The sequence below is a fragment of the Pipistrellus hanaki genome, assembly GCF_964339955.1.
Source record: "Pipistrellus hanaki genome assembly, chromosome: 12".
NCBI classification, from domain to species: domain Eukaryota; kingdom Metazoa; phylum Chordata; class Mammalia; order Chiroptera; family Vespertilionidae; genus Pipistrellus; species Pipistrellus hanaki.
The window spans coordinates 36,282,838-36,343,785 of NC_140514.1; the positions used below are offsets into that span (position 1 = coordinate 36,282,838).

At 42.2% G+C, this 60,948-nt stretch overlaps 2 protein-coding genes and 1 long non-coding RNA gene across 4 annotated transcripts in view; 1 reads left to right on the forward strand and 2 right to left on the reverse strand.

Annotated features, from left to right (window-relative positions):
* The window catches only part of PPP3R1 (protein phosphatase 3 regulatory subunit B, alpha), a 59,134-nt gene extending 55,726 nt beyond the window's left edge, over positions 1–3,408 (reverse strand). Inside the window, exon 1 of the mRNA XM_084901247.1 lies at positions 2,863–3,408. Coding sequence (XP_084757373.1) covers positions 2,863–2,865 — 3 coding nt within the window. The 5' untranslated portion in view covers positions 2,866–3,408. The remainder of the gene's footprint in view (positions 1–2,862) is intronic.
* Positions 3,409–36,849: 33,441 nt separating this feature from the next.
* CNRIP1 (cannabinoid receptor interacting protein 1) lies at positions 36,850–47,524 on the reverse strand. Of its 2 annotated transcripts, none has more exons than XM_084901249.1 (3): positions 46,604–47,524; positions 44,284–44,434; positions 36,850–37,832 (listed from the first exon to the last, which is right to left on the reverse strand). In XM_084901249.1, exons 1-3 carry the CDS (start codon positions 47,011–47,013, stop codon positions 37,668–37,670), a joined length of 726 nt encoding a protein of 241 aa, XP_084757375.1. In that variant the 5' UTR covers positions 47,014–47,524; the 3' UTR covers positions 36,850–37,667. The 2 variants fall into 2 exon arrangements, with proteins under 2 accessions (XP_084757375.1, XP_084757374.1); XM_084901248.1 differs by having other exon boundaries at positions 46,572–47,220.
* Positions 37,843–60,092, forward strand: LOC311631297. The gene is made up of 3 exons (XR_014796544.1): positions 37,843–39,096; positions 51,051–51,142; positions 58,507–60,092. It is a non-coding gene; the product is annotated as an uncharacterized lncRNA (long non-coding RNA).
* Positions 60,093–60,948: the final 856 nt, after the last annotated feature.

Consider the following 60,948-nt stretch of genomic DNA (forward strand, 5'->3'; position numbering starts at 1 on the left):
AAAATTATTGTCATGATGCATAAATAGAATTCAAAACACATTTATTGCTGTTTACATGAACTGTAATTGTACACCACATATTCTGTCTAGTTCAGGTTCTCTCACAAAGAAAGATTAATAAAAAAAAAAAACACCAAGCATGACTTATGGCCAGCAGAATTAAAATTCACATCAATCATGAAAAAATTTCTCCACTCATTATATTTAATTTCTCATCATAGTAGATGAGAAAATTAAAAGGCGCAGAGTTCAAGGTAAAGAAGCTGACTTAAGGGTAGGCCAGTAACCAGGGGGACAGACCACTGGGGGAAGACCTGTCATAGATAGTAAGGCAAGCAAAAGTATAAAGCAATATAAGGAAGTCAGCTTAGGGCAGAAGGATTAAGCATATTCTGGGCTCATAGTCAAACAGAATATGGGCAAGCATCAGGGATTCAGTCATCTTATATAATAAAGGGCTAATATGTAAATAGACCGAATGGCAGAACAACTGGTTGCTATGATGCACACTGGCCACCAGGGGACAGACCGCTCAGCCAGAAGTCTGGCTCATGGCTGGCAGGAGCCTTTCCCACCTCTGTGGCGCTAAGCACCCCTCAGGGAATGTAATCAGGAAATAAATTTTTAAAAAATATTTTATTGATTTTTTACAAAGAGGAAGGGAGAGAGATAAGAGAGCTAGAAACGTTGATGAGAGAGAAACATCAGACCAGCTGCCTCTTGCACACCCCCTACTGGGGATGTGCCCGCAACCCAGGTACATGCCCTTGACCGGAATCGAACCTGGGACCTTTCAGTCCGCAAACAGACGCTCTACCACTGAGCCAAACCGGTTTCGGCTAGAAAATAAATATTGAAAAGAATACCTGAAAGAGGGAAATGATGATCTGGAAGAAAACAATTGTATGGTAAATCTCAAAATCTTTTTAAAGTATAAAGAAACACTGAGTACCAGGAAGATAGCTTTAAGAGCTAAAAGATTTCCCAAATTCAGCCTGTGGTTTAAAAAAAAAAAAAAAAAAAAAGGTGTGTATGTGGAGGGAGGGGAGGATTGAAGAAGGGAGGTTGTTAGGAGAATACACTACAAGAAAGAAAAATATTTGCAAACTAGATCATTCTGCTATATAATGTACAAACAACAAAAGGCTAGATGATTGTTCCTGAAAATTTACTGTTTATAAATACAGGTAAAAAATATTCACTGTAATTCACAAAGATCTTCAAGATCCTGACCTTTGAGTAAAAATACATATATAAGGAAATTGTATATGAATGACTTGAAATAAGATGTTTTCTGTAACACTCTGGGAAAGCCTACTTTTTTTTTTTTTTTTTTTTTGTAATTCTCAAAGTTGTCTGAGAAGCCTCCCAAGTTGTCTGGGAAAAGCTTATGCGTATCAAAATCACCAACCATTTATTAAGTCTGCTCCTATTAAGTCTAGCAAGTGAACTTAAATCACTTGACCTGCATTTTAAATAAAAGCTGACTTAACTCGAATACCCTAATGTCCTTTTCTTCTCACACAATTACACCAAATAAAGCTTACATTGCAACCAACAGAATTTCTTCACTAACTCATCACTCTATTTTGAAATACTACCTACATTCCACGTACAGGGTGAAATGCAATTACAACGAAAAGGTGCAAGAAGTCACCCCACATCCTTCTAAAAAATAACAAACAAAAAAAAAACCTGCTGCCAGACTTTCAGGGGTGAAAAAAAAAAAAAAGCATTAGCAAACCAAATCCCATGTTCGAATCTCTCTGACACTGCGGGCCTTGGCCAGCCTGTGCACCATCTCTGATTTACAAAAGGCAACGACACGGGCCGGAGCGGGGCGAAGCGGGAGAACCGGTAACGGGCTCCCAGGGCGTCGTTGATTTCTTGGCTCCGGTGACAGCGGCGGGGAGACACACCCCTAGCGTCGGTTTGAAACACTACAGCAGGGAATTCTACCTAGGGGATTACTGCGAGGCTAAGGAAAGACAAATTTAAATCGCCATGATTCAAAAACAACCACCACCAGGAGAGACAGAGAGACTTGACGAGGCAACAAAGAAAACGGGGGGAAAAACAAAACAAAACAAAAAAACAAAATAAAACAAAATAAAAACAAAACCCAAAACAGCCAAGCCCTGGGCAGGCAGACAGCATACGAAAGACTGGCATCCCCATGGATAGCCAAGCCGGGGCCCGGGTTTGTTTCCGTGGATCCACACCCCGGCCCTGCGCGGCGGCCCGCGCGGACAGAGCCCGGCGGCGGCGGCGGGAGGAAGCCGGGGCTGCCCACCGCAGCGCGATCCACCCCGGCCCGGAGGGGGAAGTGAGCGAGCGGCGCGGCTGCTGCCAAGACGCCCTGCTTGCAAATGGAGTGTGAGTGGGAGCAGGCGCAGCCCTGGAGAGAGAGAAAGTGGGTCTTACATAAAAGAGCCAGCGGGCACATTTTATTTCCGCAGGAACAGCCCCGGACCCGAGGGAGTCTGGGGGCGGGAGGGGGGCTCCTCCACAGGGAGGAGGGTCCGACCCAAGTCCTGCGGGGCGGCCCGGGGGCTGCACCAGGCCGACGGCCCGAGGGGGTGGGGGTGGGGGTAGGGGGGTCGAGAACAGAGGCGGAACCCAGCGGCCGCGAGGGACGGGGCGCCGCGGAGCACCAGCCCGACGCCCCCGCCCCCACCCCCACCCTCGGGGCCGCCCGGGCCGCCGCGGGCTCTCGGACCCGCCGCCGCACCAGCCCGGCCCGGGTCTCTCGAATTTTCCGGCGGAGGGGAAGCCCGCGGGGGCGTCGGGGCTCGCCGCCGCCCCCGCCCCTGGCCGCGGCGCGCGGGGGCGGCTGCTGCACCGGGGAAGCAGAGGGCTCACCATTTTGCTGGCGGTCGGTCGGCGGCTGTGGCTCGGACGGAGAAGAGAGTCGGCGCTCAGACGGGCTCCCGCAGGAAGAAGAAGCGGCGGCGGCGGCGGCGGCCCAGCTGCGTTCAGCTGGGGCGGCTGCGGCCCTCGGGACACCCGCGGGGGAGGGGGTGAGGGCTGGGGGAGGGGAGGCGGCGCCGCGGGGCCCGCGCCGACGGGGTGACTGGGCACACGGGAGCGGGCGGGCGGGCGGGCGGGGAGAAGAAAAATTAAGGTCGAGATTCAGGAACCGAAAGAGCGGGAGGAGAGGCGGCGAGCAGGGGTCGAGGCGGAGAGAAAGCGGGAGATGGAGGCGAGAGGGCCAGGCGGCTTCCCGGGCTGCAGCTTCGCGCTCTCAAGCTCACGCCGGAGCCGTGACGGACTCACTGCAGTGGCTCGCGCTGACCCGCAACCTCCAGGCACGAAAAAAAGGGGGAGGGCGGGAGAGGGAGGGGAAAGCAGCGCGCAGAGGGGCGGAGGGCGGGGGCGCGCGGAGCCGGCGGCGGCGGGGGGCGGGGCTTCCGCGAGCGCCGCACATCCGGGCACCCGCAAGGCGCGGCGCGGCGGCGGCGGCGGCGGCGGCGGCGGCGGCGGCAGCGGCCGCGGCGCTCCGAGAGCTCTGGTTGGGGAGCTCGGAGCGCGCCGACGCGTTCGCCCCTCCGCCGCCACCGCCCCGCCCCCTCCCCCCTGCGTGCGGGGCGGGGCTGGGGCAGGGGCGGGGTCGCCGACGTCGGTGACGTTGCGCGGCGAAGCCCTTCCTGTCACGTGGCTGGAGGCGGGTGTCCGGGGCGGGGGCGGGGGAGGCAGGGCGGGGAGGAGAAGGAGGAAATGCGAGGGTTTCCTTGGAGGGAGGAAACGCTTGGGGTGCGCGATCCCGGGGCGGAGCGGGGCTTGGCCTCGGGAGGGGGAGGCTCGTGGGGGAGGAGGAGGAGCTGGTGGTGGAGGGCCTTATCGTGTCTGAACCACCCGGACGCCGCACCAAAAAGGGAGAAAAAGCCAAAGCCTCGGGCTGGAGGGAATCCGTTTGCTCCTGGGGACGGGTGTCTTCCATCCGGGTGCAGACAGGGATCCACGGCTCGGCGCAGCTCCGCCGTGGTCCCCGCTGCGGCGCCCGCAGGCCTTGGCTCCTGCAGGAGCGGGTGGCTCACCGGGCGCGGCTTGCGGCGTGGGAGCCCCGGGACGGCCGAGCCCAGGGCTGCTGCCCAGTCCCTCCCGGGATCCCTCACCCCGCGCGGCGCTGCCCTCCGCCTGCCCAGGCGGCCCTGGAAGGGTGCAGCAGTGTTTGTTTTTGAAAAACGCCCACTTGTTCCTTTCCTAAGGCTGGATCCGCTTTGGTGCCAGTGGCCATGCCCAGAAATTTCTGACCACAATGGGAAATGGAGTCCAGAAAAGCGGAAGGGGCAAAGAAAGTCCTGTCCAGGGAAAATAAAAGAGCTGACAGGAGGAGTGAGATAAGGATAGTGAAAAAAAATTTCGCAACCATTTTAACAAGTTATTCCTTTTCAAATCTTGATCGTCTCCGGTGTAAGTGGGAGGGAGGGAACGAAGGTTTGTATTTTTTTTTTGAGTGGTCAGAATCTCCTTACTGACAGGTCCTTCCTTTGAATCGTTTTTATAAAAAGCTATATAGTGTTTTTAAAGCAGTCTGTTCAAGCTCCTTACATGGGAGGAGTTTTATTCTTTTTCTGTTCCAATTATTTTTCCTATGATAGTCACTCATCTTTCCTAATAGAAGCTCAGTGATGTGCCCTAGTCGCCCCCCCCCACCACCACCACCCTTTCGTGGCCGCTCTCCCTTTAAGAACTATTTTGTTTTTGTATCAGGATGAATAAGATAAGTAACTCAGACTGATAACAAGATATATATCACATTGTGAGAATATCCAGGAAATGCCAAGAAATGACACTGTTGCTTCCACCAGTTAAGTTTCTTGACTTAAACACGGCGTTGTTTAGAAAGTGATGTGTTCCAAAACAGGGAAAGGTCCCTACGCTGTGTGACATGTCCAGGTAGATTATTTTTAATTCGTTTTCATCGTAAAGTTAGAACATGTTCATTTTTATAAAAGTGCTACTTAAATTCCTCTCCCTCAACTCCAGTTCTCAGAGATGTTCACTACTGAGTTCATGTGTGTCCAACATGTTCAGTGAAAAATCATTTGGGCTGAGGAGTAAATACTAGGAAGGAATTGGAGATGTACGGAATGCAGTGGATTTACACTAGCTCATACTTTTGTCATAATTTGAGCCATTTTAGACTATAATCATTCAAGAAGTCTATTTTGATTAAATCAAAAACTCAAGAGGCATTACAGCCTCTGTTACTGACCAAAAGCAAGAGACAGAAGACCAGCCCACTTGCTCCTTCTCATCCTATAAATCTCCCAGAGTTTGCCACTTACGTTCTCTCAGCTTTGTGTCATACTACATAAAATACAGGCAGGTAGCAGTTTGCATCTCTGCTGAGAGAGGTAAATCTACAATGCACAGCTAGCGGGGATGGTGTGGCTCAGTGGTTGAGCATCATCCCATGCACCAAGAGGTACCCAATCTATTCCTGGTCAGGACACCTGCCTGGGTTTCAGGTTGTGGGGCTCCATCTCCGCATGGGATGTGCAGGAGGCAGACAATTAATGTTGATGTTTTTCTCTCATTGATGTTTCTATCTCCCTTTCTTTCTCTCTCAAATCAAAACAATTTTTAAAAATAAATTTTAAAAGTACACGTAGTACCCTGATTTTCCCCCTAAGGCCAAAAAGAGGAGGTGTGATAAGTAGTTATTCTTTTTTGTTTTTTTCCATAACTTTTGGTATAAAACTTGGTATGAGAGGGATCAGGTGCCAAATGTCCTACCAAAAGCATACATGTTTTTAAGTAACTAGATAAGTAAAAAAGACAAAAGATTTACTCTAATAAGTGTATCATTTTAGCAACCAAAAGATGATTGTTGGGAAGTATTATGTCTGATAAGTTGGAGGGGGAGACAGTGAAGGCAGGGATACTTGTTTCTACAGTAACAGCTAGGCATGAGGTAATGAGAAGTACCGTAAGCAATGACAGAGAAAAGAAAGGCGTAAATAGACATGAAGCAAAAATGGACTGACTATGCAACTAAGTGGACATGGGGAACAGGAGAGGGAGACACCAAAGATAAAAAAGTTTTAGTTTAGATGACCGAAACTATGATACCCTTTAAGAAATAGAGAAGGCAGAGGAAGTTTGGTTGCTGAGTAAAAAGAGGTGAATATGGATTTTAAAATGCTATGTTTAAGTTACTGATGAGCTATCCCAGTGTAAGCACCGAAGTAGAAGCTGGAAGTGCAGGTTAGAAAGGTTTGTATTTCTAAGAAAAATATTTCAATTTAAAAGAAGGGAATCAAACGAAGATTGAGAGTGAAATGTTAAAATTTCCCTGTATTTAGTGTTAGGAAAAAGAAACAATTCAGAGATGGTAATAAAGCTGCTAAGTAGGAAGAAAAGGGCAAGAAATTTTTATGGAAGCGAAATGCTTGCAGTTATATAAGACTATAGGCAGCCTCGGGCTTTAATGTCTCCGCAATTATCTTTAAGTTAGAAATGTCACAGGAAATTTTACCAGGTGTAGATCTTTAAGAGTATTGTGATATTGAGAATTCTGCCTTATTCTTCAAGGATTAACCACTGTCATTTATTCACATATAATATTTAAGGATGGCAGAAGAAACAAATTATCATTCCTATAGGTTACGGCCGTGGTCAGCAAACTGTGGCTCACAAGCCACATGCTGCTCTTTGGCCCCTGGAGTGTGGCTCTTCCACAAAATACCACAGCTGTCTATTTTGAAGAAGTGGCATTAGAAGAAGTTTAAGTTTAAAAAATTTGGCTCTCAAAAGAAATTTCAATCATTGTACTGTTGATATTTGGCTGTATTGACTAATGAGTTTGCCGACCACTGGGTTAAGGTATTCCAGTTACCTCAAAATATCCATTCTTACTCATAATTACACTAGAGGCCCAGTGCACAAAATTCATGCACTCGGCGGGGAGGGGGCGCGGGAGGGGACCCTCAGCCCGGCTTGTGCCCTCTCGCAGTCTGGGAGCCCTCAGTTGATGTCCAACTGATGGCTTAGGCCCACTCCCCATGGGAGAGGCTCTTCCACCACTGCTGCTCTTGCCAGCAGCGGACCCAGCTCAGGGCTTCTGGCTGAATAGCGTTTCCCCTGTGGGAGCACACTGACCACCAGGGGGCAGCTCCTGCATTGAGCATCTGCCCCCTGGTGGTCAGTGTGTGTCATAGCCACTGGTCATTCCATTTTTTGGTCGATTTGCATATTAGCCTTTTATTATATAGGATTGACTAATGTCGACTGAAAACCGTATTTAATTTTATACTCTGATACCTACAAAAAAAGCCAATTAAAATGGAGAGTCAATTAAAACCAAAGTAATGTCTCTGTTTTTTGTTAATGTGGGTTTAGAGGATACCACTATCACTCCTCCTACATAAACATATACGTACCAGTTCAGGAATCCCAGATTGACAAGGGTTTCATGGGAAATAAATTACTTTTCTTCTCAGAATCCTTTTTTTTTTTTTTTTTTTTTTGTACCCAGGAGAAAGCAGGAATGCCAGCCAGCCCTCTGCTCCGGGGTGTGGTTGAGAAAAGGTTCCTTGACACCTGAGATAGAGTAGTGGCTGCTTCCTTTCTTGCTAAGCAGCATAAGTAGGAGCCACGCATTCTAAATTTCATCTTGGAAACTCATTTCTCCATTGAAACCATTTTACAAAGAGTTCTATAAACAATGGCACTCCTACAAAAGCCTACTTAAATTATAATGTAGCTGAAACTCTGTATATTTGCTACTGAAAAGACAATGGTAGAAAACAATGCTCTTAAAAATACAGAGGTTTATGAACTAATGAGTTTGGGGGAAATGTATACCACATACTGGATGGGTTTTTATTTTAAGCACAACTACTTTTAAAATTATGGATTGTATGCAACTTTTCTAGTTCTCATAAGGGAATTAATGTGGAATTTGTTCAAAATAAAATCTGTTTACTTTTCAAGTAAAGACAACTTATAACTACCTTTTAATTGGGAAAAATGTTTAAAGATTATATATAAATCAGTTATGTAAATTTGAACATTTTACTGCCTACGACCAAAAAAGAAAAAAGGGGTGGGGCGGGGGGGGGGGGAATGAGACTTTCTAAGTTTTATTCCTAAACCTCTTGAATCCACATTGAATTCCAAATGTTGGAGGAAAAATCCACAGTGTTTTTAAAGGCCATTAACATTTCACGTGATGAGCTTTATTCTCTTTCTGTGTTGATTACCTTTCCATACGCTAAGTACATTCAATTGGGTAATTATATCAACACTAGAGGCCTGGTGCACGAAATTTGTTCAAGGGGCTCGGCCCTAGCAGCCACAGTGGCTAGCCTTAGCCCTTGCAACTCCTGCTTCATCTGGAAGGACGTCTGGTCTAATTAGCACATTACCATTTTATTATTATAGATAATGGCAGTTGAAATAATGAGAAGTCAGAAATCTTAGAAGCAATAGGGCAAAAACAAAGGTAACATCTGCATTTAAGTAGTGGACAGATAAAAAAGTGACAGAAAAGATAATGGACTAGGCAGAAGGAAGGGTGGGAGACTGTGAGGATGACCAGAAAGCTGAAGAAGAGTTGTTGAAAAAGACATTGTGGTCAAAGAGGACCAACACAAATGGAAATGTGAAGGCAATTGGTTTATATCTGTATATATTCATTCATTGAAATACCATAGCCGGGACCGGTTTGGCTCAGTGGATAGAGCGTCGGCCTGCAGACTGAAAGGTCCCAGGTTCGATTCCAGTCAAGGGCATGTACCTTGGTTGCAGGCACATCCCCAGTAGGGGGTGTGCAAGAGGCAGCTGATTGATGATTCTTTCTCATCGTTGTTTCTAACTCTCTATCCCTGTCTCTTCCTCTCTGTGAAAAATCAATGAAATATATATATATATTTTAAAGAAATATGATAGATTGTAGATTATGTCTTGAAATAGTTTTTCTGACTTACAAGTCTCACTTATTTCTTTAATCTCTTGCACCAAAAAAGTGAGACCAAAAAAAATGCCATTTATTTGGACTTTGATAGTATTTCCCTTTTACGAGTTTGCTATGAGTATTTACCTTATAGCATTTACCTAAACAGTATTTACTTCAACATAACAAAATATGTATATGTAAAATAGACATGACATTAGAGAAGACCTGTTTGTCATACTTGTTAACTCACTAATATACTTAAATGTTCACAAGAGACAGTGTGTAAGATAGGAGTCAGACCCTAGTTCTAATTCATCTCTAGTCCTGGTCCATTTCTGTATTATTTAAATCTAAGTCTGTACAGTTTAATATGGTAGCCACTAGCCACCTGTGACTATTTACATTAAAATGAATGAAAATGGAAGAAAATTAAAATTTAGTTCTTCTGTCTCCTGAGCTACATTTCAAGTGCTTCATAGCTATATTCCTTAGTGGTGACTATGTTGTATCACTGAAAGTTCTATTGGACAGCACTCATTTAAGTTCTTTACCTGAAAATACTCATCACAAACCACTAATATAATGTTTGTTTATTACCGGGTATGCAACTTTCAAATATAATAAGTTAATTGAACCTATTTTAGGTGCTTTTAGCATTTAAACAAACATATAATAGACACTCAAAAAGCCCAGGAAAGTATATTTAAACAAATGTGCTAATGTAAAAAAAAAAAAAAAGTGTGTGTTTATATTAGGAAGAGACGGAAAAACAAAAATATTCCACCTTCTATATTAAAATGTTTCATGTAGCCTTTTCAAAATAAAATAATATATTACAACAAATAAGAGAAATATAAGTTCATAAAAATATTTTTAGCAACTTCATAGACAGAATTAACAGTGGATTTATTTTGTTTTCACTAATGATTTTTTAAGTTATAAATTAAGTTCTACATTTTACCTGCAGTATTAATACAGATTTCAAGTCGCAATTAGGATACATAGGGAACTTTTAAAATGCAAAGAGAATGTGTAAGTGATTAAGTATTAACCCTGTTCGCTTACAAAGATTCTTTTTCATTTTTTATTGATTTTTAGAGAGAGAAAGGGAGAGAGGGGGGGGGAAAAAACAACTATGGATTTGTTGTTCTGTTTATTTATGCATTCACTGGTTGTTTTTAGTATGTGTCCTGACTAGGGATGGAACCTATAGCCTTGGTGCACCCAGGATGATGCTCTAAGCAGCTGAGCCTGGGCCTACAGATATCTTAAAGAGATCTATAATAAATAGAATGCCAGGGTTTCAGGTTTGTATTCTATCTACAAATAACATTCCTTAGTGCTGAATCACGACTGAACATGCAGCATACTGAGTCCAGTTCTTTCGACTGTCAGGGTTTTTCTCGGGGAATTTTCAAGGTAGACCTTGGCTTCCAAAGGAACAGAGATAAGTAAACTTGCAAAAGAAGGCATATACCATCTATTAACCTAACTCATCTGATATTTTCAAATTTAATAAGTTAATTGAACCTATTTTAGGTGCTTTTTTGAAAAGAGACACACACCAGGATCAAGCTGACTCCTAGAAAAGGGAACAAAGCTTACTGATTGTAGCCCACAGGTACTAGAGATTAATTGGCTTTGGGTGGCAGACCTCAGAAATTCCCACGGACTTCTCTTGGGAGCAGGGAAGCAATGCAATGCCATTACCATGCTGTTAAGTTGTGGTTATAAACCATAACTGGGGCATAGCCTAAGATGGCGTTTTCTAGATGGCAGAAAACTGAGGCTAAATATTGGACATTAGTAAATTGTCCATTACTTTCATCATCCCCACTAGAGGGAGCTCTCAAAACTTTCCACTTTTGTGAGACTCTGGACACTGGATAATTGTTTGGTGACATAAATGGAATAGCTAACTTCTAAAGGACCCTTAGGGGAAACTATTGAATCAACATGGTTATTATAAAAATGTTCTACATACAGGAAATTACAAAGAAAGGAAAATCATCTGTTATCATACCAGCAAGAGATAATTATTGTTTATATTTGGATGTACTATATATCCAATCTTTTTTTCTATGCAGATATACAGAAAAAATTTAATTAGGTAATACTAATTTTATAACATACTTTTTTACTTAACATTTGAGAAATATTTCCCATATCTGTAAATATTCATCAAGAATATGATTTTTAATTCTTATATATTCAACTAGAGGCCTCATGCACTCGGAGGGGGAGGAGGAGAGTTAGGGGATCCCTGCACCCTCTCGCAGTCTGGGACCACTCGGGGGGTGTCCACCTGCTGGCTTAGGCCGATCCCCCTGGGCTTCTGAGCAGTTGGGAGGGCTTGTTGCTCCTTACCGCCCGTCTGCAGCAGAAGCGAGAGAGGCTCTCACCACTGCCGCTGCACTAACCAGCCATGAGCTTGGCTTCTGGCTGAGTGGTGCTCCTACTGTGGGAGCACACTGACCATCAGAGGGCAGCTCCTGTGTTGAGCGTCTACCCCTTGGTGGTCAGTGCATGTAATACAATAGCTACAGGCTATTCTGCCATTCGATGGATTTGCATATTAGGGTTTTATTATATAGGATAATATTAACGTATGCCATAATTTCTTTAACAGATCTCCTGTAACTTAATTCTGATTTTTGGTTGGTTTTAGTTTTCCTATTATCGACAACAGAATATTAAACATCTTTGTAAATCTTTGTGCACATCTCTGATTTTTTTAAATATATATTTTATTGATTTTTTACAGAGAGGAATGCAGAGTTAGAAACATCGATGAGAGAGAAACATCAATCAGCTGCCTCCTGCACACCTCCCACAAGGGATGTGCCCACAACAAAGGTATGTGCCCTTGACTGGAATCGAACCTGGGACCTTTCAGTCTGCAGGCCAATGCTCTATCCACTGAGCCAAACTGTTTTTGGCACATCTCTGATTTTTTTTTAAGGATACATTGTAGTAGCGGAATTACAGAACCAAAAGGTATAAAAATTTTAAAGGTTTTAAATATATATGTCATCAGATTATCTTAAGAAAATTATACCACTCTAACCTTTCACCAGCAATGCACATTTCCTAACCACTATACAAATTGTAGTGACATTTCTTCTGAAGCTAGGTTTTAAAAAACTGACACCTCATCATAATTTACATTTCTTTATTTACTGGAAATCTGAACATTTTTCTGAAGCTTGACCTTTTAACTCAACTATTAAGAATATATACCAGTGACTTTCCTATTCAATGCCCATGTTTCTTGGGAAAATTTATAATTTTTAGTGATTTATAACATCTTTTTGTATATGAAAGATATGATCCCCTTTTCATGTGTTAGGATGATTTGCCTCAAACTTGTAGTTTGACTTTTGGTTCTGTCTGCAGCATTTAAAAAGTTTATTTTCCCGTTCTGTAACAAAGGATATATACATCTGAAAGACAACTAAAAAATTCATATCTTTAGGATATAAATATCCTCCTAGTTAAGTAAAAACTAATGTTTCAAATTATCAATCTGTTTCTCTTATATTGAACACTATATATATATGTATATATATATATATATGTATATATATATATATATATATTCAACAGTTAGATTGGAAGATAAACTAGGAAATTCTCAAGCACTCTACTTACAGAGTATAGGTTAAGTAATGATGACTTGACAGTGGCTACTTACTCTGTTTACTATATATATATTTTTAAAGTTGTATATTTTTTCGCCTGGCTGGCAAGGCTCAGGAGATGAGCATCGACCTATGAACCAGGAGGTCACGGTTTAATTTCCAGTCACAGCACATGCCTGGGTTGCAGGCTTAATCCCCAGTGGGGAGCATGCAGGAGGCAGCTGATCAATGATTCTCATCATTGATGCTTCTATCGCTCTCTCTACCTCTCCCTTCCTCTCTGAAATCAATAAAAATATGGTGTTTTTTTTAAAATGTTATATATATTTTTAGTAAGAATAAAATGTTTGGTAAATAAGTTTTCTTTAGTGAATTCTATATGTTCTGTGATTTTAAAGAGCATTTTCAGGTCATCATAAAATCATAGCATTTCCTTCACCACTAAGTGACAAATCTGAAGGAAGAGAAGCATTTATATACAAGCAGATCACTTTTGCCCAAAAGCAATTGCGTTTCAGGGCCCATTCCAGTTGAGTCACACATTTTGTCAATAGTGATTCTATTTAGTCAAGTCTCCATTACCTTTTCAAAATTTTCCTAATTAGCCTCCCATTTTGGATCCAAGACAACACCATAATCATTAATTACTCCTTCTGAGCAGAGAAGACTGACTGACTCTCTTTCACTCAAAGCATTCACAATTGGCAGGACCTTTATGCTTTCCCAGTGTCAGCATCAGTAGCTCTCTAAGGCCAGTTTGCCAATGAACAAAAGGCGTTTGAAGAAAGCAATGGGGGAACAGTGAAGAGTGAAAGAGCAGAGCCTCTGGTCCAGCATTACAACTGGAGCACTTGGTGGGTTTCAAAGTTCTTCAGCTTTGAGTTTCTCGTGCCTAATTTTTTCAACCCCCCCACTGTCTACACTGCAGCCCCTGCCTGTCCTGTGCCTATTTACTCTGACACGGAGCATGTGATTTCAACCACTGGTTGGTTTGTCTTCTGAGACTACTCTCCTGATCTCAACCCCACGAATCCTTATTCTTAACCATATACCCTTTGAGCATCAGAAATGTTTGGTTTGGGGCCTGAAAAGACCCATCTATTTCTTCTCAAAGCATGCAGACATAAATGAGTTTCTGAAGTGAAGTAATTGCTGAGCCCAAGAATTAAGAGAAGCCTTTGTGCTCTCTCAGAGCTGCAGTTGGAGCTTGCTGGGGTTTGTTCTGGCAGGTTTCAGAAAGGCTGTTGGAAACAACAGAAGCACAGACCTTCAGAGCTGGGAGGGTGATGCTTAGCCTTCATCTCTTCTCAATTCCTCATGTTAGAGACAAGAACATGCATGATAGAAAGTGTGCCTCTCAAGATCACAATCCCTGTCTGGATTACACGGATCAAGGTCAGAGAACATCGGACATTCTTGTTGACAATATACACATGAGGCTTAATTCTTAATGTAAAGCTAGGAATACACTAATATAAAAAAAGTCCCCATGACGAAATAATTATTAAAGGGAGGAGGAGTAGGTTTCTTATATAGAGATCATCAAAAATCTCTTAATCACACATTTCTTACATTTATGGAAATAAGACCAAACCTCCAAAGACAGCATTCAAAGAGGCCTTTTGCAATTTAAAAATAAAATCCTTATTCCTCCTCTGAGGCAGCGAATAAAATACTCTCAGGCTTTTTGAAAGAATGAAGTCTACTGGTAGATTTGACTCTAATATTCTAAGACGATTTTCAACCGGTGTGCCCCAAGAATTTTTAAAGCAAGCAATACCTGACTATATTTCCCCTGACCTATTTTCCCTGAGATTGTCAAATAAGGAAATGACAACAGCTAACACCACGGTAACCTTCCAGTGTGAGTGAATCGAAATTACACTTATTTTGTTTTTCGTCAGATTGCCAAAAATTGGTGTGCTGCAGAATTTTAGTTTATGTGTGCCGTGAAATTAAAAAAAAAAAGTAGAAAAATCACAGTTCTAAGAGATTGCTTTCTGGATTTTAAAAATCCAAAATACTTCATTTGTTCTAGATTGATTTGACCTGCATTATATTATTATGTAATGAAAATGTTTCCTGAAGGTCCTATGAACAACACCAAGTGCCAATAGTGCCTGGCACAAAACCCCTATGGTATAAATCGCCCTTAACCTCCACCATCGGAAACAAACAGAATTCACAACCTAAGAATCCATCTGGCACCCAGGTCCTCTGTGGTGGGGTTAGGTGTGTTTTAATCCCAGACAATTGATTAGGTCTAATCACCAAAACAGAAAGTCTCTAATTCGCCAGCAGTCAGTGTTATAACTGGGGTATCCCAATGAAGGGTAGCACTGGCACGAAAGCACAGACTCTCATGTTAATTCTCCCACGTTCTGCCTACTGGCCCCATTCTCCTCCCGAATCACACCCCCGTGTATCTTTTGCATGCAGAGCTCTCTCTGAAGCTATGAGAGTTTCGTGCGTGGGAAACCAGGGGAATCAAAGCTGCTTTATACAAAACATATGGTTGAGTACAGGGGCTGCTGAAAAATGCATGTTGTGGTCTCCCTGTGAGGAGCTCATTGGAATCTGAGACCCTTTCATTTTGCATTTCTTGTGCCCAGGTGTTTAAATTAGCAGCCTCAATCCTATCACACCAGGATTTGTTTTCACATGTAGTTTCCTAGGATATTTTTTTTCTTTTTAACCTACTTTGCTAAAAAGAAAAAAAGAAAAAAAAAAGGAGCCAACTAGGAAAAAAAGGCAGGGGCGGGGAAAGAATAAATCATTATGCAGCTTTCAACCTCCACAGGGAAACGGCAGTACAAACCCACAGATCCGGAATTGCCAAGCAATAGGCTGTTTGTTTACAAGTCACAGAATCAGTTATATAACTAGAAAGATGAGGGAAATCAAATGAGTGTTTGAACGGGACAACTGATACTTTTTGAATTAGGCAAGAGTCTTTGTCTCTGAAATAGAGTCATGCAGATGTTCTGTTTGCTTATTTTCAGTTGCTTTATAAATTTAGTTTTTGAGTTTATTATCCCCAAAGTATAGTGTTTCTATGCAGACAATGACCTGTCAGTCTTTATCCTTGATTTTAGATACCTGACAACACTTGCTCACCATGGGAGTTGTTGAAGTATCAGCGTGCAAATTTATAAAGGAAATGGGAATAGCTTTTTATCTGCTGGCCTAGAATTCCTGTCAGACTTAGCAGGAAAACGTACTTACTGTATGTCCAATTATTCAGTTCTTTTTAAAATATATATATTTTTATTGATTTTAGAGAGGGAGGGAGAGGGAGAGATAGAAACATCAATGATGAGAGAGAATTATTGACTGGCTGCCTCCTGCATGCCCTACATTTGGGCCCAAACCTACAACCCAGGCATGTGCCCTGACCAGGAATTGAACCATGACCTCCTGGTTCATAGGTTGACGCTCAACCACTGAGCCACACCAATAGGGCTGATGGTTCAGTTCTAATTCCCCCACCCCTCATCCCATGATGTCTTTTTTTATTGGTTACTTGTTTTATTTTCTTTTTTATTTGTTTGTTTAAGTTCTAGGACCATATAATGTTTATAAAATGAAGAGCTTTAAAAATATGTCTATGTAAACAAATGCTTTTGGATCTAGAACAGTATATATATATTTCAACTCTAAAAAATAAAAGTTAGAAAACCAAATGATTTAAGTAGGTCATTATTTTGACTGATAATACATTTCATAAATAACTTAAGCTGCTCTCAATAAAACTCTTAAATTTGAAAGTCTTTATGATCTTTTAAATACCTGCCTTTATATTTTATACTTCCTAAAAATATTATTTTTTCATGAAATCTTACAGAGCTTAGTAAGAGTATAATTAATCAACTCCGTATAGCAAGTTAAACTCAAATTACTGAGGTTTCAGTCGATAAGTTTAAGGGACATTGTTTTCTTTCTCATGTACCTAACTTGTTCTTCAAACTGGGTCAGTTTAGTGTTATAAGTTACTCCTACTAGTAGAGAAAATCCTAGGGGAATTGTTGGAGAAGAAGAATGTTTTTCACCAGGCAGACAAAAGCTGAATTCTTGCCCTCAAGGGACCTTCTCAGGATGCCTTCTGCGAATGGTGCCCCAACCCCATTACCCCGAGGGAGCTGCACACTTGAGATGTGGTACCCAGAGCCGCTCAGCTCCCCTGTCTGCCACAACAGACACTGAGACCAGGGATTAACTCATGTCCCTCTTTCAAGGGCTATTGTGTTTTTGTTTGAAACTTAACATAGAGAAGGGCACTTGTTGGCCTCTGTCCTTTTACCTGAATTAAGGTAGGGCTGCAAACAGGGAGTAATGGGGGAATAAGGACAAATGTAATACCTTAATTAATAAAGAAATTAAAAAAAAGAGAGAAGAGCAACCAACTACAGTCAATGAAAGACTATGTTCGTTGGTAATGTTTCAATAAATGTATGTTCCCATCCAAGAGCATCATCCAGCCTCCTTAATTAGGAGTCTGATATTTACCAGTTTAGAGCAGTGATGTATGTTTGATAAGGACTCTCCATCCATCTAATTATCAGTGAATATTCAATAGAGTGAATGAGTCAAAATGAAAGGTTAAAGATGGATATCAACTTAAGACTGATTTCTCTCAATTGTTATTCAAATTCTTAGATGCTTCTGTATTTTAAGGCCACATTGTTCCAATAATAGACCATGATGATGATTTATGTAATTTGTGTGCAGGTAAATTGTGTGAATGAAATTTTGTACATATTCTTATATTGTATGGGATTGTTCACTATTTAAAGATTGTGATAGTGTGCAGAGGTTCCTGTAATATTTTATTGTCTTTATCTTATCTTGCCTGCTGTTCAAAGGAATATGAAAATATATTATCATTTAAGATTGTAATCACAATTATAATACTAGTTTAACAATAGTACCTTAATTAAAGTAATGAGCTTAACCTTTCAAAGTAGCCTTAGGTATATGAGCTAATTTAGGCATTATTAGAGTTCATTATTACTTTTACAAATTGCTCTGAGATGTGAAATGGCATCTTGTCTTAGACATTTCAAAAATTAAGTATATTTTATTTCTATACTTTAATAGAAAATTTAAAAGGCTCAGATAGCAACATGCACGTTAATTGGGTGTAAGAAATTTACTAAAATGGAGTGAACTAAGTCAATTCTCAAAAAAAGAATATAGTTAGCTTTTGTTTCTTCAATAACATTTTTATGAAAGTGTCTTTTTAAAATGATTTTAAACTACCTATCCTTCAAAGTAACTTCTAATTGATGGCTTTGGGGTGGTCTTCAGCTCTCTGGGGAGGAGACTGAAGTTTCATTAGAATATCTTAGTTTAATATTTAAGTTTAAAGAGAGGATAGGGACAGAGAGGAGAAGCAGTGCCCGTCTGCAGAGGGCAGAGCCAGGTCTCACTCTTGGAGGCCGTCGTTTGAGGTGTCGGAAAGCGAATGGACTGTGCCCAGTGATGTGGGTTTAAATCTCTGCTCTATCACAGAGACTCCCTGAGGCTCAACTTTCTCATCTATAATTTGAGAATGTTGCTTTGCAGAGTCGGTGCTCAATACTGTTAATGCTCACAGGGAACCGCAACCAAACGACCTAATGCCATCTGGATATCAACCAAATGACTTAAAGGCGTTTCTTTTAAGTGCTAGAATTAAATAATTATAAGACAGATGAAGTGATTCCCCTTCACTGGTGAGTAGTTAGTTGAAAACTATCACCAAAGATGGCAGAATACCCTGTTAAAAATGGTTTTTATAAATCCCTTTTCCTCTGGCTTTCATCAACTATAAATGAAAGTGACTCTATTCATAACCTAAAGCTGAGGAAATAAGCTTTTGTAACATGCTAATGTTTTCACCTCAGGAAAATAATTGTTCCTAGGAAAGCCAAAATGTCCCTACACTTAATCCTACTGTTTGAAGTATAAAGATTTGTTAATTGTTTGTTTTTGCCTGAGTTGAAAAACCAAGGACTGTTCTAAAAACTTGAAGCAATGATCCAGGTAGATTCTAAATTATGAATTACCTGTGGGCCTTAATGTAGCACGTTATTAATACTAATTAATTTTTACCGACACCCCTGTGGCGAAATCATTCTTATCCCTCCTCCCTTTGCCAGGCAGGGAGATGAAGATTCTGGGAGACCGAGCAACTCCCTGCAGGAGGACGTATGGGAGAAGCTGCCTGGCCAGACAACTGAGCCCAGGAGGTTGGCATTGGAGCCCAATTGTTTACAACTTAAGAAGAGACTCATTCCTCCTGGATAAAAGATTTCTGCTTCTCTTCAGATTGGTAGAGTGTGTGCAGGTGGTGGGAGAGGCTGGTGTGTCCTCCTGAGACTCCCCAGATGTTAGCAATTTTCTCCAGGACCTGCAATCACAAATTATTTTTGGTAATGCAAACACTTCAGTCTTTGAGACCTAAATTTACTCAGTGAGCTTCAAACTTCCTCTAAGAGGGCTAAGAATGAAATTTAAGAAGATCCATGAAGACCGAAAGCAACAAGGAAAAGAAAGGCCTTTCCCTTTTCAATAAGTGATTTACTTGTTTATTGTGGTTTTATTTTTTAGATTTTTGTCTCAATCACTGTAATTTGTAAGGTGATTCAGAGATTATTTCATAATCTCTTCCTCTATGCCAACCATTGAGCGTATAGTGGGCATTTATTGGTGAAAACACAATCCCCTGCACATTGACCAGGGACTAATATAGAATGTTGTCTAATGGGTAACACGATGGATAAACAGTTTTCCCCTTTCAAGCACTCAGCTAATAGAGCACTTTATTCATTTAACTAAGTAATTTGTGATGGAAGAATCCCAGGAATGAGCCAGAAATCGCTGTGATGACTTCAATTTAGTTAAATGTGGTAAACACCCAGTGCTATTTCTTCTTCAAATTTGATGACTAGTGTCTGACTTACGATTTTTAAAAATCCCGAAAGAGATTGACTCTGTCAAGAGCCAGCATATCATACATTTGTCCAAATTTTATTTTCCAGAAAATCACTTATCTTAGCTAAGAATAAATGCAAGAGGCTGCTTGACTATCAGTATTGGATAGTATGAAAAATGGGGTTCACCATCACTGGCTAGTTTTTTGCACCATAATAAACTGCAATATGGGTTTATATAGCACCCATATAACTCATCTCTGTCATACTTTTGGAGCTGCTATATTTAAAATAACACCTTGAAATTGTTGACTGTAATATAGAAAAATAGGATTGAATTTGGTCTTATGAGCTAGGTTTCATCTTCAAGGTACTGCAGTGTATTTCTGAAAATGAGCCTTGCAAATGTTTTCCACTAGAATATTTATGGATATAGTAATTTAGGCAGTCATTCCCTGAAGTAGATTATGACATGCCAGTAGCTGAAAGATGAGAATAAAACGTAAAGCGTCCAGTTGCAAGTAGAGAAAGACACTTAAAAACAACAAACACACACATTTAAAATAACCTTTTTAAAAGAAGGTTGGTACTATGTTCAAAAGGTCCCCGCATTTGGAAAACTGTCTTCATGACTTTTTCTGATAGATCACGTTCTTTCCTGTTGCTGGGTTAAATAAATAACTCCTTGAAATTTTAATTACGGTCTCTCAAACAAGACAGAACAAGTTGAGCTGCTTTGTATCATCTCTGAGCCAGGAATGGAGGCCAACAGTCATGAAAAGATAACCACAAGTTGACTTTTTGTGTTTTATAGGTTAATGCCTGCGACAAAGGGGTAAGTTGTTTAAATCCTTAAACATCCGTTCAGAAGGAATGAAAGGGTCTTGATATTACTCTTCATCATATTATTTCCACTCTTTTTTTTTTTTTTTTTTTCCTGGCAAAGAGTTTTTAAATGCCCTCCGTAAAGCCCTTCCTCTGCAGAAATTACTGAGTTCAAGTACGTGCTAGATGCCACTGTTGCTATTGATAACTACACAGGCAACAAAATTAAAGTCGTTCCTGTACATTTTAAGAGCCTTGGCAGACTGGTGTCCTTACGACCATCACATTCTAGAGACCTTTCTAAGTCCCGAGTCACATGAAATAGAGAGTAAAGAGCCTAAGGACAAAATGAGACGAGACTGTTTCACTGAGCCGTCCCTTTTCCCTCTGGGGCCTATTAAGTTCTATACAAACAAGGTTGCCTCTTATTTTGGCTCATTTGGAATTGGTACACTCCTCTTAGGTGAGTGGAGCCAGCCTTCTAGAACTGTCTGTCTCATCTTGAACAGTTTGTTTATTCATATCCCAGTCGCTCTTTTTTTTCATGCCTGTTTTTCACTTGATGATATCAGAGCATCTGATGCTGATCAAATAAATCAATCTCAGAATAGGACATTAAGGCGGTACTGGGTATGTCCCCATCACCGGCACACACCGCATGACATCTGGGCAGGAAAACAATTGCTCACAGAGCTACAAGGCTTCAAGGCCAAGAATGAAACAGAGAAGAAAGGAACCCATTTTAAAAGCCACATCCTTTCGATGACAGATGCAGAAGCTATGTTGGCATCCCATCACCTGCAGTCTTCTTACTCAGGTGTCAACATTGATCTCAACACGGAGGAGAACAGAGCCAAAGAGCCAAGAACGTGTTTACTCTGGCTGCATGCAATTCGTGCTTGGGAAACTCTTAGGGGTATAGCGTCTTCTGCATGTTCACACACAACACCCATTACTGTTAATAAGGGATAACCACGGACGCTGAAAGGAAAACATGCCCTTTAGAATTGAACTTAGACCCTGGGGAGAAGAGATCTCCCCAGCTAACAGCTGAGGGGAATTGTGCAGTCTCAAATTTGCTCCCTGGTGACCTGACATCATTGAATTTGGAAAAGCAGAGCCAGGTTCATCCAGGGGTAGCCGAGAAGAAAAAACTGTTTTGAAAAACAAAAAAAAAAGATGACTATAATTCAGGCTTTTAAATCAAGTCACAGAAGTCCCCTATCTAATGATTATATCATGAAAACAAGGCTCCTGCTCCAAGTTCCTAGGAAAGAGAAGGTGTGGTGGATTTATTCTTATTTGCTACTTTCAACCAACCATGCTTAGTTTGTTTTTTCTTAAAAATAATAGAATTAAACCCATGTAAAGTTACATTAAGTGTTTCAATAACGAAACCAATTTACATTCACATTGTGAGGATTCATGGTAAGGGGAAAAGGCGGTAAAAATAACTGTGACCCACAGAAACTCACGGACTTTGAGTTCTATCCCATCGTTAACCTTCTTGACCCCAAATGTGAGCAAGGCGCCAGCAGTCACAGAAGGAACACGGTGTTCAGAAACCACTGTGGGTGGAACCTGAAGGGAGGTGCTGAGAAAGAGGCAAAAAGTAACCGGAAAGCGTGTTCTTGCCTTTACAAAAGGCATATCTAAGCCTAGATGTCTGTACACAGCACATGGACACATTTCCATCCACTTTCTTGTCTTGACCTTTTTTCTCACCCTTGAAAAGGAGAATGAACAAAGGGGTTAAGGAGGAGGAAAAGCCCAGGGCCTCAGCAAGCAGGTCTCTGAGGAATCAGAGCCCTTCACTGTCTTCGGAACAGGACACAGGATTAACAAGACAAACTTTGAAAACAAGCCCATAAAGGGTATGGGAACAATACTGCCACTTTACAAGGAAGGTGAGAAAATCAAAGAAAATACAGTATATTAAGAGCTTAGCCCAGGTTTGGGCCAATAGCAAGAGCTCAGAGAAACAGTGGTCTTACTAATGATGGGTAGTCGCTGACACCCATTTAATGTCTAGGACCTCAGGCATGGAAAGTTTCTGACTCTCCTCTCTGGTATTTATGGGTGGCTCCACTGGCCGCACAGGGAGTGCCATGTACAACTCTTATCACATTCGCCACTTTCTTCTTGGCTTTGATCCGAAGGCTTGCTGAGCACACTGACCCTACTGGAGGGTGCGGTGGGGGTGGGAGGGAAGAAGGTGAAGAATCACTCGGGTCCCGTGAGGACCGAGACCAGGAGCAGGCCTCAGCCACGCCAGAGCGGGTGCAGACACTCCTGGCTTTGCACCCAGTGGAACTGAAGAGCTGCGTGCACCAGGCTGGCCTCGCTGGTATCCCCAAGAGAGCACAAGAGTGTTTTCGCTGAGTCTTGGGAGGTTTTGCTAAGTCTAGGGTTAGGAATCTCAGGCTCCGGGGTTTGGAACGAAATATGGTTTCAGAACAAAGGACAACGCATGAGCTAGTTCAGAACACTCCTTGATAGAAGAGGAGATAAGCGGCTCTATGGAAGGGAAAAGCCCCTGGCAGTGACATCACAAGTGCTGCATTATCATGGGAGGTAGAAAGAGGACACGCGGTAGCATTTCTGCCCCCCGCTTGCAGGATTAAGGATAAGTGGATGGAAGGAAAGGCCTGGTCTTGGAAACAGGGACCCTCGGAGAAAGGGAACCATCACAGGAGAAAGGTTAAATTATTTTTATGCATCTGATCAAGATTTGACTTGGGAATATAATTGTAAGGTGGAGCTCTTAAGATGAAGCTGAATGTAGGTGAACCAAACTGTGTACAACTTAGATTGATGCAGAAAGAATTTTTTTTTTTTTACTTGAAAATGGTTTGATACAAGTTAAATAAAAATTCGGTATCTTGCCGAAACCGGTTTGACTCAGTGGATAGAGCGTCGGTCTGCGGACTGAAAGGTCCCAGGTTCGATTCCGGTCAAGCGCATTTACATTGGTTGCAGGCACATCCCTGGTGTGGGGTGTGCAGGAGGCAGCTTGTTGATGTCTCTCTCTCATCGATGTTTCTAGCTCTCTATCTCTCTCCTCTCCCTTCCTCTCTGTAAAAAAAAAAAAAAAAAAAAAAAAAAAAAAAATTCGGTATCTCATATCTGAAGTGAAATAAGAGGGAAGTCAGGGGCTTTGAGCTCTAAGCTCGAAAATCACATGCTAATAATAAGTGGTGCATTAGTGTGTTTCACTCGTTAAAAGTCAGAAGTTAGACCCACCTGCAGGTGCCACGGATGAGCACAGGACACTTCAAGGCCATCTCATCTGTGCTGCCACTAGTGCCACCTAGTGGCAGCCAGGGAGATGTGTAAGCAGTTTATTAAAAAATTGGTTTGAAAAGTTACAAAATCATATGTCAATACAATTCCTTGGCAAAAACAATTTAAAATCCACACGGATTCAGAGTAAATTGTCAAGGGTCTTTTGATTCCCTCTCCCAATCCTATTCCTCTTCCTTATTTAGAGTAACCTGCCTTTGCTGTGCATTTCCTCAAATCCCAATCTCTCTCTCTCTCTCTCTCTCTCTCTCTCTCTCTCTCTCTCTCTCTCTCTCTCTCTCTCTCTTTCCTTTTCTGTCTCTGCCTCTACCTATGTCTCCCTCTCTCTCCCTGCACTCAATTTTAAAAAACATACTGCATATGATGGAGTGATAGTTTTTAGTAAACCTATTCCCTAGCACAGCAGAAACGATCTCCAGTGGCCCCAGACGCTACAATCTGCTCACAAGTTCAAATGCCATGTCAGCTGTTAAAATATGGCTAGAAGAGCTATGTGGGAACTGGGAACGCCTTCTCTTGGATGAGGTTCTTGCTTCAGACTCTCCATAGCTATTACCACTTCCCCTGCCTATTCTGCCCCTTCCTTGCTCCCTGCCCTGAGCGACAGGCCCTCTTCCTCTCTACCCTGTGGCCTAAGCTGACAATGGGCCATCTAGGTCCCCACCTCTGTCTCTCCTGTCCTCTCACACTCTTCCCTGCAGAGCTCTCTGCCCCCACGTGCCATTCTCTGGCTTTAGCATCCTCACGCCTCACCATTGCAGATGCATCTCTACTCCTCTCCCTGCCTCCACACTGCCAGCAGAGACATCATTTCATAACAGACAGGTCATTATGCTTACCAAATCCCTCCAGCTCCCATTTTCTATAGAGCAAACAGCCCACACTGCTCAGCAGCTATGCAAAGCTCCTCCCAATCTGATCTATGTCTCTCTCCTCCTCCACAACTCCCTACACTCCAGCTGCACAGAATCCCTTCTTCCAGAGTGGACGGTACACCTTCCTATGCCAACGCCCTGCAACACCTTCTCTGTGCCTAGAATGTACTTTCTCTTTTGTTCTCTTGACTAGATTTGACTCATTTATCAAGATGCAGCTGAAACATCGACCACGAAGCTGGCTCCAACTCCAGCAGCCTCCTCCTTTATTCTCTCCTGTATTTTATGTCCCCCTTTACCACATTTTATTGTAATTATTTGGCAATAAGCAACCTGAACACTTAAGGTAGTACCCCCACCACAGAGCAGCTGGCACATGAATGTGTTTTGAATGAGTAAATAAATATTAAAGAGAAGCACTGCAGTGAACAGACCTTAGGGCAGTGATTTCCAAACTTCATTATGATAAGGATCATCTCAGGTGCTTATTAAAATGCAAATATTTTGGATTTGCTCTCAGAGCTCATGTCTTTGGCAGGTCTGAGAAGGAAGAGTGCAGGAACCTACATTTTAATAAGCATCCCAGGTCATTCTGACCTAGAATGAAAAGCAATTAATCTGAAGGAAAAAAAGAAAGAAAGAAAGCAAAGAACACAATTGTTCCTCACACTGGCATACATTGGAGAATGTGCTTATTATGCCCATAAAAGATCCATGAGGTTGGTTGTTCTTGGCACCCCTGAGAATAAATAGATGCCAGCCCACGTTGAATAGAGAAGGCTACAGTGCAGTGAATTCCACGAAGACTCTAAAGAGGCATCAAGCTCTACAGACAAGGGCTGAACCACTTCCTTTTCAGAACAATTGTCGTCAACCATCAAGTGTTTGTTTCGTTAGAATAGTCATGATTTAGCCAGGCCCAAGTTGTTTTCATGAATATGTTGCCTTTGTGTCAAGCTTCTCTTTGGATGTTCTCCAAGCCTGTCTCCCTTCATTCCCTGAAGGAGGAACATGCACTAGGTCACGCCAACTCAACTCCTTAGGGAGGCATTGCTCAAGAACAGCTCCAGGGCACCCGAGGTAGGAGGCAGCGGGAGAGTGGGAGAATCCCCACCCCCTCCCCTCTGCGCTGTCTCCTTTTCCCCACCCACCCTGCCAAATGCTAGGGTGTCTTCAGCAGGTGGCTCCCACCCCTGCCTGCAAATCTGCTCGCACAATTTTCCTCCCAGAGCGATAAACTCTGAAGAGATGCACAGGTTCTAGACAAGGCCGGATGGCCAAGGACCACAGGCGCTAAGTGAAGATTCCGTACAGCTAACCGCCCGGAGCTTGCAGAGACAGCGGAGAGCACAGGGTACGATCTGGTTCAGAAGGCAGAGCCCTTAGGCAGCAGATGCCCACCAGGTTCAGAGCACCAGTTCTCCCAGAGGCCCAGGGGCTCTGGCCTGAGCCACAGGATCTGCCTGGACTTGACCTGATTCCTGATTCCTGTTGTTTTCCTTCTGGCGAAGCCCCTCCACTTTTTACAGACTCAGAGTTCCTCAGATCTAAAGCGGTTAACCCAGTTGAATTAACCCAGTTTTCATTTAGGTACTTCTCTGACTCCATAACTTTCTTTTTCATTATTATTTTCCATGTTTATTTTTTTTAAAATTGATTTCAGAGAGGAAGGGAGAGGAACAGAGGGAGAAAAACATCAGTGATGAGAGAGAATCATTGGTCAGCTGACTCCTGCACACCCCACACTGTGGATGGAGCCCCCAACCCAAGCATGTGCTCTGACCAGGAATCGAACTGTGACCTCCTGGTTCATAGGTCAACGCTCAACCACTGAGCCATGCCAGCTGGGCTGACTCCATACTTTCTAGGTGGGTATTTTTTTTTTTTTTTCCTTCTCAATTACGGTCTTCTTAGCATTCCCACTCCAGCATCAGGACTCCAGCCTCAATGAAGACACCACTAAAGGGACAAAGCAAGCACACATATATTCCAAGCAGATCATCGGGGAAGACATTGCACTCTTCTCTGACGGTTGAAGAGACACATTTTACTATTGTCAGCTTCCCAGAAGGATGGCTGTGTGTGAAGGAAAGAGGAGAGAACGGGCATCTACCCCTGGGGAAGTCTGTTCAGTGTGTGCCCCTCTGAAACTATTCCCTGACGCTTTGTGCAGATGCTTGGAAACTGTGAAATTGATTTCTTGCCTCATGTGCCACTTTGCATTAGTGTCTTCAGGTTTTTATAAATAAAAAACATACAGTAAAAAAAAAAATAACTCCGTGAGCGTGTCATTTCTGTGAGCGTGTGTGGTGTGTATAGATCTATGGGTTTTAATACAGATAATAGATTCATTAACTGCCTCCACAGTCAGGATGCAGCACAGGTCTATGACCCCAGGAAACTCCCTCACTGCCCCTTTGAAGGTACCTGAGCTTCATCCCAGGCCTTACTCTCATAAAAATCACTAAGGAAAGGCTCTATAGAAAAGTTAAGAATGATTGTCTGTGATCAATATGTAAAGCGACTTGCCATTTGGGGTTGGGTTACAGCTACAAGGTGAGGACTAGTTCCTATACTCACAAGTCCTAAATGGACCCTTGGGTTGTCTTTCGAGGCTAGTTGGCTGAGCTATTCCCTCCTACCCAGGCAAGCAAGAGGTACCTCTCTCAGGAAAAACATCCTTATCCTGAATAGGAATCTGATTATTGAAACTTACATTCATAATACCCATTCATTTGAGTTTCACTAATATGAGTCTGAAATCATTAGGCTGTAACCATAAAACTTCTGAGAATAAACTCTCAGTATGATTATACCCATTAAATCTCAGTATGTGATGGTCTCAATTTGGGGAAATAAATACCAAGTGCATGCGTCCATATCTACTCCACAACAAAATAAAAGCCTAAATAAAAGCCATGCAGCTCACTTGGTTGTAGCATCATCCCATACACCAAAAGGAGGTTGTGAGTTCAATTCCTGGTTAGGGCACATATCTATGTTGCAGGTTCAATCCCCTGTTGGGGCACGTTTAGTAGGCAAAATGTTTCTCTCTCTCTCTCTCTCTCTCTCTCGCTCTCTCTCTCTCTCTCTCTCTCTCTCTCTCTCTCTCTCAGAAATCAATAAAAACATATCCTTAGGTGAGGATAAAGAAAAAAAATAAACTGTGAGAAGATCAAAATTCCAGCTGGGTTTTCACTTACAAAAAAATAATACTTTAGAATGTATATTTTTTTTTGCCAGAGAAAGTGACTGATAAAGGCAAAGAAAAAAACCAGGTCTTTCAGCTTTGAGAAAATCACAGTACTCCTATATTTAATGGATTTGTTGAACTTTTCTGAGCATTCAAAAATATTCTTGCCAAATGATGTTGACATTTCAAATTCTGCTTCAAACTATGAGGGAGGTTGCCCATCACACCATGGTTACTTCAAGGGCCATGAGGAACGGCTTTCTTTGGCAGGACACACACACACACACACACACACACACACACACACACATCAGCTTTGGGTTTTTATTCTGCCTCTTCCACTCAAACTAGCTATACAACCTTGAATAGACTAACCTCTCTGATCTGGCCCCTGCTTTCTCAGAATACTGTTCTGGCCCGCTGCTGCCTCTGAAGGAGAGTCACACACTGTGGCCAGCGTGTAGAGTGCCTGTCGGGATCACTCTTAAAGCACGACAGCCTAGCCTCTCCGAGGTTAATGTCCTCACTTTAACGAAGGAAACCATATAGATACATATGATTTGAAGGGCTTCATGAGGCACTGTGTACAACATGTCTGCCACACACCAGACACTCCGTGGATGTGAGTTTTGCTTTTCTTTCCCCCATTTGATCCACCCCCTGCCTCTAAACAGAGCCCCGCTCAAACTAGCTCAGTCATAGTTTGTTATTTTTTAACAGCACAAGTGGAAAAAATTGAACCTGTCTCCTAATTCACCCAGTGACTTTACATTTTCCCTCATAGGAAACAATGTCTTAGAGCTCACTGAAACACTTACTTTTTTTCTTTTTGGAGTAGCTCCATTCTAGGATCCTCTGAAGAAAACGAGAGTAGCTGGTTAGGGTTTCCCAGATGTTGTAGATCAGGAAAGCCTAAGTTATGCCATGGTACATACCAACCCTGAATCTTAGTAGTAGTGTTTTACAACAACTTCTCATTCATGGAATAAGAATAAGAATAAGAATGAATAAGAATAAGAATAAGAATAAGAATAAGAATAAGAATAAGGAAAAGAAGTAAAAGAATAAGTAGGAGGAGGAGGGAGAAGAAAAGGAGGAAGAGAGAAGGAGGAGGAGGAGGAGGAGGAGGGAAAAGCAGGATTGCTATAGCACAGAAGGATGGATGGATAGGTAGATAAGTGACAAAGCAAACCAGCAAAATGTTAATTGTGAAATCCAGGCACTGAGTATGTGAATGTTTTCTGTATGGTCCTTTCAATTTTTCCACACATGTCAGCATTTGTCACAATAAAATGTTGGGGAGACAAGTTTATTTTGCATCTCTGCTGCATGTCTGACAGAGGTTGGCTGGGGTCCTGCTTTATATCTTCTCTCTCTAGGACCCAGGTGATGGATATCTTGAAAGTGTCTGGTTGTCATGGCAAAGGGAAAGAGACCTCTGCCGGCATTGCACAGGCAGCCCGATATTTCAGCCTGGAAGAGACGCATGTCACTGCTGCTCACAACTCTTTGGCCAGAGACGCTCTCACAGGGCCTTCCCCCAGGCCATGGATGTGAGTCCTATCCCGTGTATAGGAAGGGCAGGGATGGAAACATTGGGTGGGCAACATCAGTCATCACTCTGACAGAAATAAGTGACTTAAAACAACAACAGACCTCAGTGCCATCATCGTTAATACCCTGTTTCCCCGAAAATAAGACAGTGTCTTATATTAATTTTTGCTCCCAAAGATGCGCTAGATCTTCTTTTCAGGGGATGTCTTATTTTTCCATGAAGAAGAATACGGTACACATTTATTGTTAAATGAAAATAAAGGAAATTTATTACCTGTATATGGTACGGTAGTACGGTAGTTGTCAACACAAACCAGACAAACTGTGAATCCTACAGTATCAAGAATTTACTCATTTATTCAATGACAATCATGTCATCATCTTCTGGAACATCATCATAACAATCCAATTCCTGAATTTCCTGGTGAATTTCTTGTGACTCCATTTCTTTCAGAATCAGTGGACCAAATCTCTCATGTTTAGCCAAGGGGGGACCTTATATTTCACTCAGAAGGAAACCTGTAAGTAGGTCTTATTTTCGGAGGATGTCTCATTTTCGGGGAAACACAGTAACACAAGCACGAAAAGGCAGAGCCACCTAAAGCGAGGTCAGCCGGGGAACGCAGAAGCTTTTTCTCTCTCCTCCACTTGCCTTCTCTTGGTCTCCTTTAAAGGGAACAGAACTCAGCCGCCAAAGGCCAATACATTCCACACTTCTCGATGGCTGGTTTTCCAGTCAGCCAGCCAGCCCGCCAGCCCGCCAGCCAGCTCTTTCTAGAATCTCATCACCTTTTTATTGAGTCAGCTCATTTTCACCCTCGGTAAGAATTGGTGGACACTGTCCAGAGAACTTCAGAAAAAGCAGAAGTTAGATGGAGGCGGATGATGCTTTTCAGAAAGGGGGAAATACAACGACATGTTTGAGTCAACAAGATTTCACAATGATTCTTGACTTGACATTTTAGAGGAGGCTTTCCTGACTGGGGTGACATTTCAGCTGGCCCTTGAAGGCATGTGCCAGGTAGAAAAAGGAGCCGGGCATTCCAAGCCGAGGGAACAGGCTGTGCAGTGGCGAGGAAACTGCCCTGGCTCGCTGCTGCGTCTGAAGGAGAATCACACACCCGCCGTGGCCAGCGTCTAGAGTGCCTGTCGGGATTACTCTGAAAGCACGAGGGCAGCAGAACTAAATATGTCGTTGCAATTTTCACTGGTTAGCAAATGGGGAATGGAATCCTATACACACTAAGGAAAAAATTTAATTCATCTTATCTAGTGCTGTAGCAGCAGTTATGTCAGAAAGAAACGGTCATCTACAAGCCATGTGCTGGATAGGGTCTCCACACCGAATACCGAGTTTCTAAAAATCGAATACTTCTAGTCATTGGCAATGTTTAAGTTGCATATATGTTTTTAATATATCCATAGTACATTTCCTTGGGAAGAGCAACTAATCTACTAGGCTGCAAGCAAATGAAGGCAAACTCACCAGGTTAAAACAAACAAACGGCCCTAGCGGGTTTGGCTCAGTGGATAGAGCATCAGCCTGCGAAATGAGTGGTCCCAGGTTCGATTCCGGTCAAGGGCACATGCCCAGGTAGTGGGCTCGATCTCCAGTGGGGGACTTGCAGGAGGCAGCTGATCCATGATTCTCTCTCATCATGGATGTTTCTGTCTATCTCTCCCTCTTCCTTCCTCTCTGAAATCAATAAAAATATATTTTAAAAAAACAAACGCTGCAGGAATAGGGGCACAGAATGAAGTCATTTGCAATGACATGTGTCAGGAGGAAGGTGATGGGTGAGGTGTATTAGTTAATTCTAACACGCTTTGTGAAGTGGATAATATCATCATCATTTCATAAATGAGACAACTGCAGATCAAATAAGTTGGTTTCTTATAAAAGTAGTAGTTTAAACTTGGGCCTTATATTTAAATTCTGAGACGTTCCTCCCTCTGTAAAACGAAGATCTGACATGTGCTGCTTACCTCACAGAGTTGTCAGGAGGATGCAAAGAAATAGCAAATAGAATTTTTGACATCATTTGTGACCTTTTCCAGATTTTAAGTTCTCTGATTCTGTTCTGAGGTTTGCATATTATTGAAACCTCAGGACAAACCTGGGTCTTTATAAAAGAGACTTACTGAAGCCCATTTGTGGAGACAGTCTTTTCCTTCCATATCTTATAAAACATATTACTTCAAACTATTTATTTTTAAATAACTGAAAATATTATCGCTAGCCCTAGCCAATTTGGCTGAGTGTATAGAGTGTCAGCCTGTGGACTGAAGGGTCCTAGGTTTGATTCTGGACAAGGCCATGTACCTTGGTTGCAGGCTCCTGGCCCTGGTCGGGGCATGAGGGATGTAACCAATTGATGTGTCTCTCTCACATCGGTGTTTCTCTTTGTCTCTCCCTCTTCCTTCCAGCCTCTCTTAAAAAAAAAAAAATCAATGGAAAAATATCCTCAGGTGAGGATTAAAACATATATATGTAATCTCTACATGCTTTTTAAAATATATATATGTTTTATTGATTTTTTTTTTTTTTTTTTTTTTTTTTTTTTTTTTTACAGAGGGATAGAGAGCTAGAAACATCGGTGAGAGAGAAACATTGACCAGCTGCCTCCTGCACACCCCCCCACCAGGAATGTGCTCGCAACATGCCCTTGACTAGAATCGAACCTGGGACCCTTTAGTCACAGGCCAATGCTCTATCCACTGAGCCAAACCGGTTTCAGCTCTACATGCTTTTTTTTTTTTTTTTTTGTATAACAAAAGGGCACAACTCTTCCTCCGTACTGCCTGTGGAGATGGCAGGAGTCTCCTACTTGGCACCATGACTGCCCTCAGGCCCCACTCAAAACCTAAGATTATTAAAAAAAAGAGGACCAAGAAGGTCATCGAGCACCAGACAGGCCGGTAGGTCAAAATTCAGCAGGACTGGCGGGAATCCAGAGACATTGACAACAGGGTGTGCAGAGGAGGCAGGGGCCAGATCTTGATGCCCAGCGTTGGTTATGGGCACATGTGTCAAACACAAGGCCCGCGGGCCAAATCCAGCCCACCAGGCCTTGCAATGTGGCCCGCACCGCGCTGTCATCACTGCACTCCGCTGTCAGTTTATGACATTGTCAGTTTATGACTGTTCAGTAAAACATTCGGCCCGCGATTTAGGCTGGATTTTAGATTTTGGCCCCTTCTCTGATTGAGTTCGACACCCCTAGTTATGGGCATAGCACGTGCTGCCCAGCGGCTTTCGGAAGTTCTTGGTCCACAGCGTCAGGGAGCTCGAGGTGCTGCTGACCTGACCGCGCTCAGACTGCTCCCCGCGTCTGCCACTGCGGAAAGGCAGCCCAGCTGGCCATCAGGTCACCGGCCCCAAAGCCAGGCTGCTCGGCGAAGAAACCGGTACACACAAGAGAGCACCAATGTATTTTATTGATTTTATTGATTTTTTACAGAGAGGAAAGGAGAGAGATAGAGAGCTAGAAACGTCGATGAGAGAGAAACACCGACCAGCTGCCTCTTGCACATCCCCTACCGGGGATGTGCCGGCAACCAACGTACATGCCCCTAACCAGAATCGAACCCGGGACTTTTCAGCCCACAGACCGACGCTCTACCACCGAGCCAAACCGGTTTCGGCCCTCTTTTCAATCTAGGCACGGAATATCCTGCAAAAGTAAGTTTTGTTCCTTGAAATGCCTTCAGTTTTTCTCTTGGTATTTTTAATTCTGTTGTTTGAAAATGTATTTTGCCCTGCCTTTTAAAGATGTACTGAATCATATGATGTACAGGCACTATTCTAAAGGTTTCACGTACATTAGTTTATTTGACCCTCACAACCATTGTACAAAGTAAGTACTATTATTATCTTAATTTCCCAAAGGAAAACACTGAAGCACAGAGAAATGAAATGACTTGACTAAGGTCACACGGTAAGTAGCTGAGTCAGGATTTGAATCGAGGGATCTGGACTCCAGTATCTGAACTCTTAAAACAATGAGTCGTGACAATCCATCTCTGAAGACAGTGGATCACCTTCCTAGGTGAATTAGGGCCACGATTATGTATATCAATTTGTATTTGATAGTCTCAGAAACTACTACACAATTGTGTGTCCATCATGCCTATCTAGTATATTTTTTACTTAACTTTATCTGCTTTTTTTCTTCTTTCTTTGTTTTCTCTCTGTGGAAAAAAAAATTTTTTTTTTTCTTCAGGATATCTGGTATCTTGCCTCTAGTTATTCTTCTAGGTATCTTGCCTCTAGTTATTCTGCTTCCAATTTCCTAAAAGCCTGAAACCAGGTCACCCTACTTGTTAGAACTGCCTCGGAAACGGGAGTCATGGGGTGTTGCGAGAAGACCCCAGCCCTTGGTGAATGCACAGGTGACACCGTGGCAGGAAGGGTTATTTCTAGGCATGCTTTCTGCTCTCGGCTGTGGTCCAGCTAGTTTAGATGGCTGGGTAAGTGACTTCTCAGTGAGCCAGGAGTGACAAACACAAATTCAAGGCATTTCTATGCTCCCACCTGTTCAAAGGGGTTTAGTCATCAACATAATTAGAAGGATGGCCTTGTTCCTCAAGCTTCTGGGTAGCCATCTGATGCTTCGAAGTAGAGAGACGTGGCTACAACTTGTGTAAAAATAGCCCTTCCAGATGGCCGAGGGGCAAAGTTACAACTCAGCAGCTTGATATAGCTGAGCACTCAAGTTTGAGAGCAGGAGGAGAGCTATGCAAGAAGTGGCCAGAGACACTGGGCTGGCATCCAATCATAAGTGGAACAGTATATGCCAGGAGAGATCACTTAATGTGGCAGATTAGCTGTTAAGACTTCCTGTTTACTTCATCTCCTTCTCCTCCCCATCTACCTGATTCAGCCTTATCTCTTGGCCTCTGGAGAACAGACACACACATTTTTTTTTTTTTTTTTTTTTTAAAAAGGAGTATGAAATAGAGGTAAAAACTCTGAATCTTAGAGGGCTTTAGAATTTTCATAGCCCAGCTCCTTGTGTTGGAGATAAGCAAAGAGACAGAGAAAGGTGAAATGAGCCCTTAGGCTCAGCCAGAGTGTTTGTGGGACTCGGTTGCTCCAGCTTCCCGTCCAGGGCTTACCTTCCGGCTCCTCTGGGGGACAGTGTGTGCAGTTACAACGGGCCACATCTCCTCCTGCTCTGCCTCAAATCATCCCAAACCCCCAAATCCCTGTGTGCTGAGGTTGCACATACAGGAATTGACCAGTGAATGCATAAATAGGTGGAACAACAAATTGATGTTTCTCTCTTTCTCCCTTCCTCTCTCTCTAAAATCAATCAATAAATTAAAAAAATCAAAACCTCTAGTTTCATTTTTTTGTTGCTGTTGTTTGTTTTGTTAATCCTCACCAGAGGATATTTTTCCATTGCTTTTTGGGGAGAGTGGAAGAGAGAAAGACAGAGAGAAACATCTGTGTGAGAGAAACACATGGATTGGTTGCCTCCTGCATGAGAGCGACCAGGACCTGGGCCAGGGAGGAGCCTGCAACTGAGATATGGCCTTGTGGGGATCCGAACCCTGGAATCCTTCAGTCCGAAGGGCAATGCTCTATCCACTGAGACAAACTGGCTAGGGCACCTGTAGTTTTTTTGTTTTTTAAGGCCATGGAACTATTGCAAAAACCATTCCTCGAAACAAATACTAAAGCTCTGATGGATCACTAGCTTGAAACCTGTTTCACAAATGAAAATATTCACTAGTCACATACGTCACTGAATTAATATGTGGTTTTCATATTTCCATACCTTCTAATCACTGCACTTCTACTGGATATTCTGGAAGAAAACTTAAGCCACTGTCTGTAGTAAATACGTCATTTAAATAATCGAGCGTTGGCTTTTACAATCACAGTAATTAGGCCGGGCAGTGTTGTTCAATAGTTGAGCGTCGACCCATGCACCAAGAGGTCACCGGTTCTATTCCTGGTCAGGGCACATGCCTGGATTGTGGATTCAATCCCCAGTTATGGGTGTGCAGGAGGCAGCTGACCAATGTTTCTCATTCATCACTGTTTCTATCTCTCTGTCCCTCTCTCTTCTGTTCTAAAATCAATAAAAAAAAAATCACAGTAATTAGGAATGGGCTAATGCTTATATTTATCAGCAGTTGTAATAGACTCTATTATTTTTGAAAAACAAGCAGATACTGCTCTCCTAAACCCATTCCTGACTCGCCCAAATCCAAGGCAGTGCTGTGCCCTGCTGGCAGGATGGCCTCATTGCAGGCAGGTGACAAAGGTGGAAGGGTTTTGGTGCCATCCCTCCAAATTCAGTTCTACAATAAACCGACTCTGCAATTCTCCTATTAACCTTACATATTCTCACACAAAGGGTTTACAGGTAGCAAAAACTAACTTTTTCTAACACAGTAGGATTTGTGCTTCCCAGGTGAATACTGCTGCAAGGTAGTATGATATGTTTCTTTTTTTAATCCTCACCCGAGGATATTTTTTTCCATGGATTTTTAGAGTGGAAGGGAGGGAGAGATGGGGAAACATTTATGTAAAAAACAACACATTGCTTGGTTGCTTCCCACAGGCAACCTGATGGGGTGGAGATCAAACTTGCAAACTTTGACCAGGAATTGAAGCCCAGACCTTTAGGGTGTGCAGGATGATGCTCTAACTAGTGAGCAACACCAGCCAGGGCAGTCTGTGACTTTTCTTTCTTTCTTTCTTTCTTTTAAATATATTTTATTGATTTTTTTACAGAGAGGAAGAGAGAGGAATAGAGAGTTAGAAACATCGATGAGGGAGAAACATCGACCAGCTGCCTCCTGCACACTCCCCACTGGGGATGTGCCCACAACCAAGGTACATGCCCCCGACCGGAATCAAACCTGGGACCTTTCAGTCTGCAGGCCGACGCTCTATCCACTGAGCCAAACCGGTTTCGGCAGTCTGTGACTTTTCAAAAGAATGTTTTATTTTTTTTCCTTCTGAGGGATTCATCCTCAGCCTTCATGCAGGGTGGGCTTTGTGCCAGGTAACGTGTGGTGCCCTGGGAGCAGGCAAGGAGGTGTCCACCCTGGTGGGCACATGCTATTACAGCCCCACATCCTCAAGCTGCTCAGCTACGGAGCCTGCTGATGATGGAGAGCTCACCACGGAAGACAGAATGGAGAACGGACAGGGACAAGCACTTATTGATTGCCCATCAAGTGCCCGAGCCCACATTAGCCCAGTTAGAGCTGGCTGGAGCATGCCGGTTATATGGTCAGAGTTGATCTTGGAGTGAGCATGCTCCTTCCAGTCCAGGTCTACCTCTCTCCCTCCTCCTGCAGTGCAGGTGGAGACCCGGGGTGGCACTGGCCTGGAGCTGAGGCCCACCTGATGAATGGGTATGGCCCACATTAAGAAGGTAAATCGGCCGAAACCGATTTGGCTTAGCGGTAGAGCGTCGGTCTGCGGACTGAAAGGTCCCAGGTTTGATTCCGGTGGTTGCGGGCACATCCCCTGTAGGGGGTGTGCAAAAGGCAGCTGGTCGATGTTTCTCTCTCATCGACATTTCTAGCTCTCTATCTCTCTCCCTTCCTCTCTGTAAGAAAAATCAATAAAATATATTTTTTTAAAAAGAAGAAAAAAAAAGAAGGTAAGTCGGAGTATGATTTTCAACACCTTTATTAAGAAATATCAAAAGTTGATCACAGTTCCATACACAGTTTTACAAAGTTCAAGTGAAGGGGAGCGTGGGGAGGTCACCACTATGCACGTGTGAACACGAGGGCAGCTTGCCAGGGAGGTTACCCTGTAACTCCCATGTCCACACCATGCCTTTCCCCACTGCCGCCAGGTCACAGCACAATGAAGATACTCCAAACTGCTTAAATGCATTATGAATACTCGTTCAGCATTTCTCCTTTTATTTCGTCATCTTCCTTCCCTGAAAAAGCTGAGCTGTTTACAGGAAGCCCACTTGAGCCCCATTCCCTGCTGCTGTTGGCATTGCATGCTCACAAAGCCTGCTTTGAGAGTTGCACAACATTGCAAGTTACACGTCAGCATATCACACTTGGGAAAGGACCCACACACATTGCTATTTTTTATGTAAACGCTAACAAAAAAAGGAGGGGATCACGCCACTTAGAAATAAAACACCACAGTCAACTGTGAAGCATGGGACTCGCCTGCCAACTCCACGGAGGTCCTCGCAAGCGGCCAACGGCACCGCCGAGAACAATTGGATGCAGGGAACCAGCACAGAATACAGAGAGGGATCTTGTCGGGATGGGACATCACGTTCCTTTGTCAGGGACATTGCATCAGCGGGGAATTACGCTTTCCAAATAATCGGGGCTAGTAGGTCACTGGCACCGGCGGGAGACAGCGCCGGTGTGGTGTGCCTCGGTGAAGGCTTGTGCTGGGTGATCTGGGAATGGGTTTCGGAAGCGATGGTCCAGAAACATCAGAAAGAGCCGTCCTCAGAGGAAGGACTCCTTGTTCACCCACATGAGGCTGCGTGTCTCGTTGGGCTTGCACTCATACTCGATGACAGAGAAGGGGCTGCCCCACTGGCAGTGATCGCGCTTGTGGTAATTGTAGAACTTGACTTGCCACACCGTCTCGAAGGTCCCAATGTCCGTGAACTGAGGGGAGAGAAACACGCCCCGTAAAAAGCCCATTCTCCCCTGAGCACTAGGCAAGAGCTAACGGTGGTAAGGTCTTCCATCATCCAGGACAATCAACCAAGGCTCTTTGGGTCAGCAAAGCTTTAACAAACTATCTTCCTTTCTTACGGGAGATACTGTCCTGAAAAACTGTCCATTTCCCCCCACCCCTCTATGAAATCTTATCCCATAGTGTGGGTGGCATGAGTTATTATATTGTCTTGAATAAAAATACCTCCACAATATGTATCTATTTTCCAAATATAATTTCTGGGAACCGCTCTTAGACTCTGAGAGTTTTAGAATTTGCCCCAGAAAGAGGGATTGGGAAGAGAACAGGGAATAATGTCTAATGGTTGCATTTTGATTTCTATTTCAAAATAGAGCTGTCCAAAATAACGCAAGCACAACGTAAGATACAACTGCCCTTCCATCATCAATTTTAATTACAAGAAAAACGATGTTATTGCAAGCATTTGATTGTTAAAGACCCTACTTTAACTTGCAAATATTACTACCTACTGTTTATAAGTCAAGATCTATGACCATGCCTCAGGCTTTGAGTATACCTTATCAAAGTATATACTGAGTACCTACTAGGTGCTTTGCACATATAAAAATTTGTATAAGGTGTTATTCTTACTCTCAAGAAGTTTGCATTCTACATGTAATGCTTTAAACAATAAAAAATTTAAATTAAAAAAAAAGAAGTTTGCATTCTACTTTGAGAAGGTAGGCCCTGCAAGTCACTGCACAGAATTCCCCTGAACCATAAGCCCATGATTCTCATGTTGCTGAGAAGAGGACACAGAACACCCCAGAGGCCACTGGGCAGGTGCTCAAGTGGCCTGTGGGGTAGCCTGACCCAGCTACCACCTCCGGGAGCTATTTAGGGGATCTGGCATTAAACAGCACCATGCCCGTCGTTATTTTATCCTCTGACCCTCCCTTGTCATGGGAGGGGACAGGGACTGACTTGGCAGGATTCTTAGACATGTCAGGAGCCAGAAGACAGAAAGGGGGAGGGCAGTGAGAGCGAGGAGCCTTATGCTTGTGGCTGCGACAGGAGGAGGGCGATCAGGTGCTTCCGGATAGATTTCCAAGATGCTCTCAAAATTATATCCTGCACTATGGCCTCACCCTGCTCATTTGACTCGCCAAACAAGATCTGGCTTTCCTTTGGGAAGTTTGCTTGACTTGAAAGAATGGAAGATATACCTAGGATCCATAAATCTACTCCCAGGTAAGAAAAATAAACTATCTCTGTCTAGAGAGTAATGGCTTAAAGACATATGCTTTATCCATAATGGCCCCAGCCTGGGATCATTCAGCTGATGACAGACAATATTTGGCACATCTATCAAATGGCATTTACTCACCAACAAAGGGAACATACTGATTCAGACAAGACTAGATCTGGACCTCAAAAGATCTTTGCTAATCAAAAGAATCCAGACCCCAAAGAATACATACTGTATGATTCTATATATATACATACACACACACACACACACACACACACACACACACACACACACACACACATATATATATATATATATATATATATATATATATATATATATATATAGTGATAGGATATGATGTAAGCTGAGAAGCAACATCTGTGGTTATCTAGGGCCTGGGGTGGAAGGAAGGGATGATGATTGATGAAAATGTGCAAGAGGGAACTTTTTGGGGTGATGAAAGTGTTTGATTGTAGTGGTGGTTATAGAAGGATATGTAATATGTTTGTCAAAGCTTATTAATCAGTGTGCTTAAGATGGTCATATTTATTATATGTACACTATAACTCAAAGTTGATTAGAAATATCACTTTTTAGTGTGCTACAAGGAAACAGCTATTCTAAATACTGCCAATGGGAACTGAGTTACATAGCTTTGGAAAGGTAATTTGTACCAAGCTAAAAGTTCAGCAATTCCACCTATAATTTTTCATAAGACTATCATAATGTTTAAGGTATTAAAAATATGAACATTTGGATAAAACTGAAACACAGGTCATTAAAAAAGAAAAGAGGTCTAATATATGAAGATATTCAAATATATTTTTTAATTTAAGCAATATAGTTTTACAAATATATTATTGACCTATCAATTTAGCAAACATTTCTAAATACCAGAAGCTAAGCATCTACTAATAGGAAAATATTATGAAAATGGTGGAATATCCATATGATGGATTTATACAGGGTGGGCAAAATTAGGTTTACAGTTGTGAGCATGCGAAACAGTTTATCTTTGTGTTATTTTCCATGCAAACAACTGTAAACCTACTTTTACCCCCTCTGTATAACCATGAAATAGGGTTATAAATGATGTCAGAAAGTGATGAGAACAATGCCAACAGGAAAAAGATGGATAAAAACAGTTTATACACAGTATAAGCTCAAATCCATAAAATAAGATATATGGAGGAAAATGAAAACATGTTAATAATAGAATTCTAAGTAAAAAAAATTGAGTGGTTTTTCTATTTTTCCTGCTCAGATTTTTTGCAATATATGTTACTTTCATAATCAGAAAAGATATTTTAAATGGTGAAATGGATTTATCATCCCTGAAAAATTAACATGTATTTCTCAAATTCTAGAGGTTTTATAAATTCTATTAAGGATACATATATGCTAATCAAAATATTAAAAGTTTATGTATGATAGGCTAATTAGCAACAATAATAAAATGAAATTTTGTTTTATAAATCACCAACTCATTTGAAGATGGTTTAGTATTACTTATTATTATTGACCAGAACAGGGCTTTACACATTTTAAGTGCAATTGAGTTAAGTTAAATTATAAGGATATTTTACAAACACTAGCTGATCTTTTGAGAGAAAAAGCCTGAAATCATGGTAGGTAAGTGGAAGAAACAATGCTGCGGCCTTTTAAAAAAATAAACACAAAAGTTGGTTTTTAAAAAACAAACGGATTCTAACAACAGCTAAGAAAAGACTTATGTTTGAATAATCTTAAAACTAAGAAAGACTCAGTAACCCAAGAGAGCAAAATAGAAGTCTGCTGAGAGCAATAGTCACATAGCTAAATAAATGACACATGAGGAGCATGTTGTAGTAAAACTTAACTAGGGCTTACCATGCCTTAGCTGTTTTAACTTCTTCCTTCCTATTCTTTCTTCTGGAGTTCTATTTTCTGGGCATCTCTCTACCTAGCTCAGAATCTCTTCTCCTTTGGCTAAGAACAGATGGAGTTCTAAAAACTGACATTCTTCTGGAAGAACAGAAGAAATTACTTAGGCTCTCTACTCCCGCTCAACCCATCTGTGCCTTCGAAGGGAAATTTACCCAGGCGGGCTCCCTGGGTGATGCAGTTTATACACAGGTATAATTCTGTGCATTTGTATAGTACTCTTTATTTTATGCAACACTTTCACACACGTCATTCCACATTGATCTTGTGATGGATTTTAACATCTCCATGTTAGGAATGTAAGAACTAAGATTCAGAGAGGTGAAGTGACTTGCTCTTGGTTTAGACTAGGCAGCCAGCTAATGATAGGAGCAGGCCAAGAACCTTGGTTTCCTAATTCCTATCTAGGAACTATCATCATTGTACCAAACTGTTCATATAAGTAAAAGAGCTACAAGTTGATCATCGGTGGTTTCTTTTTTCTCCTTCAGTGAGAACATATACAGATTGTTACCTGTTGAATACTTTAACACTGCTATGAATTGAAAGCTAGAATTTATCCAATATTCAAGCCTAAATTCTCAATGTATTTGGAGGTGGAGCTTTTCAGAGGTGCTGGGGGTAGAGCTCTCATGAATAGAATATCTAGGATCTCTAGATATCTATCTATCTATCATCTATCTATCTATCTATCTATCTATCTATCTATCTATCTATCTTGTCCTTCATGTGACGACACACCATTAAAGCAGCCTTCTATGAACCTGGAAGAGTTCTATCACTAGATGCCAGATCTGTTAGCACCTTTTTTTAAAAAAATATATATATTTTATTGATATTTTACAGAGAGAAAGAGAGAGGGATAGAAAGTTAGAAACATCGATGAAAGAGAATCATCGATCAGCTGCCTCTTACACATCCCCTACTGGGGATGTGCCCGCAACTAAGGTACATGCCCTTGACTGGAATCAAACCCGAGACCTTTCAGTCCGCAGGCTGATGCTCTATCCACTGAGCCAAACCGGTTTAGGCTCTGTTAGCACCTTGATCTTAGACTTCCAACCTCCAGATCTGTGAGAAATAAATGTTTGTTGTTTAAGCCATCCAGTCTATTGTATTCTACAATTTACATTCTTTTATATACCTGGATATTTGATGTAGTATCCTTAAAAGTTGCAAGCCTTGGTATATTTTAATCTCACAACTAATGTGAAAGAGAACCCATCAGATTCAAAGGAGAGAAGATGCATTTGTTGTCCCCAGTAATAAATGAGTAATCATTTATTGATTACTTGTTTTAAACAATTTCTGTGGTCTGACCACTAGTTGGTCTAGAACAGTGTTTTTCAACCTTTTTTGGGCAAAGGCACACTTGTTTCATGAAAAAAATCACGAGGCACACCACCATTAGAAAATGTTAAAAAATTTAACTCTGTGCCTACATTGACTATATATAAAGTAATTCTCTTGAATAGGAATCAAATAAACACAAAGAAAGTATTTTATAATTACTTTATTATGAAATATTAAGTAAACAAAATAGTGAAAAATTATAAAATTCTTGTCTTGTCTGCACCTACGGCACACCAGGCAACATCTCGCGGCACACTAGTGTGCCGCGGAACAGCGGTTGAAAAACGCTGGTCTAGAACACCCAGAGAACTTCCCTGTGTTCCCTATGCCACCCACCTCCACTGGAGATATGTGAAATTCACCAAGTTATTAATAAGATCATTCAGAAATCCATTGACTTGGGAGCATAGAACAAGCTTATGATATTGATAAAAATACAATGTTACTTCATCACCAAGTAAATTCACTATAAAAAGCATCTGTGACTTTTGGTGTAGTGTGATCTATTAATTTCTACTGGATGCCAAGCCCCTCTTCTTTTCTCACATGCTCCCTCTTCCTCGAACTCTTATTTATTCTTTAGTTCTTCCTTTAAGAAAGCCATCCTCACCCTAGGTGGTTTGGCTCAGTGGATAGAGCCTGAGGACTGAAGGTTCCTGGGTTTGATTCCATCAAGGCACATGCCCGGGTTGTGGGCTTGATTCCCAGTGAGGGGCATTCAGGAGGCAGACGACAGATGATTCTCTCTCCTCACTGATGCTTCTATCTCTCTCTCCCTCTCCCTTCCTTTCTGAAATCAATTAAAAAATATATTTAAAAAAAAGAAAGCCATCCTCAAACCTTAAACTAGTATAAGACCCTGGTATGTGCTTCACAGGCATCATTATTTTTTCACTTACACTTTAATAATAATAATAATAATTTGCTCTATAATTGATAATCATCTATAATTTGCTCTACTATTGCTCCTCTAGATTAGAAACTCTGTAAAACCAGGAATGTCCATTTTGTTTACCAGTATTATCGCAGTGTTTAAAATATAGGAAATCCTCATATATTTGTTGACAAACAAAGAAAAAAAATTAATAAAATAAAAATCTAAAAACTAGAAATAAGGTATGAGAATATTGAATTTAGCAATATATTAAGAACCATACATGATGTTTAAGTAGGACTTATTTTAGAAAATGAAAGTATTTTAGCATTTGAAAGTGTATTATATAAGTATTACATTAATATATCAAGGGAGATAAGTTATCTCCATAGACAGGAAAAGAAATTAGATGAAATTTCACATGCTTCCCAATTTTAAAAATACATCTTAGTAAACTAGAAAAAGGATGCTTTAACATAAAAGATACTTGAAACTAACATTATACCTAACAATGTAATTCTGGAGACAGGCTATCCTTTACCAACACTGGCATGCAAATTTATTTTAAAAACATTAGCCAATGCAATAAGGTGGAGGGAAAAAAAAAATCAGAAAATGATGCACTTATATGTAGATTATGATTTTCTAGCTGCAAAACACAAGATCATTAACTGGAAATGTTTAGTATGCAAATTTAGTAAGGTGGCCAGTTACAAAATACATGAACACATATTATAAAAGCAATATATTTAAAACAATGCAGGACTGGCTTAAGAATAGACAGATCAATGGAATAGATTAGAAAGGGTAAAAAGGGCCTTAAAATTATTCCATATAAAAAATGACTATGAAACTGACCTTTGGAGAAGTATTTAATTAATTATATTCGGATATTAAGGGCAAATAGATTCTAATATGAAGCCATGAGTTTAAATATTTTATTTTATACCTTTCCTTAAGGGGAGATAGTGACTGTTTTCTATAGTTGCTATTTGCCCAAACACCACACCCTACGGCCCCAGGCAGGCCTTACCGGCATGGTGATTTGGATGGGTTGTCGTTCTCCACTCTTGGTTGGGGCCACTCCTTCTGTGTCATAGGTGCCCATGTAAACAATCCTTTCCCCGTCAGGCTCTTTCGACTTCAGCTCCAGTGGGACAACCACACCACCAATGGAAATGTTCCTGCAATGGACTTGAGTTGAGCACACGTGGTAGGAATTAGCTTAGGTACCCTTTCTTATCTTGACCACAACCCTAGGCAGGAAACCTACAGGGTGTAGCTAAAAACGACATACGGTATGGTAGAAAGTTCTGAAAATTCAAGAGGCTTGAGTTCTCCAACTCACCAGTCACGTAATCTTAGACCAACCACATAATCTCCCTGGATGGGCAGTATTCTCATCTAGAATACTAGAACAAGGCCTAGACTTTAGCAGCAGTCCTCCTTTTTAGTGTCTCTTTTGTGGAGCTATTAAAAACCTACCTATACCCAGCCCCATCCCAAACCCCAGAGAAGAATTCAGTTGGTCTGGTTTGGGTACTGGTAAATTTATTTAAGACTCACTAGGTGGTTCTAATGGGTAGGTAAGGTTGAGAACCACTAAACTAGTTCTCTCATGATTTTTCTGTTCCTCCAATCAAGGATCCCATGAGTTGGGGTACTCTTCCTCATGCAGCTACAACACTAGACATTCTCATTGGCATCATTCTTTTGTTAGGGTAATGGCCCTCAAATAGTCCTGAGCTACCAATATCAGATCCCTTGACAACCTATTAAAAAGGAAATTCTTAAGCCCCACTGTAGGGTGAGACTCAGCCTTCTGTGTTTTAACAAGACCTCTAGGGGTTTCTGAAGTATACTCAAGTTCAAGAACCCCTGGGTTAGGACATTGAAATCCCCTTGACAAAATTAAGTTTTAACTAGAAAAAAGTCGTTTTGTCATGAACACAGACTCACTTGTAGATTAGCTTGAAAAATAGAGAACTACCTCAAGAAAATGGCGTAGAGAACAGATAACTTGAGAGAAGGGGTTCCTTGGAAAGATGGGAAAGAAAATGTCTGGATCTCATGGAGATGCAGTGATAACACTGGGAAATGTGAGGACAATGGGTCTATGAAGGGCGGAGGGGGGGGGGGGGGGAAGAGCTGCTGACAAATAGATGGGCCAGGAGCACCAGAAAAAACCGAGGTTTTAGGTCCTTGAATTAGGGCCTGCCACCTGAAAGCCATCACGAGTTTAGTGAATTAATGACTGCAGATGGACACTTACTCTGAAGAGGTCTCTGGTGGATTCAAGCACATATACCCGCCCCCGGCCCCCCCCCCCCCCCCCCAACTCAGTATATGGTAGATGATATAAATACTGGCTATTTCCTCCTTCCCCACTGGACTGCCCATCAGGTTTAGGTGGAGGCTGAAAAGAAAGGGACCCCACCCCTGGATGCTTCCCCATAATCTATGAACCCTCCCAGCCAGGGGCCTCCTGGGTGCCGCAGCTGGGGTGGCAGGGAAGAGATAATCCTGCCACGAGTAAACGGAAAAAAAAATAACCCCACAAAACCACATTTTTTTGTTGTTGTTGTTGTGGTTGCTAATCCCAGGCGCCATCACCAGGCTGAACAGAAAACTCAGGAGAAACAGACGGACACCCGGCTCGGGAAACCGGGGCACATTAGGCCAAGCAGAGGGAGGAGGCTGCGCGCTGCCTGCGGCTGCTCGGCCAGCCCGGCGTCCACAGCCGCGGGGGGACAGATGGCGGAGTGGGGAGCGACCAGAGCCACCCTGCCGCCGCCTCCACGCTCCACTCCTCAGCCTACAGCTCGGGGGCGGGCCGGGGCGGGACGCCGGGCCGCGGGAGGGAGAGGAGGACCGGGATTGCGGAAGGTGAACCCCGCGGCGAGCAGCACCCTTTGCACCTCCCGGGCCGCCTGGGGGTCCGCGCGGAGGCTGGACAGGAGGGGGGGGGGGGGAATGAGACATTTACAGGTCAACCAACCAACCAACCAACCAACAAACAAACAAACAAAGCCAGCCCCGAACCTCTGGCTTCCTGTCGCTGTTTTCAACAACCCACCCCGCGATGGGTGGAGGGAAGCCAGAATAGAGGAAAGGCTAAGGGAAGGCAGAGAGGGGACCAATGGAACAGGGACTTCTGCGCCCCCCCCCCAACCCCCCAACCTCAGCTCCGGGTCCCCCTGGGTGCGGCGCGAGCCCGAGGGGCCCGGGAGGCTCCGGCGTCCCGGGGCCTCTGTCCTCCGCGCGTACCCCAAGGAGGGGGGGGGGGGGGCGCGGGCATCCTGGGCGCGCTCCCGCACTCACTCGACCTGCAGCGTGCTGGGCTTGATCTTCACCTCCACCTTGTAGGAGGAGCCGGTGAGCAGCTTGATGGTGCGGTTCTGGCCGAAGCGCTGCCCGTCCACCTTGTAGAAGACCGGGCCGTCGTTGGGCTGGATGCGCAGCGCGATGGAGAGGCGCACCAGGCCGGGCAGGTCCCCCATGGCTGGGCGCGGGGCGGCGGGGGGCGGAGGAGAGCGGAGGAGAGGCGGGCGGTGACCCGGCGGCCGGAGGGCGGTGGGCGGAGAGGAAGCGCGAGTAGGGGGAGGAGGAGGAGGCGGGGGGAAGGCTGCCGTTTGGAGCCCACGCCGCCGTCGCAGCAGCAGTCCGCAGGGGCTCTGGAGCTGCTCCCGAGGCTGTGGCCTCCCGCCCCACGGGGAGGGGAAGCGCACCTCGGGGACCGCGGCGAGGCCCCGAGTCTCCCCATGCCCCTCGCTCCAGCCTGCAGGCTACGGGTGGAGATCAGCGTGGCCGGGGGCGAGAGAGTTAATCCTGTTTACGCACCACAATCCCCTGCAGCTAGGGGAGAGGAGGGTGTCTAGGCTCCTCCTAGGGCTGCGCGGTTTGGGTCGATGGAGGGGATTGGGAGGAAGGGGTGACATCCAGAAGCGACACCTCAGACTGTGGGTGCCTGCCTCCTCGGCCAGCAAAAGGGATGTGCACACCATTGATGGGGTCCCAGGGAGGCAAGGGGAGGCTGAGAGGCGAAAGGGAGACTGGGAGCGAGCAAGGACAGGGAACCGCTAGCCAGTGATTTAAGTGCCAGGAAATAGGAGTCTCTCGGAAGCGGAGGGGAAATGGCCGAGGAAAGGCGCAGTTCCTTCTCCTGTGGTCTGCCAGCTGCACTGGATTCGGAATGTGCGTGAGAAAAGGGGGAAAGATGGAGAGAAAGAAAATAAGCCATGGTCAAGGAGGTACACCTTCTGGCGGTGTATGTTTGAATTGTGCATATCCTTGTCTCAAGAATGACACGGTAATGAATCACACACACACATATTTATAGTTCTGCATGGGTGAGCTATTAACCCTGTCAAAGGCAATTGGCAGGCATATCTGGAAGGCATAGTTGGTGGACTATGTCCAGGAGGGATCCTCCATCAAAGATTATTGGCAGAGCACTTGGCTGGACACATTTGCATATGAAGTATGATTACAGAGACTTTCAGGCAGGAGTCGGTTGACAGATCCTGATTTTGGGAGCAAGCAGAGACCTGGGGATTTAGGGCTGGATGGAGAATGGTTTCAGAGAGCGCAGAGCGAGTTTCTGCTTCAGCACCACCCAGGTGGATAGTACCAGGCCCGGTGAGCACACCTGGGTGGTGGCGAAGCGGTTAGTGAGGACTAGTGGTAGGAACTAGTAGTAAAACTACTAGTGTTTGGTAGTATTTGTTCACCCGGGCTGGTACCACTTTTCTTGAGAAGTAGCGTCGTCTCGAAAGTGATTTCTTTCTTACATTATTCTACAAAAATAAATCAGTTTTAACTACTCTCATTCCAGAGTTGTTTGCAATATTCCCTGCATGATTCTGAATAGTGTTATACTGTGTAGAGTTGCAGAATTTTGTATGATAGCTTCCCTGACACTGGATAGATTTGCTGATCGCACCATAGTTGCTTATGGTGTGATTGTTTTTTGGTTTCTCAATAAGACTCTGCCTCTTCAGGTCACCAAATAATGTCTATCATAGTGTCTTCTCCACAGGGAACCTTCAAGTATTTGCTAATTTAATCAGCTTGTTCCCACTTGAAGGGAGGGAGCCAGACTGGATGGGATGGATTGAAAGTGTTCCTGGCAGCGGAAGCAGTCTGTGTAGTTGTCCGACCCAGAAGCACTCCAGTCAGACTTGTTAAAAATCCACACTCTACCTCTTCCTCTGTTGTGTGACCTGGGTTCCATAATTTCTGGGAAACAGTTTTCTCACCTGTAAAGTGGGCTGGGGAAGCAGATGCTAGCTCTCTGATAGAGTTGTGTTCAAGAGCAAATGAGAGATGCACAGTTGTACCTGGCTCCAATATTAGCGATCATTATTAATTTGAAACCCAAAGAGCAGTAGACATAGGCAAGGATGCTCAGTCATTCCTAGGAGAAGAGCTAGAGCAGTGATTCCCAAAGTGGTCTATATTGACCCCCAGGGGTCTATGACAACCTGCAAGGGGTCTACGTCAGCGGAAAAACAATTTGGGGGTCCATGAAATGAAAATGGGGGTCCACGATAGTGGATCTCAACATACAATGATAGTACCTATTTACTTACATCATATTATCTTATAATATAAAAACATATAAATTATTTATAAAAGTACCTATGAAGTAAAAAATTTATTATATATGTTTATAAAATTGTGTAAGTTGTAGGATAAAAACCTGCACATAATGATATACCAGTATCATCTTGTTACAAGCATACGCGCAGTAAACATTCTTGCCAATTTTTGTCTCAAAGCTTCGCGAACTTGCACCGACTTGTTCAATTTGTCACTCTATAAATATGAATGTGAGAAAAATATGTTCATTCGTTTCCTGAATCTTGAATAGGAAAGTGCTGAGAAAATATTTAAAAAAATATAAACTGGTAGTTTATCATACAAATTATAGTGAATCAGTGTTATTTTGTTTGAGAATGCCGGAGAAAAGTAGGTACATTATTTTTAATTAAATTTTAACACTAAACTTCACTACAGTTAGAAATTTACAAAAAAATCAATATCAGGTAAGTAGGGGGTCTACCCAAAACCGAAAAACATGGCAAGGGGTCTACGGCACAAACAAGTTTGGGAACCTCTGAGCTAGAGGGATGAAAATTAAATCAGTAACATCAAAACTATTTTGGCCTATCAGCTTGGCAATTTTTTTTCACTATATTTATAATTAGTTTTATTATAAAGGATTTCAATTAGGAGGACCAGCAGAATGAAGACACACAGAGGGCGAGGTCTGGGAGGAAACACAGAGTTGGCAAACACTGTAAATACTAAACTTCAGTGCTGGAAAGATGTAGCAAAGTCAGTCCTGTTATACACTGGAGAAAAATATAACTGCTATAACTTTAAAATATATATATATATATATATATATATATATATATATATATATATAAAATCAATTTTTTACAGAGAGGCAGGGAGAGGGAATTAGAAACATTGATGAGAGAAACATCAATCAGCTGCCTCCTGCACACTCCCTATTGGGTATGTGCCTGCAACCAAGGTACATGCCCTTGACTGGAATCGAACTTGGGATCCTTGAGTGTGCAGACCAATGCTCTATCCACTGAGCCAAACTGATTAGGGCTTCTATAACCTTTTATTAGAAGTAATCTGAGGAATTTATTGAAAGCTTAAAATTATACATCTATATCCCTTGAGTCAACAATCCTACTTTTTAAAATCTACCCTTCAGAAGAAATAAAGGCATCATCACCCTGAATATGTGTAATATGGGTACTTATTGCAACATGGATGACAAAAATCAAAACAAAGAATAAAATGAATGTCAAAAATAAATGGCTAAGTTTTTACATGCCCATACTATACAATTTATGTGACTTCCTAAAATAATAAATCACATGTTATATTGGCAAACACATATGCTAACACTGTTACTACACTGTGGTAAACTGGGAAAGCCCAAGGGCAGGCATTTTTGTCTGTTTTGTTCATTGCCATATCCCCAGTCCAGTACACGGTAGTGCTCCATAAATATTTGTTGAATTGTGTGGGAAGCCACCGCTTTCCCAATACTGTCGTCATAAGAGTGCACCAAGGAATGCAGAAGGCCGGTGGACCTTGGACTTAGCAGGGCTGTGCTGAGATAATGGTGGCTCGAAGCAATTACCTCCTGACCTGATAGCCTCAAAGTAAATGTTTACTCATCTTTACTGATCTTTATTGACCTTTGAGATGGTCTGTCTGCTACCTGTTTGTCGTGCTTTACCGAGGGCAAGATGTGTATCTAAAACTGAATAAAAAGCAGACAAGCCAGAATATCGGTGTGTGCTCTTCATGAAAGAGACATCCCGAGCCCCCAATGCCTTCTAAATTCACATTTCTTGTACAGCCTTTTCATTTGTGCATCCACCCCTTCTTCAGATCCTGAACCTTAGCCATGCAGGTTGCGGGAAAATTGAATTCCTCTCTTTGTTGTAACTATGTTCATATGGAAATTCTTTTATGTCTTGAAAAGTAATTAGTTAGATCTATATGATTTATCTGGAATAATGTAAAGAGAAAAATCTAATTGTAAATAATATCTGTAGTATGATGGTATTTTAAAACACTTAAAAATTTAAAACCATATTAATTTGTACATATTTTTATTAATTTGAAAAAGCATTAGACATACACAGCAATAGGGATGTTGAATGGGGATGAAAAGATAATTACTTTAGTTTTTCAGAATTACTTTAGTTTTTTTTTTTTTTTTTTTTTTTAAATTTTACTTTTTTTTTTCCACTTTTTGTTCAGCAGTCCCTAAAGTCTCAAACCAACTTCTACCTGTGTGTTGATGAAAGTTTTGGACGAGGAGTGAGATGACTTCAGTTTGAATTCTGGCTCAGGTATTAATTGTTTTCTTTATGCAAAGCACTTGAAATGTTTGTATTTCAATTTTTATTGATGTAGAATGGGAATTAAAATGCTTCCTTCTCAATGTAGTGAGAATAAAATGAAGAAATTAAAAAATGTTTTTAAAAACTTGCTTTTCAAATATGAGATGTTACTAATGCTAGGCAACACGCATTATTAAAAACATATTCAGAACCATAAAATGCAACTTCTTAAAATGAAATTAATAAGTGTAAAAGTAACTGGAAAATTTCTCATCATTGGTACAAATATGCAACAAATCTGGGTATGGAGCCGAATGGACCTATATTTACATCCCAGTTCTGCTGAGTACAAGCCAGGTGACCTTGAGCAAGATAAGCTATGTAGTCTCTCCAGGATCCAGTGTTTTCATTATTACAATGATGATGGGAACATATATAATGCTCATAGAACCAAATGAGATAACATAAAACACAAGAGTAGTAGTCACATATAAGCTCAATACATTGTAGCTATTTCTGTTCACTTGAAAGTATACTTACTATATTTTTAAGGTATCTAGTGTTATTAGCTCCAATTGATGGCCTTAAACACTGTCTGTCAGCAGGGCAACCATTATTATCATTCTTTTGGAAATTAGGAATTAGGCTAATAACATTCCATGTTCACTGTTCCAGTCTCTATGGTAAATTCATATTATAGACTTTAAAAAGTTATAAGTATTATGATATGGGACATTTTGTGTGTGTGTGTGTGTGTGTATATACATACAGGAGTGGGCAAAAGTAGGTTAAATACCAGCCATTATTACCTAAAAGATAAATCGTAAGTAAGGATAGAAAATAACACAAATAAATAATACTATAACTAATAAATACATAATAATATGAGTAAATTCCTGTGTATTCACAACTGTAAACCCACTTTTGCCCACCCTTGTATATGTAAAAATCCAAACCCAGCACATTTTACTCTCTTTTTCATTCCTTCTGTCCCCTAGGAGTACACTTTTGGATAGGAATTTTTAATGATCTCTTAAAGTTTATTTTACATTTAGAGTTCTTCAATCAAATAAGAAACAAATCGAGTAAAGGAAGATAGAGCGCCTGGGTGTTTCTCACATCCTGGCCCCCACCTCTCTCTCCATCCATCATGCACATATGTGCCCGCATGCTCAGATGCCTCAGATATCCTCAAACTTAAACAGAATATACAGTCTCAATCCTTCTCTAAATGTATTTAAAGTATTGGTGGACATTATGAAATTCTCAGGCTCTGAAATCACAAAATACAATGAGACAATTTCCTGCTAATGCCAACTGGTTTGGCATCAAGCTTGTCAGGATCATAAAATTGGCTCCATTATTTTCTTTCTTCTCCTTCCTTATGCTTTACAAAATGTCCTCTTAAGTAATCACAGGACCTGTAACACAGATGAGTAAGCAGCCATAAACAGTGGAATAAATTGTGCATTATAAAGGAAATGAAGTGACTGATTGAAAATCAAAGCACAGTTCTCCAAAATGAAACTGTCACTTAACGCACAACATACTGTCCGAAAACATGCTGAAAATTGTATATGAGGAGAGATGGGGAGTTAACAGTTAACAAGGTAGGAAGCAGTAACTAGACTTTTATTTATTTATTTCCTTGAGATGGAAAGATGCTATTAAGGCTCTAGATTCTGAAAATCTGACATGATTTGCAGGGAATTTCCCCACTCACTTTTTTTTTTTTTTTTTTTTTTACTAGTTCCATAAATGACCCATAGTCATTCCGAATGCTGGAGTTGTGTCTGAGTATACAGCAGGGTTCATGGACGGGCACTCAAACAAAGGACTGGGTTTGAGCCAAAGAAGAGGGGTCTTGAGAGCTGCAATATAAGTAGAGTGGCTGGTATTAGGAACTCAGTCTAACATAGGTGCTGTAGTCCTTAGCTATGGATGCATAAAAAATTATAACTTAGCAGCTGAAAACAAGGTGCATGTATTATCTTACAATTTCCGGGGAGTCAGGAGCACAGGAGAGTTTCGTTGGATGATTTTGGTGCAAAGTTTCAATCATTCAAGCTGTTAGCCAAGGACACAGTGTCCTGAAGATTTGATGGGAGTGGAGGGTCTGCTTCCAAGCTCACTTACATGGGTGTGGCCAGGAAGCCTCAGTTCCTTTCTGACTGTGGGCTGGAGGCTTCAGTTCCTCACCCTTTGGGCCTCACCACCTAGCATGGCAGAGATCCAAGACAGAAACTGCAGTCTTTATAACCTTACCAGAGGCCAGGTGCACAGAATACATGCACTGGTGGGGCATGTGGCCTTCAGGGATCAGCCTGTTGTGGGGACACCACTCATCCCAGTCAGCCAAGTGGCTGCACTCCTGCTCATCCCAGTCAGCTGAGTGGCTGTGGACCTGCCCCCTGAGCAGCTGCTCCCAATGTGGGAGTGGCATTCATCCCAGTCAGCTGTGGCGCTCCCACTTTGGGAGTGCGCTGACCACCAGGGGGCAGCTCCTGCATTGAGTTGCATCATAGTGACTGGTCAACTGGTCAACTGGTCATTCCATCATTCAGTTGCTGGGCTTTTATTATATAGGATCTTGGAAGTGACATGCCATCGCCATTACCATATGCTATTGTGATAAGGGAGGGAACTTCACCAGGGGTGACTACAGGAGGTGGATATCACTGGGGGCCAACTGGAAGGCTAGGTACCTCAAGTAGAAAAACATTTGTTAATAAGGTGGTTCTCCCTAGGAAACGTCAGGTCGATCAGAAATTTTCCTTGTTAGGAAGCCTCAAAGCATAGATTTATTTTTGTTTGAATAAATAAAATTTTTTTTTTAGTGGTCACTACACCACAAATACTTAAAACTGGGTCAATAAAACATAGCCCTTGGGCCTAATTTGATTCTGCCTTTTTTTTTTTATATGTTTCATGAACTAAGAATGTTTTTATATTTTTAAATGATTGGAAAACTAGGAAGAATAATTATATTTAATGACAGGTGAAAATTACATAATTCATATTTCAGTATGTCCCTAGATAAAGTTTTATTGGAACACAGCTATACTCATTTGTTGAGATATTGCCCAGGGCTGCTCTCATAGTAAAACAGCAGAGTTGAGAAATTACAACAGAGACTGTCTGGCCTACAATCTAAAATATTTATTATTTGAATCTTTACTTTAAAAGTTTGCCAATCCCTGACTTAAAAGGACATTTTAAATAAATTTAAAATAAGATCCTTGTAACTAATAAATTATAAAAGGATATGAAGAATTTTTTTATTGATAATAGAGTATGTCATAAGGATTAATATTTGTGTAAATATAAATTAACATTTATGTAATGAAATAATGACACCGGACAACCAATGGGTCCGTGCTACCTGTCACTGCTTGGGCCAATTCAGCGGAGACAGGGTTGAATCATATATTATTCCAATAATGCTGGCAGTATGGGAGAGCAGCAGGTCACCCATAAAAATCTGCTCTGCACCCATCCCATCATAAGCCAGCTGCTTATATTGGGTAGAAGGGCAAAGATTATGTGGGGAAGTAGGAATTACAGGCATGAGAAAGTAGGCACTGGGTAATCATTACAGGTTATGCCATGTGGGCTGGCGGGTCGCAGGAGGCTGGGCACCTCCAGGCACCCTGGGACCAGATTACCAGCCATAGGGACAGGTGCCTCCAGGACTAGATTGTTTCGGGCACAAGGTTGTAAATCTTTCCATAATGATAGGCAGTTCTTGAGACAGGAGGATGGACTGCATTCTGATGTTAGCTCCCATGTCCCAGGGCCTACAACTCCCAGCCAGGAGAAAATGTGCTTTCTAATCAGAACAGAACCATCGTGACTAACAGAGCATGATTAATATCTCTTATAATTTATAATTAGTTTTCAATATTCCATTTCTGTCCCCAACAATTCCTTTGCTGGGGCTGAGGGCCACCAAGGTTCCTGTGCATTCTGAGGACTGGGCGTTCTTTTTACATTATAGGCGCTCACCAGTACCCTTCCCACCACTACCTTTTACTATTTAAGTAAGTGAAGGGTAACAGAATTTGCCACCTCCAAATATGCCACTTTGGCATAAGGCAATGAATTTAAAATGCGTATAAGAAAAAGAAAAAAAAATGGGGGAAGGGGAATGGTATATGTACGGAGATAATAATTTAATAAATAAATAAATAAAAAGAAAAAATGTCTTCCCTTATGCAAGTCAGAATCAGAGCACTTTGGCAACTAAATACTACCAATAAAGTTAATGTGAAGTGGGAATGGTATAATCAGAGAATGTACACTATGGTTTTAAAAATAACATTTGCCTTTTCCCCCTTTGTTTTTCTTGTTATATTTCATAGAATGAATAATGAATATGTATTACTTTTAGGCTATGAAATGAAAAGATAATCTAGCTATTTTTTATTTAAAAAAAATATTTTATTGATTTTTTTATAGAGAGGAAGAGAGAGGGATAGAGAATTAGAAATATCGATGAGAGAGAATAATCGACCAGCTGCCGCTTGCACACCCCCTACCGCAACCAAGATACATATCCTTGACTGGAATCAAACCTGGGACCCTTCAGTCTGCAGGCTAATGCTCTATCCACTGAGCCAAACTGATTCGGGTCATAATCTAGCTATTTTTACAAACAGGATCAGAGTCAGAAATGAGACCTGGCACCCTGGATGCACTGGTTACAACTGAGCTTACTCAGTTTAGATTTGACTTTTGCGAGGAGTTAAGGGGAAAAAGTTGAGACATTATTTAGTCTGATAAAAAATTAGCAAACATATTTTTCTAAAGAGACAAGATTTTTTTTTTTCCTGGCACTGAATTTAAGGAGAAATTTTGTATGTCTGTGGGTTTTTGTTTAAGGTACATGGAGTAATTTAATAAATATCTTAAAATGTGGTTTTGTGAAAGACAGATTGTTCTTCAAATGAATTTTTATATTAGTACACTGTAAAAACTAAGAGACTTACATTCCATCTTAACTAAGTGAAGATTTCTGTAAGAGACCAAAATAACAATATCATGTAAATTCCATTCTCTAGATATTACCTAATATAGGTAATAGATTCTAGCTCTCACTCTCACCTACCTCAGAGCCAAATTCAGAATTTCATCCTGAAAGGATTCAATGCCAAAAATCCTTGAGGGAGGGATGAAGATCTTCAGACCCTCCAGAGCAAGAATGGGGGGGCCAGGTACGGGTATAGAAGCTCACTGGGACAGAAAGCTCCAGATGCCTAGCAAGGGGCAAACTGGAAAAACAAGAACCCCACCCCCAGGGTAGCCTATCCTCCCCATTTCATACCACTAGTCAGGCAGCTTGGACCCCAATCTTCCAATCTTCCAAAGTAGATCCAAATCCACTTTTTTTTTTTTTTACACTAGACAGACATATTTGTGGTTAGTTTGTTATTCACATTTCTCACCAAACAGCAGAAATTTAATCAAACTCATCCAGTGGAGTTTGTTCCTCTTTCCAGTTACCTATTTCTCTTTCCAAATTGCTACAAATCCTCTCTGTGGTCCAGGTTTAGTTTCTGTCCTCAACTGAGAATAACCTACCTCTTGTCTACCTTATTTAAAAAAAACAACCAACCACCACCACCACCAACAACAAAAAAACCAATAAACAAAAGCCTGGTTTAATCAGTAGAGTAATTTTCATTTATTGTTCTCAAGCAAGACTATAATGCCTTACCAACCTACTGAAACATGACTTCTGCTTTTGGCGTGACAGTAGACCACATAATCTCCTCTTACAAAACAACTAGAACCTACATAAAACACAATTTTTATTACATTGCTTATATATCACAGCAAATAGAGAACCTTCCAAAGGAGAAAATAAAAAACCCAAAGAACCTCGAGTGCCTCTGAGAAGGCAGAATTGAACAGGAAGCAGATGAAATTGCAGTCGAAAACCATGTAGATAAGAAGAGAATGAGAGTCCATATAATTAATAAACTACAACTTAGACCACCAAGAACTTTGGAAATGTAAAATAGCTATGGATAAAACGTTTAAAGAAACAAAAGGCGAATGTTAGGTCTGATCAAATCATTGAGTCAATACCCCTTCCCTGGGACTGACCTTTAGGCCACTTCACAACCAACATTCCCTTTCGCTCAGACCACAGTCCACCTGCTAAGACCACATTCCTCTTGCTAAGACCATTATCCTTCCCCTCCAGACCTTCCCAGGATCTGGACCCTCCCAGAGAATTCTCCACCCAGAAAAGGCCTTTAAAATCTCTGACTCCCTTGCCGAAACCGGTTTGGCTCAGTGGATAGAGCTTCGGTCTGCGGACTGAAAGGTCCCAGGTTCAATTCCGGTCAAGGGCATGTACATTGGTTGTGGGCACATCCCCGGTAGGGGGTGTGCAGGAGGCAGCTGGTTGATGTTTCTCTCTCATCGACATTTCTAGCTTTCTATCCCTCTCCCTTCCTCTCTGTGAAAAATCAATTATATATATATATATATATATATATATATATATATATATATATACACACAGTATCATTAACTGTTTAAAAATTAAAAAAATAAATAAATAAAATCTCTGACTCCCTTTCCCTGGGTGTTGATGCCATTTTGGGTCTGAGCACATCTGCTTTTCCAGATGACCTAATACATTTACAATTCTTTTTTTCTTTTTTAAAAATATATTTTATTGATTTTCCACAGAGAGGAAAGGAGAGGGATAGAGAGCCAGAAATGTCGATGAGAGAGAAACATTGACCAGCTGCCCCCTGCACACCCACTACCAGGAATGTGCCCGCAACCAATGTACATGCCCTTGACCGGAATCGAACCTGGGACCTTTCAGTCCTCAGACCGAGGCTCTATCCACTGAGCAAAACCGGTTTCTGCACATTTACAATTCTTTACCCCTTTTGGCTTTGTGCATTCCTCCTTTGGTGACCCTGACACTTGGTGCTGAAAACAAGCCCTACTTATATTCAGGAAATACCACCCTAAACACCATCACAACCTCCTTTTGTGCCCAGGCCTCATCGAGCAAGGATTTGGGCTCTGAAGGAAAATATTGTCCCCTTTCAGCAGGAAGCAGCTAAGAGACCCTGTGCCCCCTTTTCTCTGAAAGGATCCAGTGCCAAAAATCCTGAGGGAGGGATGAAGACCTTGAGACCCCCAGAGCAAGAATGAGGGGCCAGGGACAGGTATGGAAGCTCACTGGGACAGAAAGCTCCAGATGCCTAGCAAGAGGCAAACTGGGAAAACAAGAACCCCACCCCCAGGGTGACCTGTCCTCCCCATTTCATATCACTAGTCAGGCAGATTGAACCTCTGATCTTTTTCTTCCTAAAGCTAACATCTAGGTCTTAATTGTATTTCAGCTCCAGGCCCAGAAAAGCAGCAAAACCAGAGAAGTGACACTGGCAGCCTCAGGACCAGCTTTTATCTCCTAAGTCCCTCAGTAGGACTGACCTGACGATCTTCATCAACTAGTCTCTTGGGGACATCATGATGCTGTGATGCCTCCCTCCAACCATGAGGAATCTGTACAGTGTTCCAGCTGACTACAAAGTCCATCCCCCTGTGATCCCCAGGAAGTAACTACGGGAAATATGTATGACCTCTGTTCCTATTCCACAAAACACAAAGGCTGGAATGTTATTTCTGATCAAATAATTGAATTGATACCCCCTTCCCCAGGGAACTGGCCTGTAGGTCACTTCACAACTGACATTCCCTTTCTCTTGTTTCCATTTGCTAAGCTCACATTCCTCTTTTTTTTTCTTTCTTTCTTTCTACATATATTTTTATTGATTTCAGACAGGAAGAGAGAGGGAGAAAAGATAGAAACATTAATGATGTGGGAGAATCATTTATAAGCTGCCTCCTGCACACCCCACACTGGGGATTGAGCCCGAAACCAGGGCATGTGCCCTTGACCAAAATTGAACCTGGGACCCTTCAGTCCACAGGCTGACATTCTATCCACTGAGCCAAACCAGCTAGGGCTCACATTCCTCTTGGTAAGACCATTATCTTTCCCCTCCAGGTCCTCCCAGAGAATTCTCCATCCAGAAAAAGCCTGCCTAGAGTCCTTTAAAATCTCTGACTCCCTGTCTCTGGGTGCTGGTGCCCTTTTGGGACTCAGCCCATCTGGTTTTCCAGATGACCTAACAAATGTATAATCCTTTACCCGATTTGGCCTCATCCATTCTTCCTTTGGCGACCCTAAACAATGAAATCATAAAGATGAAATATGTTAAAAGAGACTATAAAATATACTCAAGTTGTAACTGGACAACCAAGGGGTCCGGGCTGCTTGACACTACTTAAGCCAATCCAGCAGAGACATGGTTGAATCACATATGAACATTTATTACATTAGTGCCTGCAGTATGGGAGAACAGCAGGTCAGCCCAAAGGTCTGCTCTGCATCTCAGAAGCCAGCTGCTTATATTGGATAGAAGGGCAAAGATTATGTGGGGAAGTAGGATTTACATTCAGGGGAAAGTGGGAACGGGATAATCATTATAGATTATAAATCTTGTGGGCTGAGGGGAGGGGGATCACAAAGAGTGGGTGTCTCAGCATCAGATTACAGGTAATAGGGACTTCCAGGTGCTTCCAGGACTAGATTGTCTCAGCCACAAGGTTGTAAATCTTTCTATAACTGGCATTTCTTGGGACAGGAGGATGGACTGCATTCTGATGTTAGCTCCCATGTCCCAGGGCATACAACTCCCAGCCAGGAGAAAATGTGCTTTCTAATCAGAACAGAACATCATGGTTAACAGAGCATGATTAATATTTCTTGTAATTATAATTAGTTTCCAATATTCTATTTCTGCCCCTCACAATATGAAAAAGAACGAAAAGCCCAATGAGATCAAATAGCAGCAATCTATTTCCAAAAAAGTATTATACTGGTAGATGTGGGGAAAGAGAATAAAATATCTGCCAGCAGTAGAACAAATATTAATTATTTATTTGATTTTGTTCAAACTTTTTGTTTAGTATTTTGTAACTGCTTAACACACACTTAAATGGTCCTATTGGGAAAGTGGGGCAGGAGGGGAGCTTCTTGTAGACACTGAGGGAAATGTCAGAAAGGCAAAATCTAGCCGGCGCTATCCATTTGTTTTTGGGTTTGCTGTCTGAATAGCCTTTCCTTCCTTCCTTCCTTCCTTCCTTCCTTCCTTCCTTCCTTCCTTCCTTCCTTCCTTCCTTCCTTCCTTCCTTTCTTTCTTTCTTTCTTTCTTTCTTTCTTTCTTTCTTTCTTTCTTTCTGTTTTTTAAAAAAATATCCTCACCCGAGGATATTTTCCCATTGATATTTTAAAAAATATATTTTATTGATTTTTTACAGAGAGGAAGGGAGAGGGATAGAGAGCCAGAAACATCGATGAGAGAGAAATATCGACCAGCTGCCTCCTGCACACCCCCCACCGGGGATGTGCCTGCAACCAACGTACATGCCCTTGACCGAATCGAACCTGGAACCTTTCCGTCCGCAGACCGATGCCCTATCCACTGAGCCAAACCGGTTTTGGCTTCCCATTGATTTTTAGGGAGAGTAGAAGAGTGAGAGAAAGATGGAGAGAAATATTGATGTGAGAGAAAGACATTGATTGGTCGCCTCTTGCACACACCATGACCAGGTACCAGGCAGGGAGGAGCCCACAACCTAGGTACATGCCCTTGACCAGAACCAAACCTGGGACCCTTGAGTCCACAGGCCCACCAAATAGCACTTTCTTTACATAAGCATCTGATCTCAGCTTTTTCATTCTGAGAACATTTGAGATTTCAGTTTGAAGACAGCCT

Excerpts from the sequence above, each read along its gene's own strand:
- CNRIP1 (XM_084901249.1), bottom strand. The coding sequence starts at position 47,013 with ATGGGGAGACTCGGGGCCTCGCCGCGGTCCCCGAGGTGCGCTTCCCCT. Across the intron at positions 44,435-46,603 it reads GCTCCTCCTACAAGGTGGAG|GAACATTTCCATTGGTGGTG; the intron begins GTGAAGATCAAG and ends AGTCCATTGCAG. Across the intron at positions 37,833-44,283 it reads CCATCCAAATCACCATGCCG|TTCACGGACATTGGGACCTT; the intron begins GTAAGGCCTGCC and ends CTCTCCCCTCAG.